Here is a 69,393-nt window from a genome sequence, read left to right as displayed (position 1 = left end):
CCTGTTTCATTCCCGCGGCCGCACCGCCCCGTCCATGCCACCGCTCTTCCGCAGGCGCGGGGACCCAGGCCCACGCGGGGACTCGGTTTCCCGAGGGGGCGGGAGCGGCCGCGCATCCCCTGCGGATTTCCCGCTCCAGCGAGGGCTGCCGTGCCGCGCGTTTAATGAGGAGAAATTAAAATCCCCCGAGGCGCGCAGCCCCCCGCCCCGGCGGAGCGCTCCAGGGGCGGAGACCCTCCGCCGGCTCTGCCCGTCGTGGGGAGGGGGCGTTCTGCCTTCGGAACATTTGCCCTTCGCACAGGCTGCCCCGCCGCGAGGTATGGGGGGTGGAAGCACCTCCGCAGGTGCGCAGAGTGGGGCGAGGAGGCGTCCGCGGATGCACTAGAGGCTCCCGGGTGCGGCGGGGAGGATGCGGCACCGGGACGCTACGCGGGTGCGGATCTGCCGGCACCGTCCCCGGGACCGCCGAGGAGGGCCGGACACACCGGTACCGTCCCGCCGTGGTGCGGGGGTGAGCATCAGTAGCGGTGGGGACGAGGGATGCTCAGGTACACCGGTACCGGCGGGAAAGGGGTGACCCGGGGCCGCGCAGGTACCGTGGGGGATGCGGCTGCCCCGGGGTGGTCGCAGTGGGTCCCCACGTCCCGTCCCCCTCTCCCCGCTGTCGGAGCCGCTCGGGGCGTTGCGTGGCGGGGCCGAGGAGGAGGCAAACAGCCCTTTTCCTCACCAATTACACTGCTCCCGTTCCGGGGAAGATTTACGAGGCCGGTGTCGGGGCGGGGGCGGAGCCCCCCCCGGGCTCCAGGGCGCAGCGCCGGGACAAGGGCGCCCTCTGCCGGTGCCGCCGCGCACCTGCCGCCAACCGGCCCCGACGGGGCGGGTCATGCGCGGCCGCGGCTCCTCCCCGGACACCCCCGGCTGCCCCCGCTCCAGGGGGCTGCAGGTAGGGAAGGGGCTGCTGAACACCCTCCCCGCCACCCCCATGGCGGCAGAGTCTGCGAGGAGGTGCTGGGGCTGGGTTCCCCGCCGGCGGGAGAGGAGCCGCTAAGCCTCACTGAGAGGAGTAAGGTCATTTCCGTCGGCGAGGGGGATCGGCAGGGTGGGAACCGCTTGAACAGGAGGAGGGAAGCGTAGTTACTAAAATAAGGCTCACGGGATTATTTCGGAATAAACATAACTCAGGACGTGTAACATTTTAATGGCTCTGTTTTTAGTGGAGTACAGGATGTGATGGTGCAGGGGCTCCTCCAGCCCTTCCTACCTCCCTTTCCAATGGTGCTGCTGAACCCAGTGCTGGAAGAGCCTCACACCAGGTCTCTGCTGTCCTGGCAGGTTCTGAACAGCCATGCTGTTGGAGAGACAGTGAAGGTTTACGTCTCATCCTCCTTGGGGCTGAGTGCTGCTGCCAACAGGGCATCCCAACCTGCATCTCAACCTGCCTACTGAGCACTAAGTCACTCTTCACCAAGGAGAGAAATATGTTCCCTGTGGAGTGTGGGTTCATGACCGTGACGTTGAGGGATGATGCCTGAAGGCAAGGAGCACAGCCTGGCCCCCCCAGCCAGGGGGTGAGGGCAGCAGAGTGTTTCAGCAGGAGCCAAGCTACTCCAGGCCTGCTATGGCCAAACCTAGGCTCTGAGACACCCTTTTTAAGCAGCTCAACGAGGGACTACCAGTTAGTCACACACCACCCTGGGATTGTGTTCCTCAGCTATGAAAAAGCACTCGGATGCCCCACGGGGGCACACCCAGAATGCCCACCCCTCCATGGCCCTGCACAGTGCACCAAACAAAACCAGGCTCAGCTGCACTATGTGCTGTGGGTCACAAAGTTCTGGGTGCTCCAGTGCTGGTTGCATTGGTGCTGTGTCACCAACACAGTGAGATCCCCAAACACCAAGGATTTCACTAATGTTAGTGGTGGCTTTTGCCTTTCTTCAGCTAAATGCACAAGGTTCTTGGCTAAAGAGTAAAAATAGCATTCCTGCCCTGGGGATTTTTGGTGCCTGGTGGACAACCCCCAGCTAATTTGGCCACCAAGACACAGAGCTGGAAGGGTTCCATGGGCAGGTGTTTGTAACCAGGACCATGGGCCCTGCACAGGGGGATGCAGCACTCCTGTCCCCACACAGGCCCAGCTGTGGCTCCACAGGACAAACTGGCCCTCACCTAGGCCTGGCCCTGTGCCTGTGTGTCATCCTGGTGCCACCACGCTCTCCCTCAGCACCTCGGGTCACTGGTAGGTGGCAGATGGGGAAAGGGAGGTGTTGGCTCCTCGCTGGGGGTGGAATTAATCCTCAGCTGTTGGGGACAGTGGGGAAATACTGTGTTTTTGTCACTGTTGTGTGGGGTTTATAGGAGCTGACCCCTTGCCCACCCCAGGGGATGAGCAGATGGTTGGCACCGCTAGAATGAGGCTGTGAAGCAGGTCAAACCCCGTGCCAAGGGGCCTGCCCCGTGTTGGGAGCTCCCCCAGCCCCCCGGGGAAGGGGTTCCCAAGGCCCGTCGGTGCCAAACGTGGGTTCACATCCCCCACCCCCCCCTTTTGAACATTTTAATGACCATTTGCCAACCCCGGCTGGGCGAGCACGGGCCGCGGCAGTCGGGGAAGGGGAGCCCCGGCCCAGCGGGGACGGGCAGCTCTTTGTGCCGCGCTGCCTCCGCGCTGCCTCCGCGCCCGGGACAAAGCGGAGCGGGCCGAGCCACCGACTGCAGCTCTCAATTAGGGCTCCACCGGCCCTGCCCCCCGCAGGGACGGAGAGAAGGAGGCGGGTGCGGTCACGGCCTCGTAGCCCCAATTACCCGCGGGGCCGCCGCTCTGTCTGCAGCGACCGATCGCGGATCAATAGACAAAGAGCAGCTGGGGAAACTCCGCCGAGCCCTGCCTCCCCTTCGGCCCCACCCCCGCCAGGCAACCCTCAGCGCTGCGCACTCGCGCGGGACACCTGCGCGCTTAGGGCGGGATGCGCAGCCGCGGTAGCTGCTCCGCACCTGCTGCCGGACGGGATTTATGGGGCTGCGCGGGGTGCGTGTTCTTTTTGCGCTGCCACCGCTGCTGGTCCGGGAAAGGTCAGTGGGTCGTTGTGGGGCTGCTGTGGCCCCTCTCCTGCCCCCGTTAGTAGGGCTGGGTGGGGAGCTGAGTCCCGACGGGGCGTCCTCTGTGCCCCGGTGTGGGGTACAGAGTATCTCCGCAGTAACCAGCTCGGGAGAGCCCTGCTCCCCCTTCTCCCCCCTTCCGCAGTGTTTTCTTCCTCCGGGAGAGTCCTGGAGCCTCTTCCCAGGTTTTTTTCTCAGGGCATCGGTGTCTCAAAGGCCTAGTCTCCTTTCTCTGTCGGTTCTGACCCGTTAGTCCCGCGTGGGCCCTTGCACCGGACACAGGCTGGGGGTGCTGGAAGGACGAAGCAACCGTCCGGGCTGTTCCCTGCCACAAGCTTCCCAGAGCTGCTTTGATCTGTGCGGGTGTCTGGGAGGGGGTCACAAATATTATCAGGGAAAAAGCAGCTGTTTATTTAGATGCAAAGCTGGTTCTTAGCCGCAGGAACCGTTTGCTCCGTCTTTGCTCCCAGGCAGGGTGGGAAAGGGGAAAGGGGAGTCTCTTGGTTTATTCCTGTTGTTTACAGCGGCGGGTGATGGCGAGGGAGAGCCGGGCCCGTCGGCCCTTTCCCAGGCTTGTCCCGGAGCCGCTCCGGGGAGGTAGGAGACCCCACCGGGACCCGCTGCATCTCTGCTCGGGGTATCCGATGGGATGGGGGCTCCTGAGGAGCCCCAACAGCCCCCTTCACAGCTTTTCTCGGGGGTGAGGCGGGGAGGTGAGGTAGTAAACCCCTTCTAGAAGGGGAGCAGCACAGGGACAGGCCGCGCAGCACCACTTTGCTCTGGCGTGGCAGGAAAGCAAAACAAAGTAACACCGGGGTTTTTCTTCTGTGGGATGTGCCTCGGCCCCGAAATGTTCTGCCGGGCCCGGGCCGACATCCCATCCCATCCCGCCCCATCCCGGCCGTGCCCGCCGCAGTGCCAGGCTGTGCCGCCAGGTGGCGCCGCGGCGCCGCGCCCGGGGTGCTCTGGGGGACGCGCTCGATGTCGAGGTTCCCCGGGGGGTTCCCCGGGGGGTTCCCCGGGGGGAGCAGCTCGGCAGCAGCACGCACCGCCGGCACAGCCTGTGATCCCGGGGGTTTGGCTTCCCACAGACCGCAGAGGGTGGGGCAGCACCCCCGCCCGTCCTGTGCCCAGGCTTTGGTCCGTCTGTGCCCTGCTGTCACAGCCTGGGTCCTGCCACCTGCCCTGCCGTAGTGCCCCTCGCTGCGGGCCGTCCTGTGGGTCTGTGTTCACTTGCTCTATACATAAGTCCTGTGTGCACACATACACATGTAAGCAGACATCCCATGGATTCCCAAGGGCCTACTGCCATTTTGGTGGGGTTCTTCAAAAACCTCAGTATGTTTTACAGGTGTAGACCCCCTTAGAAAGCAGCAAACACTTGCTCTGAGGCACCTAAGCATGAACAAGCAGTCAGCAGTGGTGATGGCCTGTCTTCTACACGCTGGGTTTTGTATTGCTGGAGGTATTAACAGTTGAAATCATGTGGGGAAAGGCTGCTTTCCCTTGTCAAGCTGGCATTGATGCAACGGGTGACATAAGCACAGGTACATCTGTCCTTCATTTCCCATCGATTTCTGTGAATGGTCCTTGCTTTCAGCCTTGGGCCTGGCACACTCAGTAATTCTTTGGAAATAAGATCTAATTAAAATGAGACAGCACTGTCGAGGGACTACCTAATTGTCTTTGCAAAATGACCTTGTGGAGATCTTGGCTGGGTTCCCAGCACAAAGGTGTTGTCAGTGCAAAATCCAGTGCAGTTGTGGGGGGAATTGGTTAAAGACTTTTGGGAAATAATTCCCCAGGCTGGGAAATAATGAACTGGTGGAGACATTGCAGTGCTGTTGTCCCTGCTCTGCTCTAGCTTGAGAGCTGTCCTATCTGCCCAGGCCACACTGGGGCTGCGGGTACCCTCAAAATGGCTTTTAAAAAGACAAATTGCATGGACCAAGGTTCAGCCCAGGTGAATATCAACAGGTATTCCCAGTGTTCTACACTGCAACCCCCCACGTGCTAAATCCATGCATGCACTTTCTCCCTATGCCAGGGAGAGGGGAAGGTGGTTTGGCTGTTAAAACCTCAGAAGTATCTGAGACCCCAAGTGATGGCTGCATCACTGGTGATGCTGGGAGGGCTTGGATCCATGGAGACGAAGTGCAGGGCTGCGAGGGGAGCCGATCCTCAGTTCCCATGGACCCCTCATTTCTGCAGAGCCCCTCCTCCTTGTGGGACGGTTTTTGGGACAAGGCTCCTCCCGGTCTCTCAGGGGAGAGAACCAGCCTCCACGAGGGGGAGCGTTTGCAGGGATTTTTTTTATTTTTTTTAATCCCATCTGAACTGGTTTTAGTTTTTTCCCCAGCTGTTTTTAAGCAAAGGCTCACCCCTTCAGGTGAGACCAGCTCAGGTTGACAGACTGGGCAGCAAGAGCCCTTCACCTGCATGAAATTCCCGTTTTTCTGGGGTGGGGGAAGTACTGGTGAAAGCAAATCCTGCCTTTTCCCTGGGTGGGTGGCAGGGTCCTGTGGAAACAGGAGGAGGTTTTTCTCCTTTTGACCTCTTCATGGAAGAGGTCCCTCTTACTGGTGTTACTAGTGAGGTTTGTGACTGGTGTTGGGAAAATGTGAGTCAGGGCATGAGGCTGCCCTGGCCACTAGAGAGGGGCTGAGCAAGCCCTCCATTGTGGGCAGCAACAATGGGGAGCCATGGAAGATGTTTCACTGCTGGCCCAGGTCCCCCAGGAGGGAATGGTTGGAGGGACTCTGACCCTGTGATACCCCCAGTGTGACTCCTTGTGGCCAAAAAAACCCACAAACATGGCTTTTGCAGCTCACACCCTTGCCCTGTGACCTGGGGTGGTTTGCTGGGACCCCATTTCAGGACTGGGGGGTGTCCCACCTCCCCCTCATTTCACTGCTCTGTGAGGTCCAGCTGCTTTGAAGACCCAACCACTGCTTGCAATGCCTCTAGAACAGGAAAGGGCTGTTTATGATTTCCCAAGCAACTACCACAAATCCAAGGCCAAAACTCCCACTTCTGGGGTTGCAGGATCAGGCCCTGGCATGTTGGTGGCCACAATGTGCTGTGGGAGGCTTGCAAGAAAGATGCACAAACAGCCCAAGCCCTCAGAGGGGGCCTGGGTGCTGCCTCTCCCCCCTACCCTGTGCATCCCTGGAGCCTGCGGGTGCTCAGACTACCCTATCTGCAAATTGCAAAGCAGATTATCAGCAAGTGTGGCTGAGATTAGAGACCAGTATTTATGTCTGCTGCTCCCAGAGCTGGGGAGGCCGGAGCTGAATTTGGTTGCAGACTCTTTGGCACCACAGGGCTGATTACTGGGGTTGCCTTTTTCCTTTGCTGGAAGCATCGTGAGGAGGACTCAGACCTTAATTTTCAATTAAGGGGAAGAAAAGAAAAAAAAAAAGAAAAAAAAAAAAGAGAGAGACAGAGAAGGGAACACAAAACAACAACAGCTTTTTCCTCCATGGTGGTGGAAGAAAACTCAGACCCACCTCTGAAATGCCACTGGTTTGTGCAAGCTCTGATCCACAGGGTGAGGACTGAGTTACTGAGGGGGCGTGGGGGTGTTGACCCCATGTGCTTTCTCAGGTGTCCTTTGTTGGTGTAAATTCTTGACTGAGAAGCCCCAAGATAGTGTGTTTGCAGCTGTGGTCTGCAGAAAAGCCTGGCAGCTGCTTCCACTTTGTGCCCTGCAGAGCACACAGGTGTGCAATGGTTGCTTTGCTGGGCTGCAGAGCCCAGCACTGTGTGGGGAGGGCATCCTCACCCAGCTGGAGTGAGATTATTTTATTGTATTTTTTCCTGAGGGCTCTGGTTAGGAGAAATGGCAAAGATTTTGCTCTGGTGCTGTGTTCTCCTAGGCAAAAATGTGTGTCCAGTTCTTTGAGCAAACCTCAGGCTCTGGAGGGTGCAGAGCCAAGCAGCAGCTTTGCCTTGGCAGCCAGAACAGCTTAACAGGCTTAGTGTGGTGTTGTTCTTATAAACAAGCACGTGAATTAGTACTGGGATCAGATCTCAGTAGACTCCATCTTCTCCCAGCCTCCTGCACTGGTGGTGCCCGTTGCAGCCCCCCATGGGGGTCACACACAGACTCTGTGTGAAGAAACTCTTTGCAGAGAGCTCTGAGCTGCTGCTGTGGGTGCTCAGCCCTCCTGGCTGTGTCCCTTTGGAATCCTGGCATTTCAGGATCACTTTGCTCAGGACTGTTTCCCATAAGCTCAACGGGAGGGAGAGCAGAAATCCAATAGGTAAAAAGCCACGCAAGGTCCTCAGTTATTTTAGACCTGATTTAAAGCTTTGGTTGATCTGGTGGTGCTGTGACTGAGGTGGTGTTGCCCAGGGATGCTCCTCACATCTCCCTGCTTCAGGCACAGTGATGTGCCTGCTGTGGCTCAGCCCCAGCCCCATGCTTGTCCCTGACACCTCTGTTCTCAGGTGGCTCTGGCTCCTGGCTGGCTGGTGGCCTGTCACCATGAGAGCTGGGCTGGCTTGGCAGGGATCTAGAGCACGTTCAGATTTCAGCAGCAGAGGTGGTTCATGCCTAGGGAACACGGGAACCACAGATTTAGCCTGGAGCACCTTGGGGAAGGGAACGATTTGTCCCTTCAGACCACATGGTGCATGACTGCTGGATGCCACCAGTTCCCAGGCAGGACAGGCCTCCATGTCTCCAGTTTCTTCTACCAAATCCCTCCAAGAAGCGATGCAGGAGTCTCCCTGGTTCCAGAACTGCAGCTGCTCCTGGGCCAAAACACCTTGGCTGCTCCAGAGCCTGGTGGGGGCTCCTGGGAGGGGGGGGCAGGAAACGCCGCGGGAGCTTTAATGACAAAAAAAAGGGTTTTTACATCTCTGCTGAAAGTCTGTTGCTGCTTCACCTCTTGGCAGAGGAAGGATGCGAGCAGCAAAGGACGGGGACAGGCAGCAGAGCTTGAGAAAGCAGCTCCCTGGGGACCTGGGCTTTGGCAGAGCAGCCCAGGATAAGCGAGCATGAGAAAAGCAGGCTTAGCCCTCCAGTCACCCGTTAGATGCGTTTCCGGCTGCTTTTCATCTCCACTCCGAGTTTAAAAGCCATCTTATTCCAGCCCCGGCGCTGCCGCCAGCCCCGGCACGGCTTCAAAGCACGGGGGGCAGGGGGGGGGCTGTGGGACCAGCAGCACCTGCCAGCCCCGTGGGAGCTGCATCCGCGGGTGCGGGGGGGTCTGGCCTCCAGCAACCCCCCTGTGCGCCGGGAGTTGGTCCCCACCGTGGGTCTGGGGCTTCCCGGGGGGTGGTAGAGGGCTGTAGGGACACCAGGGTCTGGTGACCTCTCGGGGTTTTGCATCACCTCTTTGCATTCCCTCTCACCTAAATGTCTTCTTCTGCTCCCCAGTAGCTCCGTGGTGTGGCCAGGGACAAGCACCAGGGGTGGCTGGTGACACCTGCTGTCGTGTACCCGATTCTGGGGGGACACCAAGGACACTACAGAGCTTGCTCGTGGGCGAAGACATTTAGACTATCTGGAAACAAGAGGCCAGCGAGTCAGACAGAGCTGTGATGGTGTTGGCCATCGGGATGGTTAGTTTGCACATCACAGCTCAGGTACTTCTGGTGGGTCCTCCCTATGAAAGAGGAATAAGCTCCCCAAAAGCCAAAGAGCCATCTGGGAATAATAAGGTGTCTTCACTGCCCCAAAAGGAGCAGTGTGAGCACTGCTGGGGGAAACACAGGGAAGAGGAGGGTCCGAGTGGGAAACCCAGGTTCCCTAAGGATGGTCACACTTTATTTTTCCTTGCCAAATGAAAAGATAGAGGAACACTTAGAGAATGAGCAGCAGCATCCCCAGATGGGAATCTGCTGCCCAGACTCTTCTCTTCTCTTGGCCTTCATTTGTTTGACAAGTGCTCGGATGCAATTCTCTGGTTTTTCCAAGGGCTCTTGCTTTGGGAAATGAGTTGGGAGAAGTGTACTTGCTGCTCAGTGACTAAACGGGTTCTTGAGCTGGAAAAAGCTCTTTTCAAGGAAAACATGACATTTCAGTGGAAAAGTAACTTTGCATGCTGTTTCTAATTTTAAAGCTCGGCCTTGGAATAATATCATGCACTTTGAAATCAGAGCTGGCTCTTGTTCTTTCCAGGTTTTACCCACCTTTCCTATATAATTTCAAATTGCTCCCTCTGTTAATGAGATGATATGAATTCCCATTTTTATGTTTTGTTGTTGTTGGTTTTTTTTGTGGTTTTTTTTTTTCCTCAGCTCTAGCCTATAAATACCTTCAGCCTAGACTCTGGGAACTGCACAGAGCCCCTACCTGGCTGGTGGCTCCTGAATGGATGGATGAAGGAATGTGCTTCCCAGTATCACTCCATACTAAGCTGAACTCTTAACAGCCACATGCTTCGAATCAATCCATCTCCACTAAATGTGCTAGCATGAATTTTCCCCTGTTAATTTGGCTTGTGTCATGAGGCAGAAATGCTGATGTGCCCTGCTCTCTGTATTTTGCACAGTCCCAGTTTGACTTCACTGTGCTGAACTGGAGGAAACCTGGGTGAAATGCAAGTGCTGCAGCTGCCCGGAGCCAGCAGAGGGGAGGCGAGAGCAGAGATTCTGCTTTTCCCCACTTGCCGTGTGTTACAAGAAGAGGGGGGAAAGGGCTACAGGCTGATTTTCATTACTCTTTCTCAAAATAAGAATGATCCGGTCAAGCTGATGATAGCAGAGGTGTCGATAGCAATCGATCCAAGGGCAAAGCAGCAGTGCTGGGTGAAGCTGTGGGCAGGACAGGATGAGAAGGATGCACAGGGGGCCCCACGGCTGCATCCTTAGGTTAGGTTGGAAGAGTGGTTGGAAAGCTGTCCAGCAGAAAGGGACCTGGGGGTTCTGATCGATAGGTGGCTGAGTATGAGCCTGCAGTCTGCCCAGGTGACCAAGAAGGCCAATGACATCCTGGCCTGTACTAGAAATAGTGTGGCAAGCAGGACCAGGGAGGTGATGTCTCTCTGTACTCAGCATTGGTGAGGCCACACCTTGAATTCTGTGTCCAGTTTTGGGCACCTCAATACAAGAAAGACATTGAGGTGCTGGAGTGTGTCTGAAGAAGGGCAATGAAGCTGATGAAGGGCCTTGAGAACCTGTCGTATGAGGGGCCACTGGGGGAAATGAGGCTGTTTAGTCTGAAAAAAAAGGAGCCTGAGGAGAGACCTCATAGCTTTCTACAAACACCTGAAAGGATGTTGTAAAGAGGTTGGCACTGGTCTCTCCTCACAAGTAACTGGTGATAGAACATAAGAAAAGGGCCTCAAGCTGCACCAGGGAAGGTTTAGACTGGACATTAGGAAGAATTTTTCATGGAAGGGGTTGTCAGACATTGGAACAGGCTGCCCAGGGAGGTGGTTGAGTCACCATCCCTCGATGTGTTTAAAAGTCATCCAGATGTGGTGCTTGGGAATACGGCTTAGTGCTGGACTTGGGAGAGTAGGGTTAGTGGTTGGACTAGATTATCTTAAAGGTCTTTTCCAACCAAAGTAATTCTATGATTAGGAATAAATTCTTTAGTATGAGGGTGGTCAGACACTGGCTGAGGTTGCCCAGGGAAGTTGTGGAAGCCCCATCCCTGGAAGTGTTGAAGGGCAGGTTGGATGAGGTTCAGAGCAACCTGGTCTAGTGAGAGGTGTCCCTGCCTGTGCTGGGGGGTTGGATCTAGATGATCGATAAGGTCCCTTCCAACCCAAACCATTCTAGGATCCTCCCCATCCCCTGTGGGACCATCGATCAGGCACCTCTGTTCCTGGCAGAGGTCCTGCTGCTCCAGGAGAGGGAGGGAATATTTACACTGGAAGATCTTCTCGTGTTGCTGCCTGAGCTGTCCTTGGAGGGGAAGCACAAACAGGTTCATTTAAACAAGGTCACCCCTTTAACAAGTTTAAGTGGGTTTCACTGTAAAATGAATTTATTTCAACAAAACCTTTTTTGATAAATTAAACCAGCACCACTCTGTATATAATTTCTATAAACAATCTTCTCAAATGTTTATCTAACCTGGGCGTGCAGAAACTCTCAAATGTTAAATATTAGATGAAAAGGGGCTATGAAAGCTTTAAGTATTTTTTTTTATTTTTATTTTTAAGCAAGAAAGCCAGTGTGCCATGGGAAAATGCTTTGTGGCTTGCTGGGGCTCTCCTGGCTCCTGTTGAAGGGGCATGGGGGGAGGCAGCCCCTCGTGCTGTCCTGGCTTCCTGTTGGGTTTTTGTATTGGCAGGGCTTGCAGGGTGTTGGCACCCATCCCTGCACACCCCTGGGTAGCTGGAATTCGGTGGTGTGATGGGTTATCTCCTGCTGCATCATGTTTGTGGGGTCCTGGGAAGTCTAGGACTCTCATTAATTTATGAATTAATAGAGTTTTCATTAATTATCAGGCTGCAGCCCAGTCTGGCTGCAGTTGCTGCTCTGGGGGGCTGAGAACTGTTTGTGCTCTGAAGTGCTGTGGTGTCCAGGGCTCCTTTGCCCAGTTATTTGGGTGTTTGCTCAGTGGTTTGGACACTTTCCCTTGATCACCCTGCTCACACAACACCACTGGAAAAGATGGACATGATGTCAGTGAGCACAAACTGTCCGACTCATAAAAGATGTGGTGAGTCAGGTACCATCTGCCAGTGCCAAGCCTGGAGTTTGCCCGCTGGGGAAGATACAGGATTTGGGTGAGTTTGGGTGAATTTGTGCCATTTGCCTCCAGAAAGCAGAAAGGGCTGAGTGGGTTGGATCTGTTCCTCAGCCTGGAGAAGCCAAATTCCTTCCAGATTTGCTCCTCAATGGCAGATCACTCCAAGGCATCAGCTCCTCCTTGGGCTGGATCCTTGAACATTTAGCAAAAAAAATCTTAAGCAAAATCCCTTCTGTAACTTCTCCCTGAGACACTACTGAACCAGGTCCCACTTTTACATTAAAATAAGGGGAGCATGCTTTGCAATTAAGCAAGGACAGCAGAAGTGTTTCTGCTGCATAATTCATTAGAAGTGCCCTCACATCATGTGTCCCACTCAGCTGTTCACATCTTTATCCAGAGCTTGCTAAGCTGATGATTTCATAATGAGTTAAATTATTCAGTAATATCTAGACTAAGTTTGGCTCCTTTAAGGATGCCAGAGTTAAATTAATCCAGCAAGCTGTGCCATGGAGCTGCCTCTGGATCAATCAGCTGCTGTGGCCACAGAGGTTCCTTTGGAGACCTGATGTTACCAAGGGAGCACCCACCCCAAAACCAGCCCCTCTGCTCCCCTGGCACCTGAGAGCCAGCAACCCCCCAGCTGGGATGCCCATGGCTCCATAGTGTTTCCTACTCCCCTTTGGTAAAAGTTTACCAACAAAGTTTTTTGAGGCTATTTAGATGGTTTCCCAAAGTCTGCTCTGGCAGGTGACAACCTGAATCACTCAGTGAGATGGTAACAAGTACAAGTTAATATATAGGTAAACAATAATAACAAGTGATAGAACAAAAGGAAATGGTCTTGAGTTGTGCCAGGGAGGTTTAGATTGGATATTAGGAATAAATTCTTTCCTGAAAGGGTTGCCAGACCCTGGCACAGCTGACATTTTTCAGCAATTTTTAAATTACACTCTGTTACCAGAGATCACTTTTGGTGGATAACACAGTATTTATGGAGAAACCAACAGCTAAATCTGCCTATCACTGACATTGCTTATAAAATACACGTTGCAGTCAAGATACTGACCAAGGCAGTAAATTGAAAATATATTGAAAACATAAAGCATTTTTTAAATTATTTATTATTAATATAAAAATATTTGGGCATTCCCACCAGCCCTTGTTAAAAAGAAAGACAGAGAAGCTGCCATAAGGAAATCTGTAATAGTGTTAGTCCAAAGGCTGGCGTGGTGTGGAAAGTGGGGGGTGTGAGGGGTTCTGTGAGCTTTGAGGTCACCCCTCCTGCCCCCACAGCACAATTTGGGCATGTTGTTGAAGGGTTAACCCCAACAACTGCTGGGTAAACATCAAAATATTAATAAGGCTGCTGCGGGTCACCCTAAAATGGGAATTTACGGTGGTAGTCAAAGCTAATGTTTGGGATCAATGCAACATCCCTCCTCAGAGTGAAAAAAGAAATTAAATGGACCATCATACAGAGAGTATGTAAGCAAATCAATCATATTTATTGCATTTAATCAAAACTTGATTCAGGTAAATGTATTCCATATGAGAGCAGTGTGCCTGGCTGGGTGCACCCCCAGCTGACGGTGCAGCTCAGGGTGCTTGGCACCCCAGGCAGGGCTCAACCCCTGTGTCCTTACACATTAATGAGATTAGGGGTATTAATTTGTGTATGATCCTCTGAGCAAAGGATGTGTGTGTGTGTATGTACCCAGGGGAATGATCACAGGGGCTTTACCGAGGATAAATAACATGTATTTGGTGACCTGCATAATTCCTGCTCCCTTGGTGCTGCCCTGTGTCCTTGCTGCTGGCACCATCCAACCTGGCCTGGTGTGTGTCCTGGTTTGAGCCAGGATAAAGTCAGTTTTCTGGCTCAGACAGGGACAGTGTTATGGGGAAAAACCTGCTGAAAACCCCAGGTGGGGCCAGAGAGGGGCTAAAGGCTGCAGCACAGGTCTGTATTGTGCCAATATCCTGGCAGTTGCTTCCTATGCCAGCATCTGGCTGTCCCCAGCAGAACCCCCTGCCCTGGTATGCCTGGGCTGCTTTCAGCTCCACCTCTAACCAAATCTACTCATCCTGGGCAGAGATGTCCAGGCCTTCAGGATGGCTCTTGCCTCCATTCTTGGAGAAGTAGGTCCTCCTCTGCCTGCCTGCACCCGCTTGGTGCTGGGGTCCCATCCTGGAAGGAGGATTTGATCACACAAACCTTCCTTCTCCTCCTGGAAGTTAAATATTAGAATTCTTCCTAGCTGCATATATAACACACTACATTAATCTTCCCTCAAAACATGTTCCTTCCACAAAGCCCCTCTGTATTGATCCAACAAAGACAATTATATATTATGGGGGGAGTGGGAAACAGCTGAAATATTTGAGATTGACCCTTCAGCGGGATTTATTACGTGTCTGAACTGTAGTGTCTGCCTATTTTTTATTCTAAGCCTCTATGACAGGGGTCATGTCTTCCTCTATATACTGTACAGTGCTGTGCACTCCAATGGGGCTGTATTAAATACTCAGGATGATTAATCACACAGGACAAATCCCACCCCTCTGGTGTGTCGGAGGCGCACACGCCTGTGCACGGCAGCGGCACCTCTGCCCCGCGGGCCAGAGCAGGGTCCTGAGCACCATGGGCTGTGTTGGGTGCAGAGAGTTGGGCTGCAGACCCCCAAGGTCACTTCCAACCCAGATTTATTCTGGTTCTCTTTTTTTTTTTTTTCTTTCCCAGCCTGGGCAGTTGCAGTGACTTTTCCAAGAGGGATGCAGGCCCAGGGCATCTCCTGAAGGTGATACAGTGTCTAAGGGCTTTTCTGGCTCCCTGGATCCCCATCACCTCTGCCTTGAGACCTTTTAGGAGATGTCCTTTAGGAGAGGGATCATGCCCTGCTCACTCCATACCTGAAAATAAGGAGACAAAGCAGACAAGCTGTGAACCTCTGTGAGCCTGACTGTGTAGGGTATGAGAAAATAATGAATTACCAGGATCGACTGTTTGTAAGTGTGCAAGAGATTAATGAGCAAAGGCTTCTCCATAACACAGAAGGTATGAAATCAATCCTGTGCTCTGAGAATAATGAGGGAATCAATAGGATTACAAGGTTAAGGCTGGAGTAAACCTGAATGACAGCTGCAAAATAAATTTTATTTGGAGGACGTGGCTGGGGTTAAATGAAATGTAATAAATAATGTAAAGTATTTAAGGGGTGGGGAAATGGTCCAGAGAGGTAAGGAAGAACAGAAGGCCCTACAGTTGCTAAATCTGCCTAGTTTATATCCATGGTGTGTTTTCACAGGCATGTGACATACACCATGCCTACAGCCAGGCCAGTGGCTCTGGGAGGTTGTGCCCTTCCCTCGCTGTCTGGGACAGTGACAGGAGGAGGGTGGTGGCAGCAGTGCCAGCAGGACCTGGTGTGCAGGTGTGAGCAAAGTAACACAGCCTGGGATGTGTTCAGAGTGCATCATGTCTGAGCTGCAGGTCTGTGGATCCTTGTGCTTCTCTCTTGGTGTCTGATTTAAAAAAACAACAAATCCTGTGTTGTCACCATCCCATTTCCCACTGGCCACAGACCTCCTGGAGACATGCTGCAGGAATGGAGACCTCTGCAGAGGCCTCGACTGCTCTTTGGGCTCATATGTACCCCCTGGATGTGTCTTCTGTGCTTGTAGGGATGTGGATCCTTCTGGACCTGGGGCTGCTGCACCTTTGTGTCTATGGTGGGCATGTCCTGCTTGGCTCTGCACTCCTCCAGGCATGGAAGCTGTGGCTGGAGGGGCATGATATCCTGCTGTCCTCAGCTTTGGGGACAAAAGCTGTGCAGGTGGTTGTAGGGCTGGGATTTCAGGGGCTTGGCACATTCTCTAGAGTGGCTTTGGGGGCATGGTTGTGGAAGAGCTTGGCAACCAGCCTGCTGCTCTCCGAGCTTAGTGACTTTCAGTGCCTTGGTAAAAATTGAGCTGCTCTGAAAACCTGGCCACAGCACTGGGTGCCTGACTGGTCTGAACCCTGATGCTGAACTGGTTGCACTGATTTTTATTAACGTTATGTGACTCCTGTTCCCACTCCCTGCTAGGAGTCCTCAGGGAAGGAGATCTGGAGTTCCTGGGATGTGCTTGGTGCTTTAGGGCCAGAGCCCAGCCCACAGAGATGTCAGCTGCTTCTGTCCTGGAGGAAACATTTTTCCCGACTCTGGGAGGAGTAGCTCTGAACAGGGATGGGACAGCAGAGGTTTTTCTCTTGAATCTCTATGTTAAAAAAACCCTTCAGCTTCCTTCTGTGGCTGGTCCCAAGGCACTGTTTGTCCCGGATGCCTTTCTGTCAGGTTTCCCCGTGTCCTCCCAGAGCAGCCAGTGCTGCTCAGCCCTGCCAGTAACATGTGTGGGCTGTTCCAGTCCTTCACCCTGTGACTAACAGAGCTGTCCTGGCTGCCTAATGCATGCTGACAACAAGGACCCTCAGGGGAGGGAAACAGGGATAGAGGGATAGGAAGAAAATAGCTTAAATGTATCCCCTCTGCAATAGATGTGCTTTTCCTGGGGGTGTTAACTCCCCACCGTGCCAGGGCAGGAGGCTGGGGAGCTGGAGAGTTGCCTTTGGTTGTCTTTCCCATGGGAGCTGCCTGGGGTCCTGTCTGTCTGTCCCTGGTCATTCCATGTGACACTCTGTGGGGAATGCTGTGGGCTGGTCCCTGTGGGGAATGCCTGTGTGTGTCCTGACCCCACCGTGTCTTCGTTTGGCTTTGGTGTCACCAGGCTGTTGATGGCAATGCTGGCTGTCAGTGGCTTGTCCCACTGCTGTGTGCGTGCAAGGAAGGGCTTGCAAACCTCTCTGCATGTGCAGGCAGGTCCCTGCTACCTCTGCGTGCCCCTGCACATGTGTACCCAGCCCAGGGCATCACCTCTCCACCAGGGTCCTGCAGCCCCACCTGCCACCCGCGTGAGAACCCTCTGCAACAGGCTGCAGAAAAATGCCTTAAAGTTTCCTTTTAATAGCTCCTGGAATTCTTACTTTATGCTCTAGCTAAAGACACGTTTATTATTGTCATAAAGGAAGAAGAACTGGCGATTCCCCAGCTGGCCCCAGGCCAGGTGACTTGAGAAGGGCAGAGGCAGCAGTTGAGGACCATGGTTATCCCTCACCATTTGGCACATCTGGGGACACCAGGTGAAAAACTCCAGCTGCTTGTGAGGCTTGGTTCCCCATGGCTGGGATGGACTTGAGGAGCCCCAGGTACAGCCCACGGAGCTGCAGGTAAGGGCTCAGGATACACGTGGCCAAGCACCTGGGTGCTGGTTTTGCTCCAGCACCTTTTGTGCCATAGGAAGCCATGCAGGATTTTTGTTTCTTTTTTTTTTTTGCAGTTGTTTTATTCAATATTTTTAAACTGTTAAACAGACAGTCACTATCCCAAATCCCAGCCCAGAGAGGTCAGTGGAGAATTGGCCCTGCACCTGCAACCTGAAACCAGCTCTGCCTGGCTGACCAGCCTCGTGCTGTGCTGCTAATTGAAGGGGTTGGGGAGAGGGGGGGGGGGGAAGTGGGGGTGTTTTTCTTTTCTATTTTCTTTTGAAACACTGTTTTGAAGAGCATGGCCAAGAATGGGAATTTCATACAGTAAACAGAAAAGCTGCTCTGAAGTTATTTATTGTTTCTGTTTTCCAGCACGTGGCCTAGTATTGATTTATTTTGCAGTGTCTCTAGAGGCTTCTTCAGGGTTAAAATGTAGACAACGCATGTTAGGCTGGACTAAATACTGGCAGGAAAACACATTTGGCTCTTTTAATTGGAAAAACATACTCCTTTTATCACCCTGAGGCCAAGACTCTACCCCAGCAGCACAGGGAGAGCAGGGGAACATACACGAGCAGGGGATGCTCTGGTTCATGCAGGGGGGACTCAGGGGGGTACAGAGGCTGCCATGACTGCAGCTGGTTCCAGGGTCAGGAATTCCCCAGGGAAAGGTGGAGGCCAGCAGCTTTCCTGGGTGGGGAGGTTGGGTGTGAGCATCCTGCTGAGCAAACCTGCCCTGAGTTTGGGAGCTAGTGCCAGCTCCATTTTTGTCCCTGTGAGTTTATCCCATTTGCCTTTGGGGAGACACTGGCAGGGGGATGGCTCAGTGCTGGTCCCCAGCAGCTAACGGCAGGGGCTTGTGCCAAGAAGAGCTGCTGTGCATCTAGAGCAGGAGACATCCACGTGCCCACCCCAAACACCACTGTTTTCAGCCCATACTCTTGCAACCATTATTCAGCTGGAGAAGGTGACGGGAGCAGAATTCTTCATCCCTAAGAAGTGCTCAATAGCCCCTTACAGCCTCAAAGTGCTTCCACCCCCCTGTGCTGCTTCTGTACTGCTTGTGCCCCGGTTTTATTATTTTTTTTTTTCGTGGCAGGTTAAAGAACTTGCCCCGGGCCATGGAAGGAGGCAGTGTCAGAGATGGGCTGGCTGTTGCTGCCGATCCCCGTTGCTCCCAAGCCAGCGGTGAGCACACGCGGCTGGGGCGGAGGTGGGGAGCTCTGCTGGGACGGTACGGGCTGAGGTTTAGAAATCATGATGTGTGAATTGAAATGGGAAGCAACGGATCTCGGGAATCACCGCAACTGCTACAAGGTGTTCCTGAAGCTGTCAGCAAGGCATCTGCCCGCTCGCCCTGGGTAAACACCGCCCTGGGGCCAGCCCTTGGAAAACCGTGGAGCAGCGGGGATCCCAAGGGGGGGTGACCCCCGCTGGGGCAGTGGCCTGGGCCCGGGTGGGAAGGGGAGGAAAAGGGCTCTGGCTGGTGGCTGCAGAGGGAGCTGTGCCCTGTGCTGGCGGCGGGGCTCTGGAGCCCAGCCCTGGCTGCAGCGCTCGCTCCTCGTAACTCATCCCGGGCTGGGGAGGCAGCGGGCGGCCGCGTGGGGCCGGCGAGCCCCGGCCCGCGATTTATGGCTCCGGGGGAAAAATAGCAGCCGGTTTGGGAGCAGAGCAGAGCAGCGTGCAGGAGGAGCGTGCCCGGGGTCAGGCTGCCGCCCCGTTTCTCTCTCTTGGAGCTGGTTATTCCAGCCTTGCCTCTGCCCCGCCGCTCCTCGCCGCAGCCGCCCCGGCGGAGGCAGCAGGGAAGGCGAGGAGCGGGAGTGCATCCTGCTGGGAAACCTGCCGTGCTCCCGGCCCGCTGCACATCGCGGCTCCTGGCACAGCCTGAGCAGGGGGGTGTCACCACCACACACCCCGCCATGGGGACGCCTGGGTCGCTGATGCCCTTTGATGTCAGGCAGCGGTGCACGTCGTGCCTCAGTTTTCCCCAGTTCTGCCCCTGTCCCCGAGTGATGCACTGAGCTTTTGCTAAGTCCTGGGGCTGAGCGAGGTGGAGACAAGCAAAACCGGGAAAGAAGAAGTGTTTTTGCAAAACTGGGCGAACGGGTGCCAAGGTCCCTCAGCTCCCGGTGCAGCCACGCAGGGGTTGTGCAGAGGTTCATGATTTCAGTGCTGAGCCCCTCACCGAGGACCCCAGGGTCTGTGTTAGCCTGAGGCTCCCCTCGGTGCCAGCCCCCTCAGTCCTCCCATTCACTCACAATTCAAAATAAATACAGGGAATGAACATGACCTTGAGTGTATAGTCTAAAGCTTTTAAAACTCTCCTCTAATTCTTTTAACTTCCCGCACATCTATCCTCTGCACCAGCCGCCTCATTTCTCTTTCTCTACAGTAAACTTATACCCTTTCTAAAGTGCCCAGAGAAGACGCCACAGTTGAAATGTTGCTTTAGCTTAATTTCCTATTCCTAACATATGCCTTAATTAGTGTCATTTGCTTTGATTTGCTGCCAGCATGCCAGTGCAGCACTTCCTTCGTTTCCCAGCCTTAACCATAATCTTGTGGGAATGAATATCAGGTGTTCACAGCTGATTTAATCTGTTCTGGGGTATTTATCTTGAGCTCCGTGGCTTTTTTGGGCTGTGTGAGTAGCACCAGGACAGAGGGAAAACTGCAGCATCCTCCATTGCTGGAAGCATGTATGGTACACAGAGAAGGATGCTTGTACATAGAGCACTGACCAATATTTCTTATCCTTGTTTTGGTTTGGTTTTGTTTTTTACACTTTCTAGTGCTGCAGGTTCAATCCACAGCTGTGAGGAACACAGCAGAGCAGGTGAGAGGAGGAATGAGGACCCCCAGCTCCTGGTTTCTCTATGTCAGGATCAGAGGTGGCCCGGGTATTTGGTCATGGTGGTGGGGTGGTGCTTGGGGTCTGGGGCAGAGGCATTTTCACCCCTGCCCAGAGCTGGCTCCCAGCTCAGTGCAGGGAATGGCAGGGACATCAGCTCCTGGTTTCTCTGTGTAGCAGCAGTTGTGCTGAAGCTTCTCCATCCCATTGCACTGGGCAACAGGGCTTCATGAGTGAGAGCAGCATCTCCTGCTGTCCACACTGCTACTCTTTCTCCCCAGATTTCCTCCTATAGATTTATGACAGGTGCAGATCGACCATGAGGACCAAGATGCCCCTTTCCCATCCCTCTCACTGTTCCTACTGCATGGGAAGATGTATGTCCACATGGTTCAACATGGCTGTGGATATGTGATGCTCTCCCTCCAGCTGGAGCTGCTCTGGCCTCACTGCATCACCAGGTCAGTGTCCTGTGCTGCTGTGTGAGAAGGAAAACTGCTAATTTGGGGTATTTTTTTCCTTCTGTTCTCCTGATGGAGCCAGCTTGGTCTCCCATCCCAGGCAGAAAAGCACCATTAAGCTCCCCACCACTTTCCATGACTGCTACACTTGAGAGCAGCCCCCTGCACAGTGGAGGCCAAAGGCATATTTAGCAGTTGTCTCTTCTGGCTCCAAATCACTGGTGCTTGCACACAGCAGGCCTGAAATGGCCCCTTTCCCAGACAGCTCCTTAAGCAAGGTTTTCCTGTCTCTATTTAATGAATCTCAGCCATCCTTTCTCTCCTCGCTGGAGCCAGGGGCAGATGCAGGAGAGGGAACACACTCCACTTCAGGGCTTCATCTCTCCTCTCTTTCCAGTTTCCCTCCTACCTGCGACACTTCGAGTCCCACAGCAAGTCCTGTCTTGTGAGGAGACTTCTGGGCCCTGTCCCAGCTAGTTTATATTGTTCCTTCCCACTTGCTCCTATTGAGAACTCCCCAGGAATGGGAATGTGATGCCATTAGGCATCTCTTTCCCCCCTTATACAGGGGCAAAGCCACCCTGAAGGCTGAGCCCTCCATTCAAAGCAACCCTGCTCACTGGGCAAGGAGGAAAATGCCCAGATGGAGAACAGCATTTGTCCCAGGCCTGGCCTTGCCCTGCTGCAGCCTGAGGAATGTGTCTCATTGCAGTGTCCTGGAAGGGGGATAGAGGCGTGGGAGGGATGTGACTCAGCAGGGAATGAGCTGCCCCATCCCAGAGGCTGGCTGGTAATGTGGGGTGGCTTCCCAGTGAGCAGAGTCACAGGAAACCAGACCCAGCCCAAGGGTTTACCTCCTCATGGGAGATGCTCAGGGGAAGTCTCTCCCCAGCACATCCTGATGGCAGAGGGATGCAGAGGTGGGCTTTACTGCCCAGCTTCTGAGGAAGGAATTTTACTCCCCTTTTTCTCCCTTTTTTTCTCCCCAGTGGCTCTGCAGCCTCCCAGGGCTCCCAGCTGCTCCCCCTTCATCTGCAGGGCAGAAAACCAAGGCTATGGCACTGGCCTTCAAAGCAAAACCCCTCCTCAAGGTGGCCCCTTCCCATGCAGCCTCCTGGTCCCCAGGCCCCTGAGCAGCCCTTTCCTCCCTGTTCTCTCTCCTCTGCCTCTCACTTTGCCTTCCTCCATCCCTTCTGGCCTCCTCCTCACCAGCAGCTGCGCATCTGGACATGGGTTTGTGCCTCTCTGCTTAGACCCATGACCCCTGCTGGGGGGGTCACTGCTCCCCTCCACCCTTCTTAAATCCCAGCTGCTTTCCTGCATCCCAGAAGCCTCACCCCCTCCTTAAATTTGCCCTGGGTGACTTAGCAAGGATCCAGGATGGGACTGACCCCTGGGAGCAGGATACTTGGATATCATAGGCATCTGGACAGTTTAAATCCCCAAGGTCCCTGTTTGCTCCTGGCTTAGGGCTTCATGCGAGCCCAGAGAGGGGGTGTCACCCTGCCCTTAGGTACAGTGCTGAGCTGCTGCGCTGCAGGATCTGGCCCCAGCCCAGGAGAAGGAGGAGGATTCCCTCTGGGCAGCACTGTGATAGAAAGGGACTGGCCAAGAGCTGCAGGCTCTGGTGGGCAGTGAGGGCTTTCGTGTGCCAGCCTGAGAAAAGCGGTGGCTTTGCAGAGGACTGAGATGGTGCATTGGCCTAAAAATCAGGGGTTCAGGCAGGGTCTGCACCCAGCTCCAGGCCACAGGCAGACCTAGCTTCCTTCATCTCTCCCACAGGGAATTTCTCACCCAGACCACCATTTTCCTCTTCACCCGTGGAGAGCAGTGATTTCCCATAGCAGAATCCCAGAGCCCCTCATCCCCTGCACAGTGATGGGTGGACAAGTACACCATGCAGAGCCATGCATGCTGCTCTGAGCGCCCTGCTCTGGTTTTGCAGTGCCTTTAGGCAGTTCCTTGCTCTGATGTCTGGTTTCTGAGACAAGCCTCTCCCCTTTTCCTCCTGCCTGGTGAGAAATGACTCACCGTGTTGTCACTTGGTGGATTTATGTGCCTCTCGGTAGCCCATGTGCTCCAGAGCAGTTTACCCAGGAGGTTCCATGGGTCCCACTCCCACCAAGGTGCCCACAGGATGCTGAGCTACCCTGGGGCTCTTCTCCCATCTCCACACCCTGACCCATGCCACTGCCCCAGTCACTTCTCTCCCAAGCTGTCCCCCAGCTCTCATACAAGGTTACTCGGTGATGCTGGTAACCACGGCATTGGTGTGACTGGAGGCACTGGCCTGCTGACCTGCTGTAAATGGTGGTTGTGCTGTGTTGAGCAGTGATGGCAGGGCCTGCCCAGGCATTTTGTCCTGGTGCTAGAAGCAGAGCCCAGTGGTGCTTGCCTAAAAATCACCACGCTGTGGGCATTGTTCTGCTTTTGTATTTTAAACCATCATTTCCCTATTTGCCTGCTCCCGTGCTCTACCTCACTCTAGCTTTTCCTTAAAAAAAACAACCAACCAACCAAACAAAAAAAGTAATTGTAAAACAGATGGAGTAATTTTTTTGGGGGTATAGACTGAAGTTAAATCAGACCTTTGACTTGGAAAGACCGTTGGGTTCTGTCTCAACCTGAAGTTCACCAGGGCAGTGATCTCTGGAATATTCATTCTTACACAGTGTTGCTGAGCTCACAGTAAAGTCTCCTCCATACAAAATAGACTTGAAATGTTCTTTTTTCTTGATGCTGCTTTAAAAAATACTAAAGCAGCATATTAAAAAAAAATAATCCAGAGCATTAAGACAAAATTAATTTAGTTTAAAAATTAAAACAATTCCATAATTGCTTGCATTTATTTGTAAAATATTTAAGCTTTTTCAAAAAAAGTCTAGATACATGAATATCCGTTCACAGTTTGATTATTACATTGCCTGTTTGCATACACAGCTTTGCTTGAAATTACAAGGGGTAAGTACACTTGGTACACTGGGGAAAAAATTGTCAAATATTCCCTAAATATTTAAAAATAAAATCGGGATATGGTTGTTCTTTTGATTGACTCGGTTTCAGGGGAGCTTGGTGCAAGTCTCAGTAACACATTCGTTTACAACGTTTTAAAACATTCGTTAAAATATTTACTTAGTGGTCTAAAACAAAGCCTGAGAGCCCAGAAACGTGCCCAGGTCAGGCAAACAGACGCGGATAATTCGACTGAACGATTCAGAAGCAGGGAATCACTTGCATTTAAAGCCGAGAATATTTTCAGTGTCCCCTTAGTGCATCTATTTTAGGCAGATGCTTAAGATGAAAGGGCCGAGTGTCTGCCCGTATCTTACCCGTGCTTCCTGTCATCGTTTCTTTGCAATTTAATGTTGTGTTTTCCTTTCAGCCTAGAAGTGGTTTTGGTACCAATCTCTTGGCAAAAGAGCCCGAGGAATGGAAGGGTAAAGAAACAGGACCCAGCTGCAACGCACAATGAGGTTTGTAAGTCCTTGTATGGTATAAATAAGCATATAACACAGTTATTAGAAATTTGGGCGCTGTCCCTGTTTAGAAGCCCGAGTTCGGTGCTGGGTGATCCCTCCCAAGTACGTGCATAATTCGGTATTAACTCTCCATTCTTCCAGCCCGATTACTGGCCAAAGTCGGCAACTTTTGCTCAGTCCTCATCCGTTCAAACCCTCCTCGGCAGTGTAAACCGGTGAGTTTCCGCTCAAGCCAATAAATCTGTGCCAACCCACGCGGCCGAGGCTCGGTCCTGACTTCCCGGGAGCCGGGACCGGACCCGCGGGGTTTCCAGCCGGTGCCTCCCGGCCGCAGGTTCCCGTTGGGTGCGGGCTCAGGACTCGCTTCTCCTTTCGTCTCCGCCGTGGTTAGCAGGTTTTCTTGGTGGGAAGAGAAGCAGGTTTTGTTGGGGGGAAGAAGAGCGAGGCAAGGGGAGCGGCTTTGCCTGCCGCGGCTGGAAACGCGGAGGGGCATCCCGCAGATCCGAGCCCGCTCGGTTTTTCCCGACCCGCTGAGTGTAATTATTGGAGAAAAGCGACAGTAAACTTTTATTAATCGCCGGTGTTTAGGGCCAAGGCATAAGCGAGCTCGGTGACAGTGATGAGTGGTTTGGAGCGCTGGTTCCTGAAAGCGGGGCTTGTCCTCCCCCAGTCTGCTCCTGTGACTCGGCGATGATGAGCCGTGAATAGCAGCCACCCTGCCGTCGGGGATCCGGCCGTTTATCTGCCGGGTGATGACAGTCGGGCTGGTTTCGAGCCTCGCCGTGAATTGCCGGAGCCTCCGGGAATCGCGGGGGGCTGCTGCAGGCGGGGGGCTCCGGCCAACTGGGACGCCTCGCCCCTGGCAGCAGGTCCCGTTCCCCCGGCCGGGGGATGATGAATCCGGCCGTGACCTCCCCCAGCCTCAGCACAGCCCCCGCGGTGGCTGGCGGAGCCCCGGGGGACCCCGCGGAACCCCGCGGACGGACAGGTGGAGCCGAGCGCGGAGAGACGGGCCCGCAAGGAGCGGGCCCGGCCGCCCAGAATCCCCGTCCGCGGAGACGGGAGGAGGGGAGGCTTTGTCTTTGCCTTTAATTAAATCCTTTCCACCTGGCGATCGCCCCCTCCGCCCTTTTTTTTTTTTTGTTCCAGGTGGGGCAAATCAGGCAATTAACGTAGGGAAGCGCGGGCAGCATCTCTGATTACTGCTGACCGCAGCTGCGGGAGACAGGGATAGAGGGAGGCTCACCCAAACAAAGCCAAGAGACCAAATTTACCTTGCCGTGAAGCCTGGCCCGGGCCCTGCAGCCTGCGGACAGACCTCGGCCCGCAGGTGGGAACGGGTGGCGGGACGTTGCGGTGTGTGCGGGGCTGTGGCTGCCGTGCCCGGCTGGGCGCAGTCTACGCGGCCCTCCGCGGTGGTGGGGTTGGGGTCCGGGTCCGATCCGTGGCTCAGAGGCCGCTCAGAACTGCGGAAACCACAGCGGCGGGGCCCGAACGCAGCAGGTCAGGGGTGCTCCGGGACCCCCTGGCCGAGCCAGGCCGGCGCTCCCTGAGCCCACCGCGGCCCTCGCCCCCAGGCCCTCACCCCCGGGCCCTCCTCAGCCCTTGCTCCGTCTGCGGAGGCAGCAGGGGCGCCGGTTCCCCTCGTCCCGGTCCCATAGGCGCCTATCGGGGCCCACCTCTGGCCCGGTCTCACCTGCCCTCGGTCCTGGTCGCCGGCTCCTTCGGGAGTTGCTGGTCGCTCCTTTGCTCGCACCCCTTGGCCAGCCTGGGCCTTTTTCTTTTTTTTTTTTTCCTTTTCTGGGGGCTTTTCTTTTAATTTTTTTTATTTTTTTTTTTTTTGGTAGGAGTGGGGAAAAAGGTTCATTAAAGAGGTTGACCCCAGTTTAGTTTTTATTCTGTTCCTGTTCCCAATTTCGGCACCACGTGACGGTGGGAGTGAGTTTGGGTTTAAATTCACTTTCAAGAACCCCCACTCCCCCACCCCCCCCCGATAAAAATCCTGCCCCGGGAAGCCCCGCCGGCTCATGGCCGTGTCCCTGTGAGCCCGGGGCTGCGGGAGGCGAGCGGGACCTGGGCGCCCGCTCGGCACCGGACGGTTCGGGTAAGGGGATCCCCCCCGCCCCCCTCCCCGAGGAGGCGGAGGGGGTGCGCGGGGGAATGATACAAGGCAGAGGCATGCTGGGCTGTCGCGATATAAGGTGTTGCGCAGTAGTACGGTTGTCGCGATAGGCTGTAGATGCCACAGAGCGGGAGCCTGGGCGCGTTTCGGCCGCGGGTGGGTGCGAGGGGTCTCTCAGCAGAGGGCAGGCAGCCTCGACCCCAGCGCGGTGGCGAAGTGGTGGGGGGTGGGTGTGTGTCTCGGTAATTGCGACAGTAGTGCTGTAGTGACCCGTTCAGTCGCGACAGTACTCGGGAGCTTTCCCAAGGGGGTTCTCCCCCGGATTTGGGGCTTTGGTTTGGCGATCGGAGCCACGAGCGGGCGGTGCCCGTGGTCGGAAGGTGCGGGGCCGGGAGCTCCTCTCCCCCTGCCGCGCTCACCTCGGGGCAGCCCCGCCGGGGCTGGCCCTGGTGTTTCATTCTCGCCTTCGCTTTATCTACTGCCACCCTGCTCCTGGGGCAAGGCTCGGAGTTCTCTGTCGCGACTGGGAGAGGACGGGGAGCCTTGTCTCCCTGCCCGGGCTCTCGGGGAGACAGCGGCTGTAGGCCGGCGGGACAGGGGCAGTTTGGCTGCCGGTGCAGCAGGGCCGGGGAAGCTGCCGGAGGCCGCAGACCCCTCCTGAAGCGTGACCCCCGCCCGAGCTCGGCCCTTCCCCATCGCATCTGCCGGGTGGTTCCGACTACCGCCCTGGGGTCCCCCCGCCCCGCCCAGCCCGCAGAGCCAAGCGGTTTTCCGTCCCGGCCTTCCTGCTCCCGCTGCAGCCCCCGGCCCGACCTCGCTCCACGGTGGGCAGTGGGGAGCGTCGGGACCATCGGGGCTGGGAGGGGGCGGTGGGGCTGGGGATGTGCTCCCCTCACCGGGCTCCCCCCTGAGCAGCGAGCGGCTGCTCGGCGCAGCACCGAGGCAGGCCAGGCAGGCCGGAGAAGGCCGCAGCCGGGCTCGGTACGCGGGGTCCGGGTGGTCGGTACCCCTGACCGGTACCCCCCCCATGCGGGCCGTCGGGCGGGCGAGGAGCCGGGGCCAGGCCGAGCGGGCCGGGCCGGGCGGAGCGGGCCAGAGCCGGTCTGTGGGGACGTGATTGACAGCAGCAACGTCAGCAACAGGAGGGGAAGGGAAAAGGGAGGGGGGAGGCAAAGAGGGAGGGAGTCGAAAGGCCCCAAACTGGATCTTTATGGAACATTTTCCGCCAAGATCAAGGGAAAGTGAATCCGCGCAGCGGGGGATGCTCCGCAAGCTGTTGCCATCGGGGGCCGCGGAGCCGCGCCCGGCCTGAGCGCCCCGCGCAGCCCCCGCGCTGCCCCGCGGATGCTCTTCATGCCGCAGCCGCCCCCAGGCGAAGCCCGGAGCCCCCCGCTGCCCCTCCTGACCCCCGGCCGGCCGTGTGAGTTCTGGGGGTGCGGAGAGAAGGAAGGGAGGGAGGGAGCGGGGGAATCCCTGCAGCCTGCCGAGCCTCCGGCCTGTGCCAGGGCAGCAGCCAGACACCCTGCTCCGTCCCCGGGAGCACAGGAGTCCCCGCCCGCGGGCAGGAGCCGGGCTCTCGGGGACCGCCGCTCCCCACCTATGTTCCTCCGGATCAGTGTTTGGCCGCCGAGAACATCCGCGCCTCGGCGGGGTTGGGGCTGCCCCGTCTGTCGCCTGGAGCGGGGCAGCTGGACCGGACGGCTGGGGCCTCTCCGTGCCCGGGGAGGTGGATGGTGCAGGGCAGTGTGTGTGCCCACTCGCACAATGCCAGGCTGCCTGTCTCCCTGAAGCTCCGCTGGAGCTGGGGGGGCTCAGCCTGGCTCTTCCCCTCCACTCTCAGCCTCCGTAGGGGGCCGCGGGTCGGAGGCCGGCAGCGTTTTCCCGTGAAGAGTGCCCGGTTTCGGTCCCCGGGGCCGGAACCTCTCAGCGCCGGCGCTGCCCGTCTGTCTGTCTGTCCGTCCGTCGAGCGGGGCGGGCGGCCGCGTCCCTCCGCGCTGTAAAAGTCGGGGTTGATGCGCGGCAGCCCCGGCGGAGCTGTCAGGCCTTATCTTTATTGGCTTTTCCCAGTCTCCGTCCAAGTTTAAGAGGGGCCCTTTCATCTCGGAGTCCAGCACTCCGCCTGTTTACGCTGCCCGGCTCCGCCGCAGCGTTTCGCCGCGGCCCCGAGCGCTGTCGCGGAGCCTCTCAGCCCCGACGGGACGGGTAGAGCCACCGGCCGAGCTGCCCTCCCCGACGGGTGGCAAAAAGCGGGGAACGTGGGGAGGGGTAGAGGAGAAAGGATCGGGGTTGGGGGTCTGCGGCCATATCCGAGATGAGCTGTTCAGCATTCAGGCGGGATGGCAGCCACGCGTGGGCGGCTCCCCCACGGGGGCAGGCGGGCCCGGCCCTTCTCTCCTGGGGACAGCGGCTTTCGCTCGGGGCCGGGGATGTTGTGTCCCAGTCTCGCCGAGTGCCACGGCCTGAGGAAGGACGGCGGGCCGGGCCAGCAAAGCCTGACCCCGCAGGTGGCCGTGCCTGGGGCTACTGGGGGAGGTTAGCAGGGGCTGGACGTGGCCCCCGGTGCTGCGAGCTAACGGTGCGCCTCTCTCCCCCCAAGGAAATGCTCCAGGAGAAAAGCCTGTCTGAAACCGAGGAAGGGTTTCCAACAGCCCCCGCGCCCGGCCATGCGGACTCCTCCGCCGGCTCCCCCGTCCTGGGCGTAGCCGGGGGGAGCAGCTCGCCGCTCAGCAGCCCGCAGCTCCCCGACCCCGAGCAGGTACGCACCGCCCGGCCCCGCGTCCTGCCCGACGGCTTCGCCCCTCGCTCTCCCTCCCCGCTGCCGGAGCCAGGCCTCCCGCCACCGCGCATCCCCTTGGCCAAGACCGAAGGGAATCGCGAGGAAATCGCACTGTCCTTTCTTTAAAAATGTATTTTGATGTTTTTGTTTTCCCGTGCCAAGCAGGCCGCCCGCCGCCGGCTGCGACAGGTCGGTAAAGGGCGCAGAGTCGCGTCCATCGGGGCTTTTGGGGCCGCGGAGCCGCGGCCGCTCCTCCCGAGCAGAAACGCGGCCCGGCGGTGGATTTCGTTGCGGGTTATTTTGGTCGTTGTTTTTAATTCCCCCTCCCGCTAAATAAGAAGCCGGGTCTGGCCACGGCCCCTCGGCACATCGCGGCTTCTCTGCCTTCGCCCCCGACGCGCCCACGTTGCCCCCGGCACCCGCGGGAAGAAACGGGTCCGCGCAAAAACCGCGGCCCTGAGCGCGCACGTTGCTCAGCGGATCCGGCTCTGTCCGCACCCCCGGTGTCCCCACGGATCTTTCAGATCCCGGTTTTTGGGAGCCCCAGTACGACAGTAGGGCTCATCTTCCCCATCAGGGTATGGGAAAACCCTACGAAAAATGAAGAAGGGGCAACAAAACAAAACAAAGTCCCTTTAGCCATAGTGTCCCGCCTGGATGTGTAAGTCTGCAATTAAAACCGGCCTCAGTTTGTTTCTCTTATTTTTGGCAAAGAGCAGTGGAATTTCCCACACAGGCAGGGCTGAAGCTGATGTGGCTTCTCCCGGCGCCTCAGCTGTGGCCACCGAGCCCCCTGCCCTTCCCAGCCCCTCTCCTAGCTTTTCCTCAGTCATTTCTTGCTGTTCTAATTTCCTTTATTTTTTTCCCAGACAATAGAAAATATCAAAGTCTATCTCCATGAGAAGGAGCTATGGAAGAAGTTTCATGAAGCTGGCACCGAAATGATAATAACCAAAGCAGGCAGGTTAGTGAAAATTCCCTGTGAATCTGTGTTGCTTCTGATCAATATGAAATTGGGGTTTGCAATCAGTGACATTTAAAAAAATTATTATTGTGATTGCAGTAAGATAGGTTTGTTTTTTTTTTTTGTGTAAACTGTGCATGTGTTTGAGTGTGGCAATGATATTGTGGATGCAAGAAGAAGTTGTGGAGTTGCTGCATTTAGTCACAATTATCTTTAGTAATGCTTCATTATATTATTGAGGTTTATATGTGTATATATATATTTAAAGATGTTAGCATGATCATGGCTCTGCTTGTATAATATTTTTTCAAAGCAAGCCCTGCTCTGCACAGGGCAGTAAGACGTGTGTTCATACTTTGCACCAGAGTTTTAGCAGTTTCTAGGCTTAGGCTGTGCTTTTAATCTCAAAACTGAGAGGCAGGTACTGCTTCTATCCTGTTGTTTGTAGAAAAAAAATGTCTGTCTTCCCGTGGAAACAATTATTTTCTATTTTTTACCAAATCAAAGTCCTCTCAGCATGTCCACCCGGGCTGGGGCAGGAGGGACCCAGCGGCTCCCAGAGGCTTTGCTTCCCCGGGGAACCCATCCCTACTTCTGCTCAGGGTTCCCTTTTCACCCGGGCTGCTCAGGTGGGAGATGCAGGATTAATACCAGAAAATTAAACCTCAGACCATCACCAGCCTGGCAGACAAAGAGTTCCCAGAGAAACTTGCCAGCTCCCACTGTGGGCACCAAAATAATCCATCCTTGGCTTCTGTGGCAGCGAGCTCATATCACTGCTGCTGGAAAAGAAAAATTGCCAGACCTAGGTGTTAAAATCCGCTTGATTCTCACCCCACTGTGTGGTTCTGCCATGCTCTGTGATTGCTGATTTTACACCGTGCCTGAGAGCTGAGAAGGACATGCAAATAATGGGAAGAAAGGAGAAAATAAAAACCAGAATCAACATCTAGGCATTTTTTTCACCCCGTGGTTCCTGATCCCTCATGCGGGGCAGCTGAGGGGCTTGGGGAGGGGGATATTTTCTCCTCTTTTTGCAGCTCACACTGCAAGACCCAGACCTCAGTCCTTGGCTGGGGATTTGGGAGTGCTGAGCAGTTTCCCTCTCCCTTCCCCAGCCCCAGCAGTGCTGCTCTGTGCAGCAGCCGGCCAGCGTGGGGAAGCTTTACTCTAATATCCAAAATATTCCCATTATTCCCCCTGGAGAATATCCCAGAATCTTCAATTTGTTTTCTAGTCGGGCTATTTATGAAGTGATTGTGCAGGTAACACTGTCCTTATCACGCTGCATTTTGGTGTGTAAAATCACAGGGCTCGTTCTGTGGTGTCTACTGATGTGAAGAGCTGGATTCATTTTGATGGGTCTGCTACCTAAGTCAGCTAAGACTAGGGGATCAAGACCTCAAATATTTCACCCTTAATTTATAGTATCTATGTCTGTGCGGGATGTGTAATATCTTAACCAAATTCTAGACCCTAAGCATCCCAAATGTGCCTGTTATCTCTTTGTAAGTTTTAAGGTGGCTTGTTTAAACAAATCCATATGTATAGGGCTCAGTCCCACATTCTTTGTCCTGTGGAGCTGGCAGTGCACACGTAGTCACCTTTTAGGAGGATGGGACTGAGGGCATTGACCCCAAGTTGTGCAAAACTTTGTTTTCTAAGTGATCAAGCCAAATTTTACATTTGTGAAAAAACCACTGCAGCACCAGGAGGATAACAGCATTTTTAATTTTTGTTATACATAGTTCTTAATAAATAATAAAAAAAAAAGATAATAGCTGAAATGCTGATGAAACAGAGCAGTCACTTTCTTTTCTCTGTGCCCGGCTGCAAACGGTGTCAAAATAAAGGGCAATATTTTAATCAGTGTTAGCAGCAAATCCAAACCTGCCCAGCCCTGGAGCTGGGGCTGCGGGGACGCACCAGTGCCAGGACCCGGCTCTGTCCCGGTCCCTGCAGCAGCACCCGAAGCAAAAATACACTAAATAATTAGCACGAGGACTTCAGAAGAACCGAGCAACTGAAATCCCCTGGTCGCTGAAGTCTCTCTGTTCATTAACAGTGCCAGGCTGAGCCCAGGGCAGCCCCGGAGCAGGAAGATGCCGTTCATCGTCGTGCAAATGACTGAACGAATGTTGGTACTTAGTGCAGATTTTGTTTTACCCAAGCTATTGAAATAAAAAGTAGCAACAATAAACCTCCTCTTGACCCAATTAAAAATATAACGGTTAACGGAGATTTGTATACACTTGCATTTAGCATTGGGGGGGGGGGGGAGAAGAAGAGGGAAAACGGCTAATTGCAGCACTAATTAGGACTCTAATCCCCCTCCCAGCAGGCACAGAGATGGCCCTGAATGCAGTTAGTTGCAATCACTTAAATGTCGGTCTGTCTGACCTCAAGGAGCAGAAACAAAAAGAAATTGAAGCCTGATTTTGAAATTTCAAACACCGAAAAAAAAAAAACCCCAACAACCAACAAGTGGCTTTAATGACAAGTTCACTCAATGGAGAGGAAATGTAAAGCTCAGCGGAAGCGTTAATTCCATGGCCACGGTGTAAAATAGCCTTTTTGTATAAACAAGGCAAATATTGATAACTTAGGTGGGGGGGAAAGAGGGGGAGTCGTTTGTTTCATTCTTTGTAGAGCACCAGAGAACGAGCCAACTATAAATTATCGAGAATTTAGGGCTGAGAATTACTTTGGGGGATTATTACTCCCTCTTAGGACTGATCTGTAGGAGACATTCGGAGAACACAGCAAGCTCAGCATTGAAATAGAAATCATGTTGTTGCCAAGAAAGCTTGATTTATAAAGTGGAAACATCTTTAAAATGCACTCGCTATCTTTTTAATGTTCGGCTGCTTCATTGTGGGAGGGGAAAAAAAAAAAAAAAGAGATTATTTTATATTAAAAGAATCATCAAAAGATAAAAAGTTTATGTTAGAAAAGTTCCCTGAACTTTGCATAAAACCACTCGCCTCCTTCAGACCTAAAATCCTGCCCAGAGGATGAGACGCTGGGCTCCATAAATCAGAACTTTTCCTTCTTCTTCCTATTTGAGGTTTCTGCTAATTACTAATTTCTGCTCCGGAGGCTTTTCTGCTGATGGTTTTTAAAGGCTGAATTACACGTCGTGCAGAAGCTGCCCGGTCGTTGCCTGGAGCTGTGGGCACCAGGGGCTGGGGCAGCCGGGCCGTCTTGGGGGGGGGGGGACGGCAGGAGAACCGGCCCCGCGGGCTTTCTAGAGGCTGTGGCATTTTGCAGAGTGTTTTTTTGGGGAAGGCAGAGGAGCTCGGAAGCTGCCTCGCTTTGCAGATGAAACCCCTCGGTTGTGCGAGCCCGAGGAGCTCCTTCGGGCATCCCTTCCTCTCCCCCGGGCAGCCCCTCAGCTCCGAGTCCCGCCTCGACGGCTGCAGCAGCTCCTGCTCCCCGGGTTTATAAACCCGCTTAGTATTTTTTTTTCCCAAATCCAGGCGATGAGGTCTTGTTAAACCAAACGAACCAAGCTGCTGCAGAGAGAGGGGGCAGGGTGGGGATGCAGCACCCGCGGCGCCCGGCCCCGCTGCTGCCCAGCACAGCCCTTCCCAGCCGGGCTCCCATCCCACCTTTCCCGCGGGATTTCAGCAATTCCATAGTGAGAAAGTTACCTGAGGGGTAGGTTAAACAGAAAGCAAACGAAACACTTAATTCTAACCCTTGATTTCTAATTTCACCTCTTACGTGCTACTATTGAACTGAACAACTGTCGTTTATTTTTTATTTAAACCTTGCAAACCCTAATTTAGCTCTCAGAATTCTTTGTGAGATCTCCTGTTCCAGACCTTATTCCTGCAGGAAGTTACTTTTTGCTCACACAATCTTAATAGCTCAGGATTTCTTTCTTTCTGTTAGTTTTTATTACCTGTAGCTGTTCCCCAGGTTTTTCCCAGGGTGCCAGTGTTTGCAGTGTTGCAGTTGCTCTCCAGGTATTGCCAGAGACAAACAATTTGGTGCAGTTTATGGCTAATCAATAAAAAAATACCAGATCACAGGACGTCTGGTCACTTTTTCGTGAGCAGTTGCTGAAGAAAAAATACCGTGTCATTCCTCTGTGGTAGCACAACCATCCCAGTGATGGGAAAAAGTGGCTTGGGATACTGAAATGGAGTTTTGGCTGGAGTGCAGGATGTGCACAGGTACAAAGGCAGCTTCAGTCTTTATGGTAGCAGGTTTTAAGAAGCATGTGTAGGAAAATACTGCACAGGAAAAAAAAAAATCAATAAAGCAGCTTGCATGTGTGGAAAATACTCAAATCCCCTTTATATGTTCAAGTTTCATTTTAAAAGTGACTTATTTCAGTTAAAAAAAATCTGTTCCTAATCAACTTTAGTAAACCAAAATAAAACTAGTTTTTTAGGACATCAAGGTCTGAAGAAGTATAAATGCTTTGGCTAAGCTGGTGCAGCTTTCCTCTGTGAATAATCCTTTAAAAGTTAAATTTTCCATGGCTCTGTAGGGCATATGGATGCCCAGTTCTCATTACAATTACAGGGAAATATTTGTCCAGAATCTTTTGAGGCAGTTACAAGAATCTCTGCTCAAGGTTTTTGATCCAAAAGCAAACCTTTAATATCTGAGATCAGCGATGGAATGTGAGCCATCAATTTAAAACTTGGAAATAAAGTAGATATTTAAGGAATGTTTGATCTGCTTAGTCCTAAATTTGGGGTCTTGGAATTACCCTGTTAGGGCAAACTGCTTTTAGAGGAAGGAGCAGGAGCAAAGTCCAGTGGCTCTTGGCTGGGCTGCTAAAGATGTCGACAGCTTTGGCAAGGAAACCAGAGCTCGTGCACATTGAGTAGGGCAGGGATGGGATGAGGGGTTTTAGTACATGTCCCTCTTCCAACAGCAATCCTTGCTTTTAGTTCGTTAAAGACATGGGCTGCTCATGGGTAAGGATGTTCCCAAAGCTTTCCCTGTTCCTTCTTAGGTTGGAGCTGCAGCAGTGCTGGCCAGGGCTGCAGGGGAGGGTTTGGTCAAGCCCAAACCAGCTGGGAGAGATCCCCACGAGTGCTGGGGTTTGTCCACGTGTGGAAGGCTCCTGGGCAGAGGGGCTGCAGATCTTCTTCTGCTCTCCACCAACGAGCCAGCACATGGCCTGGCCCTGATGCCAAGGCTGCCCATGGCTCCCCCAAGCCCCCCTGTGGAGCCGGAGGGGCTGCACCACCAGGGGAGCAAACCTGCCTGAGATGCTGCTGGGTCCTTGGCCACATCCTTGCACAGCTTCTCTCTGAGGTACCTTTGTGCTGTGCTGGTGGTGCTGGAGGCTGCAGGCACCAGCCTCTGCCATCCTCTGGTACGTTGGGACCTTTTCTGCTCAACTTCAGTCATGGCAAAATGGAAGCACCAGAGAAGCATAGGAACATGGTTTAAGTGCCAGACTTGGTAGAGCTGGGTTAATGGTTGGTAGAATTAGGTTACGGTTGAACTTGGTGATCTTAAAGGTCTTTTCCCACCAGAACGATTGTATGAAGCATCCACAGGTGAAGAAGCCTGCCCGTGTTTCACGTTAGCATGGGGCAAAGAGAGGCAATGTCTCTAGACCATGAAAGCAGCCATCCAGCTAACCAAGTTCTCAAGTATGTGAGAAACAATGTTTTATTTAAAAATGAGATGCACAAGCCAGAAGAAAAAAATACAACCTCACCATCCCAAAATACAAAAATCCTTTAACTGTCTGACCTTCTCATCACTAGGTCATGGTCCTGCCACCAGATAAATCTCTCCTATCTGTCCATAGACTGAGAGTTCAATGTTGCTTGTGTTAGTGACAGTGAATTTGGGGCTGAAAAATGAACTACTGATGAGAACTCCTGTTGAACCTGTATTGTTTGTTATTCTGAGGCAAGGATCTGGCATGGGCTAATCCAGCACTTCAAAGTTAACTGCTCTTACTTTGTATACAGAGCGTCATAGCGGAGTGGCGCGGGTGATAAGAGAAATAAGGGACTGAGGGTTAGGATACACTGGGAAAATGGGACCCCGTTGAGAAACTCTTTGATCTCTTTAAAGTATTTTTCTGAAAGCAAGAATCTATCAAAAAGGAAATGCCATTTAAAAGGCTAAAAGAAACAGCTGACATCCCCAAATTTGTTTTAATCTGCCCGGGAGAATAATATTTTTAAAGATGCGTTAAGTCGGTGGAAGAAATGCTTGTCAAAAGATGGGAAATTAGAAAAAAGGAGAAAGGTCATCAGAATGGAAACTTGGTTTTGAAGCCTCTGCACACCATTCCTTTCCCTGCCAACAGTGAAGACGAGAAGAAGCATCCTTGAGCAGTCATGGCCAACTCCCAAGAAGCATCTGGAGCCACATCAGTCATTATCGGGGATGTAGGTATGTCATCTGCCTCTGCTTTGAGACCATCCCTGGAGGCATCTTGGCATGCCCTGCAGCTTCTGAGGAGGTGGACTTTCAGCCACAATATGGCTGCTTAGCCAAGATACTGAGTGGTTTCTTAGTCTTCAGATCCTTTCACAACCTGATACGCCATAAGCATCACCTTTCCAGACAGCACCACGCAGGAGCTTCTGGGAATCCAGTTGTTCCTCTATTTGACCACCCCAGAATCAAGGATTGTAAAATCACTGTCTGTGGAAATCTTTGTCTTATCAAAACTCCTTTTGGAAAGAGGATTTCAGCTGCTGAGGTGCTGAAGGGCAGGGGGACATTTCTACCCCCTAAATGGGCAGAAGGAAGTGCTGTGTAGTGAATGAGGCACCATCCACACCATGGAGACATGCAGCGATCACTTATCTACACATTCCCATGGGCTTCGTAGAGCACCAACAGCCTTTAGCAAGGACATGACTTGAGTTGCTCCAGCACCTCTTGGGTGTATTGTTTCCTTGCAGTTTTCTCTATGGAAATTCCAGTTGAGCTCCCTGTGGCTTCCTTGCCTACCCTGTGAGAGAAGAGAAAGCCCTTCCCGTCAGTAGGAGCACCAGAAGTGACATTTGCATCTCAGCAAGGAAGGTCAGATCAAGTCCTTGTGTGCAGGGGAGTGGTGAGACAAGAGGTTTGCAGAGGCCTCCTCATCCCCCAGTAGTCCCAGGGCATGAGCCAATGTCCCTGGGACACAGTGTGCAGTGTGGTGGGGCAGGTGGTGCTCAGAGGAGAGCTTTGAGCTCTTTGATCCGCTCTGGTGCTCTTGGTTATTCCAGCTGCCCTGGATTGCTGTCCCTCACCCAAAAATAAGACTTGACTGGACCTGGGAGCCTCGCAGTCACTGATCCCTGCAAGACCAGGCCTGCTTGTATGGGAATTAAAACACAAGATGCCCACAAGTTGGCCAAGCCTGGGGAGCCTGAGAGGCTGGGAACTGCTGCCCCAAAGGAAAGCAAAGTTTTCCTCTTATCACTCACTTCCAAATCCAACCAACCAATTACACATTAATTAAACTTTGTTGGAACATAATAGGAGCTTTGGCTCCATGTCAGTAACTGCTCCGTGGTTGAGGGGATTGGATAGTAACAGAATAAATAAATAAACAAGAGATGCTTATTCTAACAGTTCATTTTAAAACAATTTGTGAATATCATGTAGAGATAAAATGTGCCTAGCATAAACTGAGCTGAGCAATGACTGCTTCATTATCAGAACAAATAATTCACTCGCACATCATCTTTGAAGCTTGGGAGGGCTAGAGAATTGTGCTGCTTGTTTATTTTCCTGGCTTTTTACTGGTTTTGCTACATTTCATCTGCAGGGAAGGGTTTGGCTGTGGCAGTGCCAAGCCCCAGCGACGCCGGCCCCGCTCCCACCGCCCACGGTCCCCAGAGCTGGGCTGACCCCTCCAGCCTCCCCAGGGCATCACCCTAAAAATCAAGGCACTGTGTAAAAACTGGTGTAACTGGTCTTCTCTGAAGGGCAGTGGGAGCTCCTCCCAGGGCACAGCAGCCCCTGCCAGGACTGTGAGGGAGATTGAAATGTGCTTGTTAGAGCCACTAAACCCAGCAGGGAGCTTTGAAGGGTGTAGGAGACCATCTGGATGGTGCTGAGCCCTTTGTTCTGGGTTGAACTGGAGGGAGGGTACAATGAGGTTTGAGTATTTGTCCAAAATTGGGGTTTACTGACTCAGTGTTTTGGAGTAGAAGAGGCTTTTAGGGCTAATGCTTGTCTGCTTGTGCTGCACCCGCCCATGTGTCACCAGCTGTCACACAGGACACTGTGGGCTGGTGGCTGGTCCCTGGGTGGCCCTGTGGCTCCCATTCACTGAGTAGACCCTCTCTTGGTTGTGTTCACCCCTGATGTGTGCTGGGGGTCAGACACACACACCTTGTCTGTCTTTCAAACAAATTAGCATAAATTGGTCCTGGGCTCCTCTACCCAATGGCAGCGTTTGCATGTTCAGCAGCCCCAGGACTCCATGTCCAGCCAAGCTTTGGGTTTGAACAAAAGAAGATGATGTCAGGAGCTGCTGCTCTTACTTTCTTGATTGCCAGGGGCTTAAGCTTCGCCTAATAGTTGGCTTACCCTGTGCTGTGCACACGCCCAGAGCTTAACCTTGCTGAGCTTCCCAGTCTGCCCAGTGCAGCTCAATGCAGGTGGTGACACTGAGGGCCAGATGTTCTTCACATGTAGATGTTGTGCTTGGGAACATGGTTTAGTGATGGACTTGGTAGTGCTGGGTTGATGATTGCATTTGATGATATTCAAGATCTTTTCCAAACAAAAGGATTCCATGATGCTATGATTCAGTGCAGCCTGCTGGGACACGCTCCCCAGGAAGCCAAGTTAGGGCTTCCTAAATTCCTACAATTCTTGGACCCATTTTTGGTGCAGCGAAGCTCTCACTGGATTTGAAGTCGTGCTCAGTGGCAGGAAGGAGGGTGGGTAAAACATGGGGCTGCCCGGATCTTGCTTCAGACCTCCCACCAACACCAGGCTGAGCTTCTCCAGAGCTTGGCAAGACTGTGGCAAGCTCTGAATTGCAGCACTGGGTTATTCTGCTGGTCCTGGAGCAGTGGGTGATGAAGCAGGGCATTGTCATGGAAAGCTGCCCAGAGCAGAGCACCCTCTGTGGAGACACCCACCCTCCCGGGAGGTTTGGCAGAGGGGCCAGTTGTGCAAAGCTACTCCTGAGTGTGAAGCCCGTGGCTGTGAGTAGCTCCAGTGACCTGGAGTAAATCTGGGGAAGCAGGCATGTTTTTGGCCCCTTCCCAGGACTGACAAGGAGCTGTGTAGACCCACTATAGGCACAGCCCCATTCCTGGGCAGGGCTGCTGCAGCCCCAGCCTCCCCCAGCCTTTTCTGCTCCCCTCTTGCAAACAGGACCTTCTAAAAGAGCAAGGACATGATATTAGGTGTTCTCTCTTGCTTTAATATATACATATCTTTTAATTAAAACTCTGTGACTGTATTTTCTTAGACCCAGCTCTTCAATTTGTCAGGCCTTCCCACCAGAAATGCACAACCCATGTTTGTATCCTATTGCAAAGAGATATTTACTAAATGAGTCTCTGCCAAGGGGTTGAGAAATATGTTTTCATTAAGAAAATTAAACTGACAAGTCCCTGGACAGCACATTAGACACATTTTTATATTATTATTATTTTTTGTAAAGGCCAAAATGCAGCAGCTAATAATAATAATGATGAAATGTCCATGCACAGCCAAATTACTAAAATCTACCCCTGTGTTTTCCTGGAAAAGAATGTGGAGAGTTGGCAAACTTGGTTGTAGCAGGGTCTGCTGACCACAATGCTACCACTGCGAGATACTGAGCAGTTTGCAAGTTAAGCAACACCTTCAATCAGATGTGAGTCCCCATTTGTTATCCTTAAAGAATTTCAGCTGTATATATTATAGTAGTACTTTGGCTCTTTGTATTTATTTTAGAGGGCTATACTAAAGAACATTATAAACTCAGGCATGTCCATGCTATATGAAGTCCATATGCTGAAGCTTAATTTTAAATGCCATTAAAAAAGCACTTAACATTTACAATATATCAGTCTGGCTACTTTAGCAGCTTGGATGTGCTACAGTAAATGAAATGATGGAGAAAAAAAGAAATTCAGAAGCTAGATGTTATAAAAATCCTCAAAGCAGGACTTTCTCCTGATCCACACAGTAACTGTCCAACCGTGTCCATCTCATTTCTGGTTTTTAATCAATTTCTCCTTTTTTTTTTTTCCTTTCCTTTTTTTTCATTTTTAAATGTAGTTTTAAGGCTTAATTTTAAAGAAAAAAAATATCTTGGCATTCAGGTTGGATTCCTCACACCATTTTTTTTCCAATGTGTGAATCGGGCTGTGTATTCACCAATTGAAATGTCCTACTGTATTTAGCCAGGTGCTTACCTGTAGGAGGAGAAGGTTAAGAGGAGTGTAGGGTTTATGAATGAAAATCAAATACAGACACAGAAAAAACACCCCTTTTTAGTCCCGGCTAATTGCATGGTAAACATCTGGAATTTATGCAGGGTGGTTAAAAGGGTCGATTGAAACGAGGTCGAACAGGGCCCATTTTGTTGCCTTCTCCCCAAGCAGAGACAAAATGGTGCTACAGACCTAGTGGGCTAGTGTGGCTGGGCATGGGGCAACGGGAGAGAGGAGGGGGTGGCAAAGTGGCCTCGATGTCTGATGAAGAAATGACATCAGAATGTGGGCCCTGATTAATTCGGGTAATAAGAATGACTCCAGGATGTAGCAATTCTCGTCCTCCATCCCCTTACGCTGCTGGGAAGGAGAGTTGTGTGCTCTGCTCTGGTTCCTTGGAGGCTGTGCTGAGCCAGTTTACTCAATTGACTTGGGATTTTTTTACTGGATGAGGAGGAGGCTGGGAAGTTGGGGCCAAGAGGATGTAAAGTGCCTGATCCTACAAATCCCAGCTCCTGGTGCAGTCTTGTGGACTTGGGAAGTCCATGGTAATACTGTGCCCATCAGGTCCATCTCCTCTGGGTCACAGGACCACAGTGTGGTGGTGTACACTGGTTTCACAGCCATAGCTGTATAAAAAAATATTCTTTAGTATTGCAGATATTCTTTAGATCTATAATATATGAGTGTTTCTTAATAATACACTGGTTTATGTGAAGTTCCCTGTTTGGTGTTGATTGCCTATGTGTCTACTGGAGTCTGTGGGAAAATCAGCAGGACAGGCACATTTTGGTGGCAGTGCTGTGAATTTAGGAAATTTGAGGCCAGAGGAGTGGGGGCAGTTGGCACCACCACAGGGTTTAACCCTTTGCTCCCCCCAGCTTGGCCAGTCCTTGGGTTTCACTCTGTGGCTGCGCACGGAGGTTCAGCTGCTGCTGATGGGGTGGGACCTGGTGTGGTGGACGTTGGGAAGGTGTGAATGAGGAAGCTGTGTGTACTTTATTTCTTCTGAAGTGCAGTTAAATCTCCTGACTTTTCATGCACATTCATGGCAACAAGAAATGTGCATTTTTGAGGCTGCCATGAGCCCCGTGGAGCCTCCTGTGGTAGCAAGGGCTCCCACCTGAGCCTCCTGTAAGGAGGGACGTTTTGATCCCCCCATATCTCTCTCTACACCCACCTTTTCCTGACACTGAGCCATAACCCCCCTGGTGCCCCTGGACACCTGAGTGTCCCATTTTACCCTCACCCTGTGCAGCTCATGCTCTGGGAAGGGTGAGTTTAACTCAGGTGATGTCTAAGCAGCAATAATGTTTTGTAGCTCATCTGTCCTAACGGCGAATTCATCACATGGTGGACCTGCCTTTTGGGGCACTGCTCCAAGTTTCCACCAGTTACACCAGATCTCTCAGTAACGTTTTAACCCTTTGCTTTTCCTAAGGAGGATGTTTCCTAGTTACAAGGTTAAAGTGACTGGAATGAACCCCAAGACCAAGTACATCCTGTTGATCGACATCGTCCCGGCTGACGACCACCGGTATAAATTCTGTGACAATAAATGGTAAGAGAACATTTCTGTTTTGCCTTCTTTTCCACAAGAAAATTGCAATTGGATTGAACATTTGCTGTGCAAACTCAGAAACAAACATAAATACCTTCCCACGGGAGGGATGCCAGCATCCCAGAGCTCTCTTTTGTGGAGCAGCGATAGATACAAGAGCCAATGGCTGGAAGTTAAAACCAGACAAATATAAAATAAAAGAGATTAACTGCTGGAACAAACTGCTAGTGGGGGTGGTGGATTGTTTGTTTCCAAAGTGCTCAAGGTTGGATCTCAGAGGAGATGCTTTAGGCCAAGCATAGGGTTGTCTGGCCTCGCGTAGGTGTGCAAGGGTGAAGCCACAGCCTGTGACACACCAGAGCCTGGACTAGGTGATCTGATGGTTCAGTTTGGCCTCAAAAATTAGGTATCTGTGTTGAGAAAAATTTTTAATTCCTTTCTTCTCTAGTAATACTTTGCTTTTAGGAGATCAGCTCTAAAGCAAAGCGTGGGGTGGTTTACTCAGTGCTCTGGGGACCCGGCAGCTGAAGGGAGCAGCGATCCCTCCATCACAGACCGACACCAGATCCACCTTGGAGTCTTTTAATTTATTCTTCCTCCAGGGTTTCCTTTTCTTCTGTTATTCTTCCCTTCCTTGTGCCTTTGACAGGAAAGTCACCTACCCTGAGAGGCAGAGACAACTTCTGCTTCCTGAGGGAGGCAGGATGGTGTTTTCTGTGTTGATTTTTGCCCCAGATGCACCCAGCAGCTTTTCCCAAACCCTTCCACTGACTGCTGCCTGCTGAAAAGACAAGCAGTGGAAAACTTTGGAGTCATCATAATGGGAAGGAGCCTGGTGACATCCTATAAAGCTGTAATAATTTACTTGCACATTAGGGCTGCTCTGGTTTTTAAAAACCTCCCTTTTCCGCTCGCTTTTGTCCTGCGGTGCCGCTGGGTACGAGGAGCAGAGCAAAGGCCTCTGTGGTGTGGCCACCACTTTGTGTTTGAACCATTAAGGCCTAGATGATGGATAGTTGTTAAATCTGTTTAATTTAGCTTTTGCCAGCCCTAGAGCTCTTTCCCCTTTTCATTTTTATTGCTGCTGGAAAGTTTCTGTTGTTTTTGGTAATATTGCTTTTATTGGTGGTTTATAAGAGGAGAACAATGCACGGTAATGGGGGAGGTGGTATTAAGTGATGTCTCATGGCTGGGCCTTGTGTCCAGGAGAGGTGGTGGTGGTGGTGGCGTGGGGGTGAAGGCAGCTGGCAGATGGTACGAGGGGCAGCACATGGCTCCAGAGCAGGAGCAGCCCCTTCCCACCAGAGCTGTGGGAGCCCTACATGGCTGGGAAGGTGCACCCATGCCAGTACCCACTCCTGCTCCTGGGGAATTGTGGGAGACCATCTCCCCTTGCAGAATGGCCTTTGAAGGCTTCATCCTCTTCATAAACCCAGAGGAGATTTCCTCCTTCACCAACGCCAACACAAGTGTCATGTAGAGACACTGCCCCAAGGAAATGCCACGTGGAAGCAGAGATGGGCTCACTTTGCCAGCCTGAAATGCTGAAACCAGAAGCCCTGAAACCCCCACGAACAGCAGCAGGAGCCTCTCCATACCCCCCAGAGCATCCCTGAGGGCTGGTGGGAGGGTTGCTGGGTTAAGATCAAGACTGCTGCTGAGGTGATGCCATCTGTAACTGCTGTGCTTGCAGGATGGTGGCTGGGAAGGCAGAGCCAGCCATGCCGGGGCGCCTCTACGTCCACCCCGACTCACCGGCCACGGGAGCCCACTGGATGCGGCAGCTGGTGTCCTTCCAGAAGCTGAAGCTCACCAACAACCACCTGGATCCCTTTGGACATGTAAGACAGATGTTCTGCAAGGGTTTTTGGTCAGGGGTGGGCCCAGGATGCCAAACTTGTATCTGTTCTGGGATGCTGGTTGGGATGTCGTGGTTAATTTAATAATGAGAAGCAACGTTTATTTTGTGCTGCCAGCGCTGTGGGGTGGGAAGTGTTGCCACAGCTGCCCATGTGCTTCCCTGCTCTTGGATGTGCAGCCTCCCACTCGCTCAGTCGTGTCCTGTCAGATGCCACTGACCTTTTATTTTCTGCCCAGGAACTTTCCAGGCAGCACGGTGGGATTTCCAGCCTGGCTGTTGCTGTGTGTGGTACATACAGCTCACAGAAACAGGTTGCATAAACTCATTACTTTCCAAGCTGGCTTTGGCAGGCCTATAAGACATGAAGTATTTTATTTGGAAAATCTTAATTCATGTGTGTTGCTAATGCAGAAGTGGGAAGTACACAGTTATCTGCCACAGTGCATGTAATAACTTGGAGCAAAGATCCTTCCAGCCTGGCAGGCCAACAAGCACTTAGGTAGCACATATAAAACCAGGGACCTGTCTAGTTCATGCTGGCCAAGCTGAAAGTCCCATTAAAATAAACCTCATTGGCTGGAGGAAGGGAAGATGGACCTTAAAAGCCTTTTAGATTTTGTGGCATCAGCTCCTCCTAGTACCACAGGTAAGAGAATCTACTTCATATCATCACGTGTGGTTTTTAGCCTGCCAGTCTTTCAAGCAGCAGCAGTTTGGAGGCGTGATGGGAGCTGTGAAAAGGTCCTGGAGAAGGGTGCCGAGGGAGAAGGGAAGGACCTGTCCTGCTTAAAATGATCATGCATGAAGCCTCTAAAGAGCAGGTTTTTACGTGGAGTCAATTGTCCTGATGTAACAGAAAGTGCGATTCTGACGCATCTAAATCAGACGGAGCTTTCGGGGGGGTGCTCCAGAGGCAGGGTGACCCTATCAGCTCAGAGCCCTGTTGAAAAATGCAGAATTTTTGCTGGCGTTCATAATTTTCTGCAAAATCTGAACTTTGAAAAGCCAGCAGAGTTGGGCTCTGGCAGCGTGACACAGTGATAACCCAGCCCTGCGCGGAGCCGTCAGCAGCGCCGGGAACTGACCCCCTTCCCCAACCTACTGACCCCAATGAAACATGTGTGAACTTCAAAGGCTCATCAGGGCCATTTAATGCCAACGTTATTAATCACAGGCCATCTCTCCCCTTCACTCTTCTTTAAGGGGGGGTGAGGGGGTGGGAAGCACCACAGAAACACAGTGAGAACAACCACGTTACGGGTCGCACGGTGAAAGTTGCACGAAGGCCCCGAGCGCTGGGTTGGCAGCTGCTCCGACCCGCACGTGGCTTTCTTCTTTATTTTACTCCCAGGTTTTTCTCCTGGTTGACTGTGCAGCTTAATATACGACTGTTTACGTTGTAAAATGTAAACCATAAAACACGCAGGATGTTCGACGTGGCTGTAAAACAAACAGGATGTGCAGTGTTGGGTTTGCCATTTTTTAGCGTCGGCTTTTTCCGATGCCGCGTTTTAACAGGGAAGATTTCCCACCCCCAACCTGTTTGTCCTCCCACTGAGCTTCCCTGGTGACCCAGAGGGGACTCCATTTTAGGGTGATACCTGCAGCCTGGAGCAGTGGCCACATGTCTGCTCAGCTCCCCCCTTGGAGCCTTGTCCCTCAGCCCAGCACTGGCTCATGCTGCTGGGAACATGCCTGGAATAACCTGTTCTAAGGACCTCAGTTGCTGTGCAGGTCAGGCACTGACAACCTGCCTGGCTACCTGGGATTTAGCCTCTTTTCAGCCACTTCCGCATTAGGCTTCTAAATTAATCAGCTGCTTTAGAGAAGGGGTACTCTGCTTTTTGCTGTGCATGAGGAGGAGGGCTGGGCTCTGCCAGGCAAGTGTGAATTGTCCAGTTCTTCATGCTGAGAACTGTTCTGCAGTTGCAGGGGTGGCTGATGGCCCTGGGACAGGCAGTGCCCAGCAGGGTGCAGTCCCCCAGCCCTGCCTGGTGAAGGCAGAACCCTCTGACTAACAACAGTGTTGCATTTCTAGGAATTTGTTCCCAGCAACGGCAAACACTCATAAAGCTCCCTAAGAAAAACAAGCCAGGAAACCCACAGGGTTTGTTTGCCTTCTCGTGCTCCAGCAAAGCCTGCCTGCCATTTCCTTTTGTCTTTGATTTTCTCCAAACCTCAAAACCACACGAGGTGATGATTTCTGCTGGGGCACTTTTTTTTGGTGCGCAGGCAGCCGTGCCAGCTCACCCTCCCTGGAACCCTCAGCCGCTGCAGGTGTCCCCAGGTGTTGGCTCCCTACCTGGATCCCACTGTCCCAGGCTCCAGCTCCTCCTGGCTTCCCCAAACCCTGCAGAGCCCATCCCTGCTTGTTCTTTTTTAACTCTTCAGCCCTTGCCATGCCCTGATGTGCAGGGCTCAGAGAGAAACCAGGGGCAGGAGGGGTGAGGAGATGGGGAAAAGGCGCACAGCAAAATGTCTTTGTGCTCAATCTTCCTTTTCTGGATTAACCATTTTATTTTTCAGTAGACATTTATTTGGGGGGGGGAAAAAACCAGGAGTTTGTCCAGCTCCTCTGCTTGTTCACCTACCAGTTAATGTGGGGAGCTGATCTTGGAATCACGCTGGAGCATCCGTGGTGTTACGGGGATCTCTAAAGAAGGACATGGTGGGTTTATGGGCTCGGGATCGCAGACACAGCTGGAGCAGGATGGGCTGTTGGGCTTAGTCCCCATCCACAGCCTGGGAGGACACAGGGCTGAAGGGAGAACACATCATGATATGGGGCTCAGTTCCTCTGAGCTGGGCACTGTTGTTTCACCTGAAAACCGGACAGAAAATCCACATTATTTCAGTGACTTCATGAATCCGTTCCCTGACTCCGTGTGCTCTAATAGCTGCTCAACATCAGGGACAAGCAGCCCCATGGAGTTCATAAAGGCAAGTGTAGGTACATTTGAGGCTTAAAATAAGTTAAACAGCTTAATTAACATGCTATGGAGCTGAAGGCCTTGCAGCAATCCCTGGAATTAGCCTGAGGATTATTTGTGGGGTTGCTGGGGGGGGAAAGCCTTGTGTGCTGACACCAGCCCCTCAAACCCAGCCACCAACCACTGCTCTTCAGTCCCCACCCTCACTCCTGCTGCTTCTGCTTCAGTTATCTACTGTGGGAAATGATTAGTTACCGTCAGAGGCATGGGAGGCATTTTTCAATGCAGACACATAAAAATGTGCAGATTTTGAAGAAGAAGGAATTAAATGCAGAGCTCTGTAATCTGCCTGCAAACCCTCTGGGTGAGCAGGTTTTGTGGCAGGTAAGTCTGTGCCCAGCTCACGCACCACAGCCTGAAAATGTGGGCTGTATATTTTCCTCTGGGGGGATTTTTTTTGGCCATGAAAGGCTCCTTTCACCCCAGGCTTAACGACTGAGAAATGCTCATGTTGAGAATGGATTTAGAAATCAGCAGCCCCTGTAATGTTTGGGTACAGCGAGGTCTATCTGATCCTAAAGCCCTGTAAGCCACCTGTGCTTAGAGTAAAATCTTAATTTATGTATTTTCAAATCTTTACATGCAGAGATAATCAGCCTGATAGAGCCTCTGATTTACGTGGGGCTGGTGAGTGACAGGGTTAGTGATTCTGGCAGAGTTGATGCTTTGCTCTCTAATGGCATGTGATTAATGGGCAGCTGTAGAAGGTCCTTCTGCAGGGACAAAGGTCCTCTCAAGTGCCCACAAGCTGCACAAGGGTGGGTCATCCCTTACCCACAGCCAAAGTATTCTGTCAGGGAAGCACCTAGCTGTGTTTTCCAAGTGAAAAACCAGGAATCGTGGACTCACAGAATGTCAGGTTGGAAGGGACCTGAAGGATCATCAGGATACTGTCCTGAAGGACCAGCACCGTGTCAAGCTGAGACTTAAAACTGTCCAATATGGAGGAATCTGCCACGTCTCTTGGGAGACTATTCCAATGTTTGACTGTCATGGTGAAAAATTTACCTCTTGTGTCCATCCAATCAGAATCTCCCCAGGAGCAACTTGTGCCCATTATCCCTTGTCTTTTCCATGTGACTCCTTGTAAATAGGGAGTCTCCATCTTCTTGGTAGCCCTCCTTTAAGTACTGGAACATGGTAATAAGGTCCCTCCTGAGCCTTCTTTCCTCAAGGCTGAACAAACCCAGTTCTCTCAGACTCTCCATCACCAGCCAGGTTATATCACTGCAGTGCCAACGGCTGGGTTGGCTAATGGCAGCTGTAGCTGATGCACAGAAATAGCCTCTTGGTTGGAAAGGAGAACATAACCCTTGTATTTCTTCCTGTAAGTCACTTCAAGGCATACGGGGGGATACTGAGCGAATCCTGATGAGTGTCTCCACAGTGATAAATGCTCAGGAATGGAATTCCCCTTTCTTCAGAGGTTTGAAGTATGTAAACATGGGGGTGGAGGGTGCCCTTGAGATGGTCCTTATGGCCAGTGAGCTGTGGGGCAGCTGGGGCAGCTCCTGGCCCCAGCAGGGGAGGGATGCTCAGTGCTCAGGGCGGGGGTGAAGCTGCCCAAGGGACACTGGGGGTGGTGGTGGGGGATTTGCTGAGGGGCTTTGGCTCAGACCATGGTCAAGTTGTTCTCCTGTGCAACTTGTTTCAGTTAATCAGGATTTTTTTTCGTTGTTTTGCTGTTTGGGCTTTTCTTCATCTCCTGGCTCAAGGTAGTGTTTAAGCTGCTGAGACTGGCAGCTCTTTGAAGCAAAAATGATGTGTTTTGTTCTCCACTTGGAGTGCTGAGCCTGAGTGCCTGGGGCACGGGGACAGCACAGAGCCTTAGTAACCCCTCAGCACACTCAGCCCTTCATTCCTGCCTCCCAGAGAACCTGCAGATGCTGCCCTGGGCTTCAGCAGCTGAGGAAGGGTCCCAGTCCTGCTCCCATGGGATTGAGGAGAGCATGGGGTGCTGTGTCAGGCAACAGCCCCCCAGCACAGCCAGCCCTCCTGCTAACAGATATAGAAGTACATAATAATGTACATAAACATACATAATAAGTGATATAAAAGTGCATAATAATGCACATGAAGGTATTAACGTACCTTAAGGGGTCCCTAGAAATGGCCCAGCAAGGGTTGAGCAGTGTCCTTCAACACGAGGACTGCTGAAGCAGAGGCTTTGAATTAGGGCAGACTTTAATTTGGTGTTACACTCCAATCATGATAGATAGGGAGGCCATGAGGATGAGAGGTCTGGCCATGAGGTACCAGCTTTAGGTACAGCATCAGGGACAGCCCAGGGGGATCTTTCTTCTGAGGCTGTTTTGAATGGGGTTCTCCACCTGCAGAGGAGCTAGTGGTGGCCTGGATGGCAGCTCTGAGGGAAGCCAATCTCACCAGGTGCAATTGGATCTGGAGGAAACCCCATCTTGCTCTCAGGTCCCCTGAGTTTAGGCAGGCTGTGAAGATTCAGAGCTCGATACAGCTGGTGCCTGTAGGCAGAGGAGCAGGTACAGCTCAGGGGGTTCTGCTGCTGTTGTTAATGACTCCACTGAAATTAAACCTCTGCCAGAGAAATCAGCCTCTCTCACAGGCTTCTGCAGCCAGGCCAGCTTGGAAAGGGCGAGAGCAGCACATCAGGATTTCTGGCAGGCTTCAGCTGGGACCAGATCAGTTGGAAATTATTTCCTTCTTTCTTTTTTTTTTTTTTAAAAAAAAACAACACAGAATATATAAAGATACCCCTGCAGGAAAAAAAAAAAAAAAAAAAGAAAAAGACAAGTGATAAGATTAAAAGTAGAGATTGTGACAAGTACCTGTAGAGATGTGATTGAATCCCACCCCCAGCAGAGCACCTGTACCTGCTTCTCTTGGCTCCTGATGCAGCTTTCAGTTGCCAAAATGGCCTTTATCTGCTTCTAAAATGTGGGGGTCATTTAGTTTCTGAGATGTAACCTACTGAGGCTTAAAACTACAGAGTATTATAGATGGTGTGTCACATGTGATGACATTTTAAGTTACATTCCTCATTTTCTTGACCCAAATCTGTTATTTACTGGCTTTACTCTTTAATGCTGAGTTTGTTATTTGTCTCCAGCTTTATTATTTGCGCACTTGGTTTTATTTGATAAACAAGCACTGAAAGACATTTTTTTTCCCTAGTCTTGGGATTTCCCCTCTCTTTTTTCTATTAATTAAATTGTAGCAGTTTTCTGTCCTTGCTTGTCAGGCACTTTTAATTAGGTTAATGTCCTAGTAATCTTATGAAACCCCACATTTTAGTTAGAATTTTTTTTGTTTGCTTTATGACTTGTGGCCAAGCAGTTTCCTCCCTGGGTGCCAGGATAAGATTCCTGTGCCTGCTCAGCAGCAGCCTCCCTGCATCCCCAAGCCTCCTGCTGAAAGACTGTCCATTAAAATGTTATTTTCTTCTTCTTCTTTTTTTTTTTTTTCCCACCCTTGATTTTAGGAAATGCCTTACAGCCAATCTGAGAAATAGTGGTGCCCAAATAAATTATAAAGCCCAATGTGAAGTTTTATATTGTTCCTGCAAACAAGAAAAGGAGCAGCTGGGGATGGCATGTGTTCCCCTGGGATGAATAGACCCGTGTGCAATTTAAATAGTTGGGTAAGAAACGGCCAGAGGAGCTCTTGGTTGAAAAGAAGATTTACATAACTGGTGTTCCATCTTTTTGTTGTTACATTACTGGCTTATATGAGTCTAATGCAGTGGATTTTAGTGAAGTTTAACTAGAACCAGATCTTGAAATCATCGTCCAGTCTTGGGTGGGGAGCAGGCCTGGAGAAGGGTAAAGGAAGAGCTCACAGCTTGGGGAAGACCTTTTGCACCCACAGGTGACATGAGGCCCTGGTGTGGGGTGGCGAGGGGACGCTTTGGGTGGGTGTCCCAAGGTCACCCACCTGGGGGGGGGCCACCCTTCCCTGGCTGGCCACAAGTAGATGTTCACAAGCTAGTGTGGAAGGAGAGGTCTCCTCCTCACCAAAGCAGTATGGAGTGTCCAGGAAACACTACCAGGAATGTCAGTTGATGTTAGATGAAAAAGAACTGAGAGAAAAAAAAAAAAAAATCCCAGTTTTGGCCCTCTTGTAAGGAACAATTTGTCTGAGCTCATGTTGAATCTTTTCCCAGGATTTTACAGCCTTTCTTTCCCCCCCCCTTGTGTGGATTGCCAGGACAACCATGTGGGATTGGGAGGCTCCTCCTTGGGTGCCTTGAGAGAGGGGTCTGGATGGCAAGAGGCCCTTTTAACCACCTCCCCCATGGGTGGGGTATGACTGCTCAGCCCTGCCCCAGGCAGCTCAGCTCGGGGGCTGGCTGGGAGCAGAGCAAGGTGGAGCATTTCCAGGAGGTGACTGGAAAATAGAGAGGATGAGGTTAAGGGAATTTTAGAGCTAGCTTTGTAGCTGCTGTAGAAGTTGTCTGGTTTGTTTGGTTGAACTCAAATGATCTTAAGGGTCTTTTCCAACCTGTTTCAGGGCAGTAGCATTGCTCTCCTGTCCCTGGAGCCATTCTGTTCATCCCAGGATGAACAACAGGGAATCTCTGTGAGGAATCTCTGAGCCATTTACTCCTAGACAGGGTTGGGATGTTTTAGACCTTTAAATGCTCAAAATACTAAATGAAGATAAACTGCAGCCATGGTTGCAGTTCTGGAAGAGCCTCGTTCTCCACAAGGGAGACCAAATGGTCACATTTTTATTCTGGTCCCTCACACCCCAGCTCAGTGTCCTGCAGTGGGACAAGGGCCAACCTCAGCTCTCAAAGGCTTTTTCACTTTGAAAGAATAGAAGGAAGGAAGAAAGCAGCAGAAAAATATATTAAAATGAGAGATTTTATATTAGTTATATGATCCCCTGGGAGCAACCATAAAATTATGTGGCTTTTTCGTAGCCATTTACTATTCAATATAAAAAGGGAGGTTGCCATGACAACCCCTGCATCATATGACACCCGATACCTTGGTGAAACAGGGAGTGCTCTTAAATCACCTCCCCAAATTTCATACCAAAGTAAATACATTTTTACTGGTGATTTGAAGGCAAGTTTGCATTGCCACAAGCCAGGGGGTACCCATTGCCCTGCTAAGCTTCAAGCCTCCGGGCCCGAGCCTGCAAATATCTTCAAGCCAACATTACTCAGCAGTGTGTGAGATTAGATGTTGAAGGAGTTTGTTTTCCCAAGTGAAATTAAATGGAAGGAGCAAATGACACTTTCTTTTTTTTTTTTTTGGACATTTGGAATGGCATTAAAAAAAAAGCCCCAAACTAACAGTTGAGATATATTACAGCTTAAGTTCCAGCTGCCAACTGTGAGAGCAGCAGAAAGGAGGGAAATGGGGGGGGGTGTGTGTGTGTGTGTGTGTGTGTGTGTCTAAAAAAAAAAAAGGCAGTTTGTATAAGCTCACATTTGACTTTGGAGCTCATCGCTCTCGCAATCTGGTCCACACGTGCGACGTGGAGGGGGTAGAAGTGACATCAGCCCCAACATCTGCTTTGGCTCCTCTCTGGCCAGCAATAATGAGGTTGGGATGGGGGCTGTGGACAGGGGGGGAGGCATCCTGCGAGCGTCAGGCTGTGCCTCCTGGTGACTATCCCAGAGATGAGGGGTGGAAAATGTTCTTCCAGTGTTGGGAGGAGCTGTTGGGGTGAGGAGGGTCCCCAGGGTTGGGTCAGTGCAGCCTGTTAGTGGCATCCACGCTGCTGCTCTTAAATTAGCCAGCTTGGTTGGTTTGTTGGTTTCTGTATTTCTTTATTATTAATTTCTCTATAGCAGTAAGTTTGTGTCTGGAAAAATGTGTATTTTTTTCTTTTCTAGGCAGAGGGAGTGCTTGGGGGGGGATGGTGGGAGGTGGCACCATCATGGGGTAACATGTCGGGATGTTGAGCCAATAGCCACTTCCTAAATTTGAGGTGGTTCATCAACTCTGGTTGGGAGACCTGTTTTCCTCCTCCCTCCCCCCCCCCCTTTTTTTTTTCAACAGAAAAAAAAAAAGTATTGGTTTGACTTCTAAATATGCTGCCATTTCATGCAAGCTGAGCAGTGCCTTCTATAGGCAAATAGACAAGATCACCACGTTGCAGAGAGGCTCTCAGTTACTGGGCCAGTCTGCCTCAGTGCTGCTCATTTTGTGTCCTTGTCCTTCATCACATTAAAATTCCCCTCTCACCAATACACCAGTAATTCTTCTCAGTGGCAAGACAAACACTGGTTCTTCTTTAGTGGCTCATCTATTTCAAACCTTTTGTACCAAAAACAATTTAAAAACGTGTGTGACAGTGTCTGACACTGACTTCATCCCCTCCCTGTGTCCTCACTATGAAAAAGATAACTGTAGAAAAATAGGAAGTTATTGTTTTAGCATCATCTTGGAGGATCAGGGCTCCTACATCACCGTGGGTCCTGCTGCTGAAGCCCTGGGCCTGCCCTCACCAAGCAGCAGCAACCACGTTCTGGCCCGTCAATTAAAATACTTCTCATTTTTGACACAATCCTTTAAGTTAATCTTTCCACTGGTGTTTGTCATCGGGGTGGAATTTACATTTGTTTTGAGTATTTTTAGCCAGTGACCAGTTTTCCATAGTGGCCTTGAAAAACTATTTAGCCCAAATTGTTGGCATTTCACTTTGCAGAGGCCCCGTGTTTGCAGCTCAGGGTTGGGAGGCTTTTTTGGAATAATTTGTGGGGTTTTTCAATGCACAAGGCTTACAGCAAGTACAAGGAAGAGGGATAAGGGGGATGCATGTGCAGACATGGCCTCTGGACACGTTCTTGCTTTCAAGCCTGTGAACTGTTGAATATGGGGCAAGTGGTCACTGCCCCCCCTGGAAAAGAAATGATGTGAGAAGTCCCCCATGCAGCACCTCCACTTGCCATTTCCATCCCCGTGCTGACTGCTCTGCCAAAGAGCTGAAGGGATATTTCTTCATTCTTTGAGAATGTTGTATTTTTATGGGGCTCTGCTTCTCTGGAAGCTGTTCTCCACCCACAGCCATGGACACTGACTTGAAGAAGGTAACCTCAGGGCTCTGCAGTTCTCATGTCTACTCATTATGTTTTGTCCCCTTTGTGGGCTGGTTGGCTTTGATCTGGCACAGCTCAAGGAGGTTTCCATTCATGGTCCCTAAACTCAAAGAAATTCAGCAATTTCCAGTAGGTGCTTACACTAAGAGACATGGGCAAAAACTCTTTGGTGCAAGGGAAAGTGATGCCCAACCTTGTAAATACAGTGGCTAAATTAAGCCATTTTTTTTCCTCCCCACAAACCTCCCACAGATATCCAGCAGTTCACCATGACCCTCCAGGCAGGTTTGTAGCCACAACTGCAACCCTCAGCACATGTTAAAAAGTCTTTCCTGTATGTGTCTATCAGGCTCCAAAAAGTAATGACTTGTTCATTTTGGAGAGTGTTTGGATGCCTTGGGTTTTTAGAGAGGTTATTAAAAAAATAAAAATACAGAAATTAAAGGGGTCAATATAGCCCAGCAGATACTACTCTGGAGAGGGGAATGCAGGCTAGTCATCCAGAGCATATCAAAAAATGGCCTCCTAATTTTCCTTTGGAAATCTCAGTTTAAGATTGTTTTCTTTGTCCTGCTGTTGATTTCCTTTGGCTCTGGGGACAAGTCACTCATCCTTGCTAGACCTGGGCAGGCAGGGACAGGCAGTGAGGACAGCTCCAGACAACCATTATTTATCACCTTGGCTCAACTCTTAATTATTGAAAATGAAAATGTCCCTGCTTATGGAAGGCCCAGCCCTCTGGTGTTATTCATCTTGGCTTTGTTTTACGAGTGGCTGATACATGAAAGCAAGAGAAAAGGCCCCAAACCTGAGCCGACCCTCTCAACTCTACACCCTGCACATCAACAGCCGCAAAGTGGTTAAGAGACTTGATGCAAAGCTGATAAAATGCCAAAAATTCCTCATTCTCTCTCTCTTGGGGAGCAGGGAAGGTTGTCTGGAAAATGTCAACAATAAAAATTGCATTTAAGTGGTATATAATGCAGCCAGCTACTGTGGGCAGAGTTACGTGCAGCCAGATGAGGGGGTTTAACGAGCACAAGCTCCTTACGCTGCCTCCCATCCCAGCTGGAGCATCCCAGCCCCGAGCTCTTCTCACGCGGGCATGAAACAGAAAGGATTCCTGAGAACAAACACCCATCATGGAGGAAATGCCTTCTTTTTCTTGGGAATTCTCGTTTAAAATTGGCTAAATATATAATGAGTGCAAACTGATGCTGCTGTGCTGCTTTGTGTACAGCCATCTGTCCAAGCATCCATCCATTTATCTACCTCCAGTTGAAGACATCACCTGTTGTGGTCTTCCCTTCTTGACCCTTTGCCTGGGTCTCCATCAGTGATGGACGTGTCCTCACTGCTGCTTTGGGCAAGGGTGTCAGCCTTGCTGGAGGTCTCCTTGCCTCCAGGACCATCCAGGCTCAGGGTGGACAGACTGAATTAGCCAACTTGGGAAAAGAAGACTGAAAAGGGTTATGCCAAGAAAATAAGAAGAAAGCAGTATTTCTTCTTTGGCCCGTAAAAGGAATAAAAGCTTTTCTTAAAAACAATTCCATTTCTTCAAAGAAATTCCATTTCTTAAATCCATTTTCCTCTGTAGCATCTGGACACATCCCTTCTTTGTGGAAGAACAATGCTATGGGGACAGGGCTGGGACAAGCTTGGGCAGCTCCACTCGGCCCCGAAGGCTCCGCAGGAGGAGCCAGGACTGGGCAATCCCTGCTGGACCCCAGCTCCTCCTCAAGCCCCCAACACAAAAAAGTGTTTGACCAACTCCTGCCTCTCACCCAGAGACCAGAAAAGGGGCAGGAGCCCTGGGGTGGTTGCCAAGGATGCCCAGACCCAGGCACCAGGAGGAAAAAGAAGGGGGGGGGGGGGGAAACCCCTCCTCTTTTGTAGGTTTTTTTTTTTACCAGCAGATAAAAGAAAAATAGTTGGCTTTTTTTTTCCCCTCTGTGGTTTCTGTGATTTTTTTTCTGCCTCTGCTAAACTGTATTTTTCAGCTCAGTAAAGTATTTATTAGGAATCTTTATGGACCAGTCTGCTGGAGAATTATATATATATATATACACTACAGTTTCAGCATGAGCTGGGAAAAAAATTTATGACTTTTTTTCCACCCAGACTGACTCTATCCAATAGCAATAAGAAAATGAGGGTTTACCAGGAAGGCTTTCAGTTCAGTTCTGCTTGCCAGAGCAGCAGAAACCTTTTCTGTCCCGGTTCAAGTGTGTTTATATAATGTAATTTTTACCCTCCCAATTTGAAAGCAAAGCTACAGCTGAGCACTAGTGGACTTTTGTGTCCTGCTAGTAAAGTCTGTCAAAGACCTATGGCTTGTCTTTTTTTTCTTTTTTTTTAATTTAAATTGGATTTCTCACTTTGGCATCAATAATTTTTCAGATCATTCTTAATTCAATGCATAAATACCAACCCCGACTGCATATCGTGAAGGCAGACGAGAACAACGCTTTTGGGTCGAAGAACACAGCCTTCTGCACCCACGTTTTCCCAGAGACGTCCTTCATATCAGTGACCTCCTACCAGAATCACAAGGTAGGCTGCTTTTCTGCCTAAGGATCCTTTAATTTCTGTTTGTGGGCTTTTTGCAGCTGGCAGCTCTTGGCTGCTAAATGATCTATCCCATCGCCGTGACACAGCGATGTCACCGCTGGGCTTTGATGAGCAGGACCTGCTTGTTGGGGTGGTGGTGGGGGAGCCTCTTCTGCTGCTCTTGTGCCTCAGGAAATGGCAGCATTAAAAATCAAGTTTCCATCCAGAGGATGCAGCTCAGGAGCAGCGTGGGCATCATTGGGTAACACCACCTTGGCAAGCTCTGCAGGTCCAGCTGCTAATGAAGCACCGTGCTAAGATGTCATTCAAACCAGCAAGGAAATCTAATAATGCCTAGGAAAGCTTGCCCATAAATCTACAGTGAAAAGTAATTATAGTGTGTGTATTTAGTGAGACAGATGAGGAATGTAACCATAAAAACCCAGCTAAGAGCCTGCTCTGTGGTTAGCATGTGAAGGCAGGAGGGGGTTTGGGTTTGTTTCTGGGGGTGTATATATAATATATATACACCAAGGGCTTGGTTCTGTGCTTCAGGCACGTGCCAGACACGCAGGGTTCAGTGTCTCTTCTTCTTTTGAGTGTGTTGGTAGTGGCAGCAGTGGGTACTGTTCCCTCTGAGGATTCTACCAACTCAAGTCACCAGCAGGATAGATGGCACTGTCACAGTTAATTGTCACCTCTCCGTGGGGGTGGGTGCAGTGTCACCAGGCAGGGGCTGGTTTTCAATCCAGATGCCTGGTTGCCTGTCTCTGCACAAGCTCCTGCTGCCCTGAGGGCTCCCTGGTGGTGGAGTCTCACTGCAGGGTTGCATGAGGATTAACTGGAGTTTTTAAAGTACCTCAAGATTCATAAATAAACGTGCAGAGTGAAATAGCAGCACTGGAACCCTCTGTCCCCCTGAATGTGACACAGAATCATCAGGTGGTTTGGGTAGGAAGGGAGCTTAAAGATCATCACATCTGCCATGTGTTACTGTATCAGTTTTTTTTTCCTACACATTTGTAAGAAAATACTGCAGGAACAGGAACATATGTGAAATTCTTCCTCCCCAATAATCTGACCAGAGCTTTTCCTCCCAAGCAGGATGCCTGCATGCCCTTTGATGCTTGGAGCATAGAGTTCTTGCAAGATTTTGCAATTAGTGAGGCAGTTAAAAGGCTCAGAGCATAAACATGGATGTGTGTGTTATGGTAAGATGGGGAGGGGAAAAAAGAAGTTGCTATTTGGACACTTCAGTGAATCCTGTTTGAAAAGTTGTAGCTGTTGGTATAAAATGACCAGTTGCCCAAACATGGTTAACCAGAAAGAGCTTATTTAATACCTACTTAAAATGTCTTGTGTGTCAATAGTGCCTTTCATCCCAAAGGTTCCCAAAGTGCTCCATAAACTTAACACTTCCACTGTCCTTGCTACACAGCTGCTGCTGGGGGTGGGCTGGAAGCTGGGAGCACAGGGTGGACCTGCCAGATTTTGGGAAAATGCCACAGATGAGCCCCAGTCCTTCTGCTCAGATCCTGCAAGGAGCTGGCACAGTGCTTCCCAGCTCCTGCTGTGGAGCCTGCAGGCTGGGGAGGGGGGGGCACTGGATACCCATGTGGGGTCTGCAGAGGGTCTCATCACAACCTCACTGTGGTCTTGAGCAAATCACAACCTGAGGGAAATACCTCAATGTTTTGTGTTTTGTTTTTTTTTTTTTTTTTTTTAAAACCTGGTCTGGGGATCTGATTAAAAAAAACAAACTACTGAGTTATTTTTAGCTCGGACACATCCTGCTGGCAAGAAGTGTCCTTGCAAATAATTATCTTTCTAAAGAAAAAAGGAGAGCTGACCGTGGGCTCCCAAAGGTTGAAAGCTGATGATAGAGGCTACCCTGAGTCTGGCTCACTGAGGAAGGTGAAGGTGCTTACCCAAAACCCCTTCCTAGGTTGGATGAGGTCAGGGGAAGGTGACAAGGAGGGACTGAAGCCCTTATTCTGCTCGTATCAGAGGAAAATCGTAGTCACTGAACCAACAAAATTAAATTAAGATGTACAAACCTGATGTTGGGCTGTCCTCATTCCCAATCAGGAATTCTGTCCTCCTGAAAAGCTGTTTCTGCAAGATCTAGCACCAAACTCTACAGCTGTTTGTCTTTTGGGTCTGACTGCAGAAACACCATCTCTGCCATCATGTCTTTAAGCTGTTGAAGTTCTCATGGACTCTGCATTTTGTGGGTGGTCACGTAGGATGGGGCACTTGGAGACCAACAGCCTCAGACCTGCTGCTGCACCTGCTGGTCTGACCTGTTTTTCAAACACTTTATCCTTGGTTTCATTCTTTTTTTAAGATAACCCAGCTGAAAATTGAGAATAACCCCTTTGCCAAGGGGTTCAGGGGGAGCGACGACAGCGACCTGCGCGTGGCGCGGCTGCAGAGGTAGGGCTGCCGAGTGCTCGGTGGGGCAGGGGAGCTGCTGCAGTGGGCACACGTGTGCACATGTGTGCTCACATGTGTGCATGGGTGCACTGACCCCAGGCAGCACCTATGGGCAGGGGGTGTCCAACACACAGCCTTCAGATCCCTGCCCTGTGCAGAAATCCGGCTGGGCTGTCATCCTCATTCTGCTGCACCTCTTTGGAGAAGAAGTAGTTAAAGGGTGCTCACCACCATGGAGGCATTTTCTTCTGCTTGAAGGCATTAGGGCTTTTAATGCCATTTATACCCCTGAAAAGCTCCTCCTGCAGTTCAGTGACACACTCCCTATGGTGGTGTAACACGTGCCCACAGCCAGTGGAGTGTGAGGTTGAAGTCATTGGATGGAGATGCTCTAGGGGAGACAAACTAATACTTCACCTTTCTGTTAATGTCAATTGCTGGCTAACTGGTGTTACTTTTTCTTACCTCTTTTAGCAAAGAATATCCAGTGATTTCCAAAAGCATCATGAGGCAGAGGTTGGTGTCCAGTCACGGCCAGCTTTCAACAAAGCCAGATGTTAACCCACTTCATGGGAATCACCAGACCCTTCAACATTATCAGTATGAGAACGGTGCTCACATGCAATTTGCAGCTTCAGATACTCAAGATCTGCCACTCAACACCTTCACAGCGCAGAGAGATTCAGGGCTCTTCTATCATTGCCTGAAAAGAAGAGGTAACTTGAGTTTACAAATAGAAAAATATTACAACAAATATAACTGGGCACTGACAGACTTAAAACTAATTCCAGTTTGTTTTGGATCTGGCTCTTAGGCCTTCATCTTCAAAGCTACTGATGTGACCAAAATGTTTGGGAGAGTCAGGGTCCAAGAGCTGGGTTTTGGGACCTTTATTCATGGCTTTGTCCCATAGGAAGCAAATTCAGACTCAGAGCCAAAAAAATAAGATCAGAATTCGTAATTTAAGTGGCATGAAACTTTGCTGGAAAAATGATCCGTTGTTACAATCAGCTGAATTAAAAATTGTTTGGAGGAGGCCTTATCTATCTCTCCTGGGATGTTCTGACACTGTCATTAGCATTAATGAAGTTAGACATGTTCAGCAGTTTTCCAGGATAAAGCCATTAGCAATTCTCTCCATGGCTGCAGCCCACTGGGACTATGGTAGCTGTTGTGGAAGCATCCTTTTCTTCTTATCCACTGGTTCTCAAGTTTAAGTGAGCTGTGACTACATTCTCTTTCTTTTAGTCCAGCATCAGATGAGATCATGGCATGGTTTAAGTTAAATGGAAAAATTTTGCACAGAAGAAAAAAAAAAAAAAAGCTTCTATTTGCATGTTTCATTGGTCGCTAATTTCTTTAAGCTGTGAAGATCCTCTGATCCTGGGCAAATGAGGAATCTAATGGCACCACTAATGAGGACTGGGAAGCAAATGTGTCATTTTAACAGATGTTTCATGGCAGATGGATTCACTAATTCATCCAGAGAATATTCCCCTAACAACTAACAGAAAGCTGCTGGTAAACACGGCCATCGTAATCTGTAGGAGAGGGGCCACAGCTTCTCAGTGCAAAGCTGAGGGGCAGGACCCATGGCTGGGAAAGGGCTCCTTTATCTGCAAATATTTCTGCAGCTTTTGACACGAATATCTGGGAAATGTATAGTCATTTTTGTAATGACAGGAAGGCAGGCTGTGATAAGACCCTTTAAGAGACTTCTTGAATTTGTCAGGAGTAACACTGTGAGAGTGCCAGGGCCCTCTGTTATCTGGATGCACGTGAAGTAATCTCTGATGTGAGCATAGTAGCCCAAGTCACTCACTTAACCTGATAAATGTCACCAGAATGCTTTGAGGCTGAGGGGATTAGCCTGACATTTGCAACACAATGTCTTTTTGATGTTGTACATTGTCTTTCCAAACTAAAATGGTTTAAATGGATTAATCTGGGAAAAAAAGCGCACCAGTTTAGTGAAATACTCATGGATTGCAGGCTTGGCTTCCACAGGGACTCCATCAAGCCAGCCCGGGCTCTCAGCAGATTGCTGTTAAACGCTGTCACTCTGGGACCTGCTCCTGAACGTGCATTATTGTTTTGTGTTTGTTTGCAGAAAGTGCTCGGCACCTGGACCTGCCCTGCAAACGCTCCTACCTGGAAGCCTCCTCTTCTGTAGGAGACGATCACTATTTCCGTTCCCCACCTCCGTATGACCAGCAGATGTTGAGCCCTTCCTACTGCAGCGAGGTGGCCCCGAGGGAAGCCTGCATGTACTCTAGTTCTGGGGCTGAAATTGCCGGTGTCTCAACGGTTGATGACCTGCCACCTCCACCTCCCCCCTTGAGCTGCAATATGTGGACTTCTGTCGCACCTTACACCAGCTACAGCGTTCAGACAATGGAAACTGTCCCTTACCAGCCTTTCCCTGCTCATTTTACTGCCACCACCATGATGCCGCGGCTCCCGGCCATCACGGGTCAAGGCTCACAGCCACCAGGTAACAGCCACTTCAGTGTCTACAACCAGTTGTCCCAGTCTCAGGTTCGGGAGCGCGTCCCTTCTTCATCTTTCCCGAGGGAAAGGGTGCACCCCTCTATGTGTGAGAGGAAACCCCCCTCTCCGCACCTAAACGCGGCCAACGAATTCCTCTACTCCCAAAGCTTCTCCTTGGCCAGGGAGTCGTCGCTGCCGTATCATTCAGGGATGGGGACTGTGGAGAACTGGACTGATGGATGACTCTGAGGGCCAAGAGATGCCACAGCCAACGTTACTGCCCCAGAACAGTGTTCAATCGGTGTCGCTACCTGTGGGTAACTTGCACTTCCGTGAGACACACGTGCATTTCCAGAGGGATTTGTGTGGGTGAAGAGCTCATATCTTCAGACACACAGAGAGTTACATCTCCTGTCTTGGTGGGCTGGATTCATCAGTCTCTTCCTGACTCCCAATAAATTCATTCTTGTGTCTTTATTACTGATCCAGTAGACACCATCTTCACGATGTGAAGTAGTTAGTAATTTTCTTTTGCTTGTAATATTAAACACCTGTAAGCAAATTTTGGCTATTTGGGAAAAATAGGAGCTTCACTCTTACGGTACTTGGTTCGTGAAGTCACAGCATCCCAAAAGTCCAAGGAAAAGGCAATCTGTTCAGCTGTGTAGTTCAAGGACTGCTGTAGCAGCACTTTTTTGCTCTTTTTATCTGTAGAAATTCCTTCTTCCTCTGGAAATGCTGGAGCTGTGGGAGCAGAGGGGCTGGCAGGGAGGCTGGGCAGTGGGGCAGGAGCTGTGGTGCTGCTCCAGGACCTCCCCAGCACAGCACGGGGCTCGTGCCACGGTGCAGAGAGAAGGCACCAATGCACAAACGTCTCCTCTTTCCCCCACACCACCATCATGAGTGGCTGTGGGAAATTAAGAAGTGAAGTGTTATGCCCGAGGCCAAACAGCAAATTAATTGCAGCATTAGGATCAGACTCAGTGTCTTCAGACTCCCATCTGTTGATTGACTCACATTTGCTTATTGCAATATATTTATGAAGTTTAAGCTTAAAAGTCGCTAATACTTTCCAGAAATTATTTCTGTATTTCCTGGTCCTTGATTTCTTTCATATTCAGCTGAAACTTGCCTTTTGTGCTACACTTTTTCTTTTGCAGCTAACTCGGAAAGAAATGTTTTCAGCATAAAGGAGGCTTAGAGGAATCTTTTCCTAATAGTGGGGTGGGATGAGTTCCCATTACCTGGCAGGCTTTACAGTGTACAAATATTTGTAGAACAGGTACAAATCTGTAACCAGTGTATACATTGCTACTATTGTTTACTGTGGAGGTATCCTGAACTGACTCCAGTGCTTGCCTTGCCTACCAGTGTCCCTGCAAGGGATGGAGGGATCACTCAGCGACAGCTACGGGGTGAACAGCCTCAGGTGGGAAAGCAAGTTGGGCTGTTTCTGGAATGAAGCTCCCGTTGCCTTCACCCACAAAAGCTCCTGAGCAGGGATGTGTTCTCCTTCAGTCTGCAGCTTGTCCATCCTGTTAAACTCCAAGGCAATGCTGTCCCATGGGATGGCAAGGCAGAGGTGATGCTGGGAGTTTGGTTCCACTAAGGAGTGTGATATTTAAGCTCTGGTCATACACAGAGGGTTGTTTTTTTTCCACCCCCTCTCCTGCTTTCCAAATGGGCAAAGGCAAAAAGCTGAAATATAAATGTGGAAGTCGGGAGGTAGGTCTGCTGTTTGATGAATCCATTCTGGTGAGGAGGCTGGTGGATGAGGGCAGGTGCTTGCAGTGAGAGAATCCCAAGGCCAATAAAGTCAAGGTCACGTTTCATCCAGGGCAATCCCATACACCCATTCAGCAGACTGTGTGTGTGACTGGTGTGGCTTTTGTAATCAGATTTTGGAAATCACTACAATCTTTGCATGCTGAATAGCTATTTATATACATATATATTATATATATAAAATATATATATATATCACAAATGCAGGCCACGTGTCCAGTTCAGCTTTGCTTTTTACAAAAGAAATACTTAATAAAAATGAATGTTGCAAGTTTTTTTTTGAAAGACATCTATTTAAGATTTTTTTTTTTAATTACACACCTTTGATGTAAAAACTAAGAATTGGTTAGATAAAAACATATATACTACAGATAAATCTTTATTAGAAACCACATTAGATCCAGGTGGTATGGAATTTTTAAATGTTTGTTACATAGCATGGACATTTTATTTTACTTATCAGAACATAAAGTCATTTTACTACTATAAGTTGTCTCTGGGTGCATTTCAATAATTAGTATGAAAGTGTTTCTGTGGTGAATTACTGGATGCCTTGTCACTCTTCTGTCTCCTACTGTCTGACTATACCAAGATCATACTTTCACAAAATGCACATGTGGCTCTTCTTTTACCATTTCACAGCTACAACATCAAACTTTAACTGCCCACCACAAGACAAAGCTGGGCTTGGATTGTTGGTGGGATCTCGTGTTTCTTTTGTTTTAATGGACACATGAATTGATACACACACACACACACCAAGCACTACTAGGCTAAGGTAAGAGCAGCCACTGGCCTGAGAAGAAGAGCACCAAAATTACATTCCTATACGTAGGAATAACGACAATAGCGAAGAATTAAAAGTTGGAGTTGGGGGGGGGGGGAGGTCTGAGGGTGTCACTAACCATTATTTGAAATGCTCAGTTCATTTCTCATAGTGACACCAAATCAACACCAAATGAGACAAATGCTGCCACTATAACCTAAAAATTAATGGGGTGAGCAGTCCAGAGTCCAAACTACAAGCTAGAGTGGATCTTTTGCCTGTTTACAAATACGATTGACAGAATAACAAGATAATTTTTTATGACTAATCATTGCTTCTATTTTAAACCATTTTTCATATACTTTCTGCTCATCAATGCAGTATTTATTGATTTAAGGCTGTTTAAAACGTAACTCCTACAAGAATTGTTCCAGCAGCTGTTAGCTAATGCAGGGGATGTAGAGGAGACTTGAACATGTAATTAATCCCAGTTTTAACATGAAGCTCACAGCAGGCCCTGCTGCCTTTGCTGAGGCTCAGTCCCAAGTCAGCCACCAGAGCTGAGCAAGTGCCCTGTGAAAGTCAGCGCTTTTGGTTATAAAAATAGTACATGATATCTGTGAGGAGAGGACCTGATTGTAAAGGGCTGAATTAGCAAATAAATATGCAAAATTTTATATATGCTAGTCTGGTCATCTGGGTTCCTTTTATAGTCAATGGAGAGAGATCAGACATTGAGATTAAAACTCAATGTATCATTCTCTAGTGATGATCTTTTTCCACTCAGGGGAATCTAGCTCAGCCACTCAGACTAGATTTCCTGTTTCTAAATGGCTAAAGTTAACTTAGTGGCATCCCCCTTCTATGTGACACTGATAAGGGCATTTAAACCATGATCAGCTTACAAATGACAGCCTGAGCACAGATCCATGGTTATTACATCCCTGAAGCATGTTCTGGTTGCATTAACTTACAAAGCAGAAACAAGGCATTCTATTTCAGTTTGGGGTGGGGGATTTGTGTGTTGGGTTTTTTTCACTGTAAAGTTTCTAACCTGTTGATGCATGCAATGCCAAGAGCTCTCAGGGCGAGGTGGCCAGCACTGCTCCAGCCAGAGGAGGCATCTAGGTTCCACTTGAGTTCCTCTGCATTTCCCATCCAGGTGGTTTGGCAACTGCTGCATGTGCAGGTCCCTGTCAAGCACCTGGCTGAGCAGCACTGGTCCTGGTGACGTCTGCCTGGCAGTGGAGACATTCACAAATGAGCACAGCAAAAGCAAAGCATCCTTGAGGAGTCAGCCTATTTGTTTTTCAAATCAGAAACACTAAACTTCAGACATCACTAAAAAAAAAAATAAAAAAAAAATCAAATCCCAACAACCTGCACAGCGTTAAACCAGATCAAGTATGCTTAGTTTGTCAGGGTTTGATTTACTACAGTTTAAACACTTCTGCTTCTCAAGAATGTGGAGAACTTCACATGTGTGGAGGCTTTTTCAGCTCCAGCTCTGGTGCCATGGCTTGTTGCAGTGTAGCAGGGAATGACAATCCAAGCCCAGCAAAACTAGGTCCACTTCAAATCAGATTAAGGCCAAAAATTAGCAAGCGAGGAAAACTTGGCTCCACACGAGCTCTGTTTCCATTGATCTATTCTCATCAGGACCAAGAGACTAGGGGATTTTTTTTTTAACTCTGTTTTTCTTTAAGGTAGATGTCCAAATGTAATATTGGCACGAGCAAGTTTAGTTCCACTGAGTCCAACAGCACTTACGCCAGCACCGAGTTTGGACTCAACTCTAAATAGAACAAATATTTGCATCAGCTAACTGAGTATGTGAGTAATATGAATATTTGCCAACATTTAAACAAGCTAAACTCCAGTCATGCCAAAAGCCCCACCATTCAATTTGGTATCATTGGCTGCTCAAAGGCTCAGGAGAGGCCTAAGTCTGGAAGAGCTGGGGTGTTTTTGGCAAACATTCTTTTTTTTTCCTTCTCTCTCCACATTTTGGAAAATTTGTGCCTCTCTGTATTAATTTATGATGTCATTAAATAATTCTTTTTGCAGCTTGTATAGCAGGAATGTTTCTTTTGAAGATGAGAACTCCCCTGTGGATGGTTATAGAGAAAAATTCCAGAAGGAGGAAAAAAAAACTCCCCTCGGCCACTCACGTTCCTGCAGTAGTGTTTGAACAGCAAATAAAAAATTGACAATATTTTAATTTAAGGATCTGCTCTGAGGAGGTGCCATGTATTTTACTGTGACAAGAGGCACCTTAAATTCAATGTGATTTGAGGGTTTTTACTGCTGTCGTAGTAGGCTGGAAGAGAAATCATGAGACCATGACTTGCTGACAGAGAGAATCAGGTTTTGAACTAATTTCCTTTCCACAAAGTACAGGGTCAATATTAAAAATGAAAGAGAAGAAAATATTGGGAATGGTGCAACAAAAGCAAAAAGCCTTGTCCAACATGAACTGGATTTTATAATGTGAAAACACTGGCATGAGACTCTGCCCATAAAACAGCCCCTGTAGGCACAATCTAAAGATTGCAGTTTGGTGCTAGGATTCCCAGCCCTGCACCCTACGGACCAGCCTGTCTTGTATTTAAACCCAAGTTTAAAATTCAACTTGGCACAGGCTGCCCAACCCTGCTGAGAAACTCCTTGGGTAAACACAAGGGAAGTTAAACCCCTTGGAGCTTTGTGCCATGGTGCTGGGTGGTTACCAAGCAAGCCACATACCTGCCTTTGGTCAGAAAGACCATTATCCTGGTCACCACTTGCAAACATGCTCACCTGACTGACCTTTCAAATGTCACAGTCTCAAGATGGGCAGCAAGGCATCTCTGGGCTGGAAATTGCATCCTGAACCTGGCTCCACCATGGAACTGGGTCCTGAGAGAAGGAAATAAAAAAGTGTATTAATTAGTGCTGATAGGGCTGACAACATTAGTTCAATTACAATCAGGATCATTTGGATTTCTGTTCATTAGAAGCTTGTTTAACAAAAGAAAAGCAAAACCCAATGGAATGAAAAGAAGAGGAATAGCTATGACAGGTCAACAGGCTCTTGTTCCACAGAAAAATACTGAAGGGTAAGAGGTTTGAAAGAGCATTCTGCAAAAGCCAACTTATGTAATCTGGTTTTTGTTGTTGTCATTTTCCTTAGTTTTCAGCAAATACTAATTTTTATCTTTCAGCCATACATTGTTACACTTTGGATGAACAGTTTCACTGGGGTTGTATTTACAAACTGAAGGAAGTTGTTTTTTGTTGTGTTGTTTTTTGTTTTTTTTTCCTTTAAAAAAAAAAAAAAGATGTTGTGGAATGCTGGCACTGTCTGCCTGGACACCAGTGACTTTAACAATTCTGAAAGACAAAATCTGACAAATGTAGCTTCTAGTTGGGAGGTTTATATTGATAGCAGGAAATTGGGCCAAATTTGTGGACTAAACCTTAAGATACTGCCAGCAGGAAGGGATGCATCCTTTAACAATTATTTCGTAGAGAACAACATGTGCAGAGAACAATATGTGCAAAACTACTACTTCTCCTTAACAGCTTCTATCTTACATAAGGCAGACAACAATGTGTGCTGCAGTTCAGTGTTCAGCAGAGATGAAAAAGAATATTTTCATATTTTTGTGCCAAAATCATAAGGCTCAGTCCTGTTTCTGTTGAAGTCAATAGGAAAACTTTTCTAGACTTCAGCAGAGTGAGACCAGCCCTCTAATCTCCTTTTCAACAAGGCCAGCTTGCAGCCTGGGCTGTGCATTGTACAGTTGAGGTCTGAGGCATAAAGTATTTGAGTTTGATGGATGACACAGCCCCACTCTGCATATCAGGGTTTACCCCTGCCCAGTGCATCTGAGCAGCTCCTGAGAGAAGAATAAAATTTTCAATCTAATGCACTGTGTTGTATTTAACATCAGTTGTGAGTCTAATACACAAATGGATAGCTCAAAACATAAGACTCAAACCATTGATTACTCCTCCTACATCCAAGCACTAGTTTTAGCCTGAAACTTTCAAGCAAATAGCCCTGGACATGAGGATTCAATCATTAAATGTCCTGGAAAGGTGATGAACTTGCTTTGTGCATCAGAAGTAATATGAAACAGTCAGCATGCAGTGGATACCTAGACTGAAAGCAAAGGTGACAGCTACTGAGCAACTCTGAGCAGGACAGAAATAGAAGTACGAGTAAGGAAGTAATTCAATTTAAAGTAAAAAAATAAAAGTAGCCACAAGGTCTTACCTGATCAGACATCTCTGGGTGACGACTTGGTCTAAGCCTTATGAGAACACCAAAGGTGATCAAGAGGAGAAACATACCAAAGATTTTACCCATATAAAAATTCTGTTTTGAATGAATCCGCATTCTTCTTTCCCATCCTTAGTAAGACACAACCAGTTCAAAGCTTAGTCAGTTTCCCCCCCCCCTCACCCTTTCCCTCCCACCATTTATCATTATGAAGTCAAGTAGACAGGTTAGAGGCAGGAAAAACTTCCACCCACTGGGATTTCTGTCCAGTATCACGGAGAAGGACTAAATTTACACTCCGTGTTAGAACTGAGCCCAGGCCTGGTACATAAATGTTTGCACGACCTGCAGTTTTTCTACATTTCTTCATCAGGCAGATATAAGGGAAAGGAGTTTAAGTCTTTGTACAAACACTGCCCAGGCCCTCCAAGGTGGGCAGGTGCCACCACAAGCAGTCAGGAGGGGGTGCCTGAAAAAGCAAGAGGGCACATCTCGTACTTCAACATACACAAGTTCTACAGAGTGAGGCCAGGGAGGGCTGGGATACTCCTATCCTGATAGTTCCAGTGACCATCCTTGGTGTGACAAGAGAGACATTAAACCAAGAACCTAGGAACAGAAACTCCTCACCTGGCTCCAACACTATGCTCAGATATCTCCTTGGAAATATTTTGCTCCTTCCTGGTGTTTCTTACTACAGCTTGAGATTCTTTGTGTGGCAATGGCTCCTTGGATTGGTTTTCCACAGCCTAGCTTCTTTTGTGCCCTTGTGTTTTCCTTTCCATAGATACTTAAGTGCAGCACTTCAGTGAATCATGCTTTCTTCTAATAAAATATTATCTGAGTTCAATGCCAAAGGCTGGATTTCTATAAAAGAGGTTCAGAATGAGCAATAAATACAGTAAAAATTACTTTTTGTGGGTTTTGTCCCCCTAATTTTGGAGGGTCAGAGGCTCTTTAGAAGACCAGTGGCATTAAAGGAACTGAGCAACTCATTGCATCTGTAACATTTTATATGTTCAGTCTCATTTAAGAGCTTTTCTGCTGGAGTCCATTAGCTAGGTATCGCTGGCTTCCTTATGCTCCTGGGCAAGGCCATCAAGAGCTGGTTCAGTCCTTGGTCAACAAAATATCTGTCCCCTTATTACTCTGACCTTTCCCACCCCCAGTTCCTAAAGCATCCTGACAGGTAGCCCAGCAGCAGCTGCAAAGGGTCAGAGCAGAGGGGAAGGAGCAGGGGGGCCCCGGGGGTAAAAGACTTTTCCTGAGCCCTCCAGGGAAATTGTTCTCATTATTCCTCTCACCCTCCCACCTCCCCTCCTGGCAAAAAGGTGACCCAGTGCCCAGTAAAACGTTTGACCAAACATTTGGGACAATTATGTTGCAGAGCAAAGCTGCGCCAGGCTTCCTGGCAGCACACATGGAGAACTTGGAATTAGGGACATGGTTACTGGCTACAACTGTTACCCAGACACCTTCAGTAGAAGGATAGAAGTCGGCAGACAGTACAGTAAGGCTTTGGCTTATAAAACTCCCTATAACTTAACAAGAGGGATACAAAGAGGAGCTGCTGTGGATGG

General features: G+C 50.2%; 1 protein-coding gene and 1 long non-coding RNA gene across 8 annotated transcripts; one reads left to right on the top strand and one right to left on the bottom strand.

Annotated features, from left to right (window-relative positions):
* Positions 1-20,313: 20,313 nt before the first annotated feature.
* Positions 20,314-61,727, top strand: TBX4 (T-box transcription factor 4). 3 transcript variants are annotated; one of them, XM_051636007.1, is made up of 11 exons: positions 20,314-20,369; positions 23,752-23,842; positions 23,990-24,063; positions 28,567-28,725; positions 29,616-29,710; positions 41,519-41,638; positions 43,332-43,479; positions 55,920-56,072; positions 58,417-58,505; positions 58,980-59,221; positions 60,616-61,411. In XM_051636007.1, the coding sequence occupies exons 4-11, from the start codon at positions 28,570-28,572 to the stop codon at positions 61,236-61,238; spliced, it is 1,626 nt and encodes a 541-aa protein (XP_051491967.1). In that variant the 5' UTR covers positions 20,314-20,369; positions 23,752-23,842; positions 23,990-24,063; positions 28,567-28,569; the 3' UTR covers positions 61,239-61,411. The 3 variants fall into 3 exon arrangements, with proteins under 3 accessions (XP_051491967.1, XP_051491968.1, XP_051491969.1); XM_051636008.1 differs by lacking the exons at positions 20,314-20,369; positions 23,990-24,063 and having other exon boundaries at positions 23,802-23,842; XM_051636009.1 differs by lacking the exons at positions 20,314-20,369; positions 23,752-23,842; positions 23,990-24,063 and adding an exon at positions 27,283-27,390 and having other exon boundaries at positions 60,616-61,727.
* LOC127392266 (uncharacterized) lies at positions 46,036-69,138 on the bottom strand. Of its 5 annotated transcripts, none has more exons than XR_007891221.1 (6): positions 68,444-69,138; positions 67,808-67,944; positions 66,346-66,444; positions 64,601-64,784; positions 58,971-59,208; positions 46,036-46,320 (listed from the first exon to the last, which is right to left on the bottom strand). It is a non-coding gene; the product is annotated as an uncharacterized LOC127392266 (long non-coding RNA). The 5 variants fall into 5 exon arrangements; XR_007891219.1 differs by having other exon boundaries at positions 67,808-67,844; XR_007891222.1 differs by having other exon boundaries at positions 66,355-66,444; positions 67,808-67,844.
* Between the last annotated feature and the right edge of the window lie 255 nt (positions 69,139-69,393).

This window comes from Apus apus, chromosome 18, assembly GCF_020740795.1.
Source record: "Apus apus isolate bApuApu2 chromosome 18, bApuApu2.pri.cur, whole genome shotgun sequence".
Taxonomy (NCBI): Eukaryota; Metazoa; Chordata; class Aves; order Apodiformes; family Apodidae; genus Apus; species Apus apus.
The sequence above is the reverse complement of the archived record's forward strand: the minus strand, read 5'-3'. Positions and strand labels throughout refer to the sequence as shown.

Coding starts and splice junctions, on each gene's coding strand:
- TBX4 (XM_051636009.1), top strand. CDS start 28,570: ATGCTCCAGGAGAAAAGCCTGTCTGAAACCGAGGAAGGGTTTCCAACA. Junction 28,726..29,615: donor AGCTCCCCGACCCCGAGCAG/GTACGCACCGCC, acceptor TTTTTTTCCCAG/ACAATAGAAAATATCAAAGT. Junction 43,480..55,919: donor ACCTGGATCCCTTTGGACAT/GTAAGACAGATG, acceptor ATAATTTTTCAG/ATCATTCTTAATTCAATGCA.